The sequence below is a fragment of the Asterias amurensis genome, chromosome 15 (genome assembly GCF_032118995.1).
Source record: "Asterias amurensis chromosome 15, ASM3211899v1".
Classification (NCBI taxonomy): domain Eukaryota; kingdom Metazoa; phylum Echinodermata; class Asteroidea; order Forcipulatida; family Asteriidae; genus Asterias; species Asterias amurensis.
Genome location: NC_092662.1, coordinates 10,226,761 through 10,298,849, shown reverse-complemented (window position 1 = coordinate 10,298,849; position 72,089 = coordinate 10,226,761).

Genomic DNA, 72,089 nt, shown 5'->3' with positions numbered 1-72,089 from the left:
AAGATCATTTTTTTATTATTTTTCAGATTGAGCTGAGATTAAATCTGTACTAAGAAACATGGGTATTCTTAAGCTACTGGTTGAATCTAAGTGGAATCTGAGACGATCATTTTTTTTTATTGTTCAGATTGAGCTAAGATTTAATCTGTACTAAGAAACATGGGTGTTTTGAAGCTACTGGTTGAATCTAGTGGGATCTGATATGATCATTTTTTAAAATCTTTCAGATTGAGCTGAGATTAATTCTGTATTAAGAAACATGGGTGCTCTGAAGCCACTGGTTGAATCTAAGTGGAATTTGAGACAATTATAATTTAAAATTGTTCAGATTGAGCTGAGATTAATTCTGTACTAAGATAAATGGGTGTTGTGAAGCTGCTGGTTGAATCTAAGTTGGATCTGAGACGATCATTTTTTTTAATTGTTCAGATTGAGCTGAGATTAAATCTGTACTAAGAAACATGGGTGTTCTGAAGCCACTGGTTAAATCTAAGTGGAATTTGAGACAATTATAATTTAAAATTGTTCAGATTGAGCTGAGATTAATTCTGTACTAAGAAACATGGGTGTTGTGAAGCTACTGGTTGAATCTAAGTGGGATCTGAGACAATCATTAAAAAAAAAAATTCAGATTGAGCTGAGATTAGTTCTGTACGAAGAAACACGGGTGTTGTGAAGCTACTGGTCGAATCTAAGTCGAATCTAAGACGATTATAATTTAAAATTGTTCAGATTGAGCTGAGATTAATTCTGTACTAAAAAACATGGTTATTCTGAAGCTACTGGTTGAATCTAGGCGGACTCTGAGTTGATCATTTTTTTAATTGTTCAGATTGAGCTGAGATTAATTCTGTACTAAGAAATATGGGTGTTCTGAAACCACTGGTTGAATCTAGTGGGATACGAGCCGATTATAATTTAAAATTTTTCAGATTGAGCTGAGATTAATTCTGTACTAAGAAACATGGGTGTTGTGAAGCCACTGGTTGAATCTAAGTGGAATCTGAGATGATCATTTTTTTTTTATTGTTCAGATTGAGCTGAGATTAAATCTGTACTAAGAAACATGGGTGTTGTGAAGCTGCTGGTTGAATCTAAGTTGGATCTGAGAAGATCATTTTTTTATTATTTTTCAGATTGAGCTGAGATTAAATCTGTACTAAGAAACATGGGTATTCTTAAGCTACTGGTTGAATCTAAGTGGAATCTGAGACGATCATTTTTTTTTATTGTTCAGATTGAGCTAAGATTTAATCTGTACTAAGAAACATGGGTGTTTTGAAGCTACTGGTTGAATCTAGTGGGATCTGATATGATCATTTTTTAAAATCTTTCAGATTGAGCTGAGATTAATTCTGTATTAAGAAACATGGGTGCTCTGAAGCCACTGGTTGAATCTAAGTGGAATTTGAGACAATTATAATTTAAAATTGTTCAGATTGAGCTGAGATTAATTCTGTACTAAGATAAATGGGTGTTGTGAAGCTGCTGGTTGAATCTAAGTTGGATCTGAGACGATCATTTTTTTTAATTGTTCAGATTGAGCTGAGATTAAATCTGTACTAAGAAACATGGGTGTTCTGAAGCCACTGGTTAAATCTAAGTGGAATTTGAGACAATTATAATTTAAAATTGTTCAGATTGAGCTGAGATTAATTCTGTACTAAGAAACATGGGTGTTGTGAAGCTACTGGTTGAATCTAAGTGGGATCTGAGACAATCATTAAAAAAAAAAATTCAGATTGAGCTGAGATTAGTTCTGTACGAAGAAACACGGGTGTTGTGAAGCTACTGGTCGAATCTAAGTCGAATCTAAGACGATTATAATTTAAAATTGTTCAGATTGAGCTGAGATTAATTCTGTACTAAAAAACATGGTTATTCTGAAGCTACTGGTTGAATCTAGGCGGACTCTGAGTTGATCATTTTTTTAATTGTTCAGATTGAGCTGAGATTAATTCTGTACTAAGAAATATGGGTGTTCTGAAACCACTGGTTGAATCTAGTGGGATACGAGCCGATTATAATTTAAAATTTTTCAGATTGAGCTGAGATTAATTCTGTACTAAGAAACATGGGTGTTGTGAAGCCACTGGTTGAATCTAAGTGGAATCTGAGATGATCATTTTTTTTTTATTGTTCAGATTGAGCTGAGATTAAATCTGTACTAAGAAACATGGGTGTTGTGAAGCTGCTGGTTGAATCTAAGTTGGATCTGAGACGATTATTTTTTTATTATTTTTCAGATTGAGCCGAGATTAAATCTGTACTAAGAACAATGGGTGTTCTAAAGCTACTGGTTGAATCTAAGTGGGATCTGAGACGATCATTTTTTTAATTGTTCAGATTGAGCTGAGATTAATTCTGTACTAAGAAACATGGGTGTTCTGAAGCCACTGGTTGAATCTAAGTGGAATTTGAGACAATTATAATTTAAAATTGTTCAGATTGAGCTGAGATTAATTCTGTACTAAGAAACATGGGTGTTGTGAAGCTGCTGGTTGAATCTAAGTGGGATCTGAGACGATCATTTTTTTTAATTGTTCAGATTGAGCTGAGATTAAATCTGTACTAAGAAACATGGGTGTTCTTAAGCTACTGGTTGAATCTAAGTGGGATCTGAGACGATCATTTTTTGAATTGTTCAGATTGAGCTGAGATTAAATCTGTACTAAGAAACATGGGTGTTCTGAAGCCACTGGTTGAATCTAAGTGGAATTTGAGACAATTATAATTTAAAATTGTTCAGATTGAGCTGAGATTAATTCTGTACTAAGAAACATGGGTGTTGTGAAGCTACTGGTTGAATCTAAGTGGGATCTGAGACAATCATTTAAAAAAAAATTCAGATTGAGCTGAGATTAGTTCTGTACGAAGAAACACGGGTGTTGTGAAGCTACTGGTCGAATCTAAGTCGAATCTAAGACGTTTATAATTTAAAATTGTTCAGATTGAGCTGAGATTAATTCTGTACTAAAAAACATGGTTATTCTGAAGCTACTGGTTGAATCTAGGCGGACTCTGAGTTGATCATCTTTTTAATTGTTCAGATTGAGCTGAGATTAATTCTGTACTAAGAAACATTGGTGTTCTGAAGCCACTGGTTGAATCTAAGTGGAATCTGAGACAATTATATTTTAAAATTGTTCAGATTGAGCTGAGATTAGTTCTGTACTAAGAAACATGGGTGTTCTGAAGCTAAAGGTTGAATCTAAGTGGGATCTGAGACGATAATTTTTTTTAATTGTTCAGATTGAGCTGAGATTAGTTCTGTACTAAGAAACATGGGTATTCTGAAGCTACTGGTTGAATCTAAGTGGGATCTGAGACGATTATAATTTAAAATTGGTCAGATTGAGCTGAGATTAATTCTGTACTAAGAAACATGGGTGTTGTGAAGCTGTTGGTTGAATCTAAGTTGGATCTGAGACGATCATTTTTTTTAATTGTTCAGATTGAGCTGAGATTAAATCTGTACTAAGAAACATGGGTGTTCTAAAGCTACTGGTTGAATCTAAGTGGGATCTGAGACGATCATTTTTTGAATTGTTCAGATTGAGCTGAGATTAAATCTGTACTAAGAAACATGGGTGTTCTAAAGCTACTGGTTGAATCTAAGTGGGATCTGAGACGATTATAATTTAAAATTGTTCAGATTGAGCTGAGATTAATTCTGTACTAAGAAACATGGTTATTCTGAAAGCTACTGGTTGAATCTAGGCGGACTCTGAGTTGATCTTTTTTTTAATTGTTCAGATTGAGCTGAGATTAATTCTGTACTAAGAAATATGGGTGTTCTAAAGCTACTGCTTGAATCTAGTGGGATCCGAGACGATTATAATTTAAAATTTTTCAGATTGAGCTGCGATAAATTCTGTACTAAGAAACATGGTTATTCTGAAGCTACTGGTTGAATCTAGGCGGACTCTGAGTTGATCTTTTTTTTAATTGTTCAGATTGAGCTGAGATTAATTCTGTACTAAGAAACATGGGTGTTCTGAAGCTACTGGTTGAATCTAAGTGGGATCTGAGACGATCATTTTTTTTAATTGTTCAGATTGAGCTGAGATTAGTTCTGTACTAAGAAACATTGGTGTTCTGAAGCTACTGGTTTAATCTAAGTGGGATCTGAGACGATTATAATTTAAAATTGTTCAGATTGAGCTGAGATTAATTCTGTACTAAGAAACATGGGTGTTGTGAAGCTGCTGGTTGAATCTAAGACGATAACTTTTTTTTAAAATTGTTCAGATTGAGCTGAGATTAAATCTGTACAAAGAAACATGGTTGTTCTAAAGCTACTGGTTGAATCTAAGTGGGATCTGAGACGATCATTTTTTGAATTGTTCAGATTGAGCTGAGATTAAATCTGTACTAAGAAACATGGGTGTTCTGAAGCCACTGGTTGAATCTAAGTGGAATTTGAGACAATTATAATTTAAAATTGTTCAGATTGAGCTGAGATTAATTCTGTACTAAGAAACATTGGTGTTGTGAAGCTACTGGTTGAATCTAAGTGGGATCTGAGACAATCATTTAAAAAAAAATTCAGATTGAGCTGAGATTAGTTCTGTACGAAGAAACACGGGTGTTGTGAAGCTACTGGTCGAATCTAAGTCGAATCTAAGACGATTATAATTTAAAATTGTTCAGATTGAGCTGAGATTAATTCTGTACTAAAAAACATGGTTATTCTGAAGCTACTGGTTGAATCTAGGCGGACTCTGAGTTGATCATCTTTTTAATTGTTCAGATTGAGCTGAGATTAATTCTGTACTAAGAAACATTGGTGTTCTGAAGCCACTGGTTGAATATAAGTGGAATCTGAGACAATTATATTTTAAAATTGTTCAGATTGAGCTGAGATTAGTTCTGTACTAAGAAACATGGGTGTTCTGAAGCTAAAGGTTGAATCTAAGTGGGATCTGAGACGATAATTTTTTTTAATTGTTCAGATTGAGCTGAGATTAGTTCTGTACTAAGAAACATGGGTATTCTGAAGCTACTGGTTGAATCTAAGTGGGATCTGAGACGATTATAATTTAAAATTGGTCAGATTGAGCTGAGATTAATTCTGTACTAAGAAACATGGGTGTTGTGAAGCTGTTGGTTGAATCTAAGTTGGATCTGAGACGATCATTTTTTTTAATTGTTCAGATTGAGCTGAGATTAAATCTGTACTAAGAAACATGGGTGTTCTAGAGCTACTGGTTGAATCTAAGTGGGATCTGAGACGATCATTTTTTGAATTGTTCAGATTGAGCTGAGATTAAATCTGTACTAAGAAACATGGGTGTTCTAAAGCTACTGGTTGAATCTAAGTGGGATCTGAGACGATTATAATTTAAAATTGTTCAGATTGAGCTGAGATTAATTCTGTACTAAGAAACATGGTTATTCTGAAAGCTACTGGTTGAATCTAGGCGGACTCTGAGTTGATCTTTTTTTTAATTGTTCAGATTGAGCTGAGATTAATTCTGTACTAAGAAATATGGGTGTTCTAAAGCTACTGCTTGAATCTAGTGGGATCCGAGACGATTATAATTTAAAAATTTTCAGATTGAGCTGAGATTAATTCTGTACTAAGAAACATGGTTATTCTGAAGCTACTGGTTGAATCTAGGCGGACTCTGAGTTGATCTTTTTTTTAATTGTTCAGATTGAGCTGAGATTAATTCTGTACTAAGAAACATGGGTGTTCTGAAGCTACTGGTTGAATCTAAGTTGGATCTGAGACGATTATAATTTAAAATTGTTCAGATTGAGCTGAGATTAATTCTGTACTAAGAAACATGGGTGTTGTGAAGCTGCTGGTTGAATCTAAGACGATAACTTTTTTTTAATTGTTCAGATTGAGCTGAGATTAAATCTGTACTAAGAAACATGGGTGTTCTAAAGCTACTGGTTGAATCTAAGTGGGATCTGAGACGATCATTTTTTTTAATTGTTCAGATTGAGCTGAGATTAGTTCTGTACTAAGAAACATTGGTGTTCTGAAGCTACTGGTTTAATCTAAGTGGGATCTGAGACGATTATAATTTAAAATTGTTCAGATTGAGCTGAGATTAATTCTGTACTAAGAAACATGGGTGTTGTGAAGCTGCTGGTTGAATCTAAGACGATAACTTTTTTTTAATTGTTCAGATTGAGCTGAGATTAAATCTGTACTAAGAAACATGGGTGTTCTAAAGCTACTGGTTGAATCTAAGTGGGATCTGAGACGATCATTTTTTGAATTGTTCAGATTGAGCTGAGATTAAATCTGTACTAAGAAATATGGGTGATCTGAAGCCACTGGTTGAATCTAAGTTGAATTTGAGACAATTATAATTTAAAATTGTTCAGATTGAGCTGAGATTAATTCTGTACTAAGAAACATTGGTGTTGTGAAGCTACTGGTTGAATCTAAGTGGGATCTGAGACAATCATTTAAAAAAAAATTCAGATTGAGCTGAGATTAGTTCTGTACGAAGAAACACGGGTGTTGTGAAGCTACTGGTCGAATCTAAGTCGAATCTAAGACGATTATAATTTAAAATTGTTCAGATTGAGCTGAGATTAATTCTGTACTAAAAAACATGGTTATTCTGAAGCTACTGGTTGAATCTAGGCGGACTCTGAGTTGATCATTTTTTTAATTGTTCAGATTGAGCTGAGATTAATTCTGTACTAAGAAATATGGGTGTTCTGAAACCACTGGTTGAATCTAGTGGGATACGAGCCGATTATAATTTAAAATTTTTCAGATTGAGCTGAGATTAATTCTGTACTAAGAAACATGGGTGTTGTGAAGCCACTGGTTGAATCTAAGTGGAATCTGAGATGATCATTTTTTTTTTATTGTTCAGATTGAGCTGAGATTAAATCTGTACTAAGAAACATGGGTGTTGTGAAGCTGCTGGTTGAATCTAAGTTGGATCTGAGACGATTATTTTTTTATTATTTTTCAGATTGAGCCGAGATTAAATCTGTACTAAGAACAATGGGTGTTCTAAAGCTACTGGTTGAATCTAAGTGGGATCTGAGACGATCATTTTTTTAATTGTTCAGATTGAGCTGAGATTAATTCTGTACTAAGAAACATGGGTGTTCTGAAGCCACTGGTTGAATCTAAGTGGAATTTGAGACAATTATAATTTAAAATTGTTCAGATTGAGCTGAGATTAATTCTGTACTAAGAAACATGGGTGTTGTGAAGCTGCTGGTTGAATCTAAGTGGGATCTGAGACGATCATTTTTTTTAATTGTTCAGATTGAGCTGAGATTAAATCTGTACTAAGAAACATGGGTGTTCTTAAGCTACTGGTTGAATCTAAGTGGGATCTGAGACGATCATTTTTTGAATTGTTCAGATTGAGCTGAGATTAAATCTGTACTAAGAAACATGGGTGTTCTGAAGCCACTGGTTGAATCTAAGTGGAATTTGAGACAATTATAATTTAAAATTGTTCAGATTGAGCTGAGATTAATTCTGTACTAAGAAACATGGGTGTTGTGAAGCTACTGGTTGAATCTAAGTGGGATCTGAGACAATCATTTAAAAAAAAATTCAGATTGAGCTGAGATTAGTTCTGTACGAAGAAACACGGGTGTTGTGAAGCTACTGGTCGAATCTAAGTCGAATCTAAGACGTTTATAATTTAAAATTGTTCAGATTGAGCTGAGATTAATTCTGTACTAAAAAACATGGTTATTCTGAAGCTACTGGTTGAATCTAGGCGGACTCTGAGTTGATCATCTTTTTAATTGTTCAGATTGAGCTGAGATTAATTCTGTACTAAGAAACATTGGTGTTCTGAAGCCACTGGTTGAATCTAAGTGGAATCTGAGACAATTATATTTTAAAATTGTTCAGATTGAGCTGAGATTAGTTCTGTACTAAGAAACATGGGTGTTCTGAAGCTAAAGGTTGAATCTAAGTGGGATCTGAGACGATTATAATTTAAAATTGGTCAGATTGAGCTGAGATTAATTCTGTACTAAGAAACATGGGTGTTGTGAAGCTGTTGGTTGAATCTAAGTTGGATCTGAGACGATCATTTTTTTTAATTGTTCAGATTGAGCTGAGATTAAATCTGTACTAAGAAACATGGGTGTTCTAAAGCTACTGGTTGAATCTAAGTGGGATCTGAGACGATCATTTTTTGAATTGTTCAGATTGAGCTGAGATTAAATCTGTACTAAGAAACATGGGTGTTCTAAAGCTACTGGTTGAATCTAAGTGGGATCTGAGACGATTATAATTTAAAATTGTTCAGATTGAGCTGAGATTAATTCTGTACTAAGAAACATTGTTATTCTGAAAGCTACTGGTTGAATCTAAGTTGAATTTGAGACAATTATAATTTAAAATTGTTCAGATTGAGCTGAGATTAATTCTGTACTAAGAAACATTGGTGTTGTGAAGCTACTGGTTGAATCTAAGTGGGATCTGAGACAATCATTTAAAAAAAAAATTCAGATTGAGCTGAGATTAGTTCTGTACGAAGAAACACGGGTGTTGTGAAGCTACTGGTCGAATCTAAGTCGAATCTAAGACGATTATAATTTAAAATTGTTCAGATTGAGCTGAGATTAATTCTGTACTAAAAAACATGGTTATTCTGAAGCTACTGGTTGAATCTAGGCGGACTCTGAGTTGATCATTTTTTTAATTGTTCAGATTGAGCTGAGATTAATTCTGTACTAAGAAATATGGGTGTTCTGAAACCACTGGTTGAATCTAGTGGGATACGAGCCGATTATAATTTAAAATTTTTCAGATTGAGCAGAGATTAATTCTGTACTAAGAAACATGGGTGTTGTGAAGCCACTGGTTGAATCTAAGTGGAATCTGAGATGATCATTTTTTTTTTATTGTTCAGATTGAGCTGAGATTAAATCTGTACTAAGAAACATGGGTGTTGTGAAGCTGCTGGTTGAATCTAAGTTGGATCTGAGAAGATCATTTTTTTATTATTTTTCAGATTGAGCTGAGATTAAATCTGTACTAAGAAACATGGGTATTCTTAAGCTACTGGTTGAATCTAAGTGGAATCTGAGACGATCATTTTTTTTTATTGTTCAGATTGAGCTAAGATTTAATCTGTACTAAGAAACATGGGTGTTTTGAAGCTACTGGTTGAATCTAAGTGGGATCTGATATGATCATTTTTTAAAATCTTTCAGATTGAGCTGAGATTATTTCTGTACTAAGAAACATTGGTGTTCTGAAGCCACTGGTTGAATCTAAGTGGAATCTGAGAAGATTATAATTTAAAATTGGTCAGATTGAGCTGAGATTAATTCTGTACTAAGAAACATGGGTGTTGTGAAGCCACTGGTTGAATCTAAGTGGAATCTGAGATGATCATTTTTTTTTTTATTGTTCAGATTGAGCTGAGATTAAATCTGTACTAAGAAACATGGGTGTTGTGAAGCTGCTGGTTGAATCTAAGTTGGATCTGAGAAGATCATTTTTTTATTATTTTTCAGATTGAGCTGAGATTAAATCTGTACTAAGAAACATGGGTATTCTTAAGCTACTGGTTGAATCTAAGTGGAATCTGAGACGATCATTTTTTTTTATTGTTCAGATTGAGCTAAGATTTAATCTGTACTAAGAAACATGGGTGTTTTGAAGCTACTGGTTGAATCTAAGTGGGATCTGATATGATCATTTTTTAAAATCTTTCAGATTGAGCTGAGATTATTTCTGTACTAAGAAACATTGGTGTTCTGAAGCCACTGGTTGAATCTAAGTGGAATCTGAGAAGATTATAATTTAAAATTGGTCAGATTGAGCTGAGATTAATTCTGTACTAAGAAACATTGGTGTTGTGAAGCTACTGGTTGAATCTAAGTGGGATCTGAGACAATCATTTAAAAAAAAATTCAGATTGAGCTGAGATTAGTTCTGTACGAAGAAACACGGGTGTTGTGAAGCTACTGGTCGAATCTAAGTCGAATCTAAGACGATTATAATTTAAAATTGTTCAGATTGAGCTGAGATTAATTCTGTACTAAAAAACATGGTTATTCTGAAGCTACTGGTTGAATCTAGGCGGACTCTGAGTTGATCATTTTTTTAATTGTTCAGATTGAGCTGAGATTAATTCTGTACTAAGAAATATGGGTGTTCTGAAACCACTGGTTGAATCTAGTGGGATACGAGCCGATTATAATTTAAAATTTTTCAGATTGAGCTGAGATTAATTCTGTACTAAGAAACATGGGTGTTGTGAAGCCACTGGTTGAATCTAAGTGGAATCTGAGATGATCATTTTTTTTTTATTGTTCAGATTGAGCTGAGATTAAATCTGTACTAAGAAACATGGGTGTTGTGAAGCTGCTGGTTGAATCTAAGTTGGATCTGAGACGATTATTTTTTTATTATTTTTCAGATTGAGCCGAGATTAAATCTGTACTAAGAACAATGGGTGTTCTAAAGCTACTGGTTGAATCTAAGTGGGATCTGAGACGATCATTTTTTTAATTGTTCAGATTGAGCTGAGATTAATTCTGTACTAAGAAACATGGGTGTTCTGAAGCCACTGGTTGAATCTAAGTGGAATTTGAGACAATTATAATTTAAAATTGTTCAGATTGAGCTGAGATTAATTCTGTACTAAGAAACATGGGTGTTGTGAAGCTGCTGGTTGAATCTAAGTGGGATCTGAGACGATCATTTTTTTTAATTGTTCAGATTGAGCTGAGATTAAATCTGTACTAAGAAACATGGGTGTTCTTAAGCTACTGGTTGAATCTAAGTGGGATCTGAGACGATCATTTTTTGAATTGTTCAGATTGAGCTGAGATTAAATCTGTACTAAGAAACATGGGTGTTCTGAAGCCACTGGTTGAATCTAAGTGGAATTTGAGACAATTATAATTTAAAATTGTTCAGATTGAGCTGAGATTAATTCTGTACTAAGAAACATGGGTGTTGTGAAGCTACTGGTTGAATCTAAGTGGGATCTGAGACAATCATTTAAAAAAAAATTCAGATTGAGCTGAGATTAGTTCTGTACGAAGAAACACGGGTGTTGTGAAGCTACTGGTCGAATCTAAGTCGAATCTAAGACGTTTATAATTTAAAATTGTTCAGATTGAGCTGAGATTAATTCTGTACTAAAAAACATGGTTATTCTGAAGCTACTGGTTGAATCTAGGCGGACTCTGAGTTGATCATCTTTTTAATTGTTCAGATTGAGCTGAGATTAATTCTGTACTAAGAAACATTGGTGTTCTGAAGCCACTGGTTGAATCTAAGTGGAATCTGAGACAATTATATTTTAAAATTGTTCAGATTGAGCTGAGATTAGTTCTGTACTAAGAAACATGGGTGTTCTGAAGCTAAAGGTTGAATCTAAGTGGGATCTGAGACGATTATAATTTAAAATTGGTCAGATTGAGCTGAGATTAATTCTGTACTAAGAAACATGGGTGTTGTGAAGCTGTTGGTTGAATCTAAGTTGGATCTGAGACGATCATTTTTTTTAATTGTTCAGATTGAGCTGAGATTAAATCTGTACTAAGAAACATGGGTGTTCTAAAGCTACTGGTTGAATCTAAGTGGGATCTGAGACGATCATTTTTTGAATTGTTCAGATTGAGCTGAGATTAAATCTGTACTAAGAAACATGGGTGTTCTAAAGCTACTGGTTGAATCTAAGTGGGATCTGAGACGATTATAATTTAAAATTGTTCAGATTGAGCTGAGATTAATTCTGTACTAAGAAACATTGTTATTCTGAAAGCTACTGGTTGAATCTAAGTTGAATTTGAGACAATTATAATTTAAAATTGTTCAGATTGAGCTGAGATTAATTCTGTACTAAGAAACATTGGTGTTGTGAAGCTACTGGTTGAATCTAAGTGGGATCTGAGACAATCATTTAAAAAAAAAATTCAGATTGAGCTGAGATTAGTTCTGTACGAAGAAACACGGGTGTTGTGAAGCTACTGGTCGAATCTAAGTCGAATCTAAGACGATTATAATTTAAAATTGTTCAGATTGAGCTGAGATTAATTCTGTACTAAAAAACATGGTTATTCTGAAGCTACTGGTTGAATCTAGGCGGACTCTGAGTTGATCATTTTTTTAATTGTTCAGATTGAGCTGAGATTAATTCTGTACTAAGAAATATGGGTGTTCTGAAACCACTGGTTGAATCTAGTGGGATACGAGCCGATTATAATTTAAAATTTTTCAGATTGAGCAGAGATTAATTCTGTACTAAGAAACATGGGTGTTGTGAAGCCACTGGTTGAATCTAAGTGGAATCTGAGATGATCATTTTTTTTTTATTGTTCAGATTGAGCTGAGATTAAATCTGTACTAAGAAACATGGGTGTTGTGAAGCTGCTGGTTGAATCTAAGTTGGATCTGAGAAGATCATTTTTTTATTATTTTTCAGATTGAGCTGAGATTAAATCTGTACTAAGAAACATGGGTATTCTTAAGCTACTGGTTGAATCTAAGTGGAATCTGAGACGATCATTTTTTTTTATTGTTCAGATTGAGCTAAGATTTAATCTGTACTAAGAAACATGGGTGTTTTGAAGCTACTGGTTGAATCTAAGTGGGATCTGATATGATCATTTTTTAAAATCTTTCAGATTGAGCTGAGATTATTTCTGTACTAAGAAACATTGGTGTTCTGAAGCCACTGGTTGAATCTAAGTGGAATCTGAGAAGATTATAATTTAAAATTGGTCAGATTGAGCTGAGATTAATTCTGTACTAAGAAACATGGGTGTTGTGAAGCCACTGGTTGAATCTAAGTGGAATCTGAGATGATCATTTTTTTTTTATTGTTCAGATTGAGCTGAGATTAAATCTGTACTAAGAAACATGGGTGTTGTGAAGCTGCTGGTTGAATCTAAGTTGGATCTGAGAAGATCATTTTTTTATTATTTTTCAGATTGAGCTGAGATTAAATCTGTACTAAGAAACATGGGTATTCTTAAGCTACTGGTTGAATCTAAGTGGAATCTGAGACGATCATTTTTTTTTATTGTTCAGATTGAGCTAAGATTTAATCTGTACTAAGAAACATGGGTGTTTTGAAGCTACTGGTTGAATCTAAGTGGGATCTGATATGATCATTTTTTAAAATCTTTCAGATTGAGCTGAGATTATTTCTGTACTAAGAAACATTGGTGTTCTGAAGCCACTGGTTGAATCTAAGTGGAATCTGAGAAGATTATAATTTAAAATTGGTCAGATTGAGCTGAGATTAATTCTGTACTAAGAAACATGGGTGTTGTGAAGCTGTTGGTTGAATCTAAGTTGGATCTGAGACGATCATTTTTTTTAATTGTTCAGAAAGAGCTGAGATTAAATCTGTACTAAGAAACATGGGTGTTCTAAAGCTACTGGTTGAATCTAAATGGGATCTGAGACGATCATTTTTTGAATTGTTCAGATTGAGCTGAGATTAAATCTGTACTAAGAAACATGGGTGTTCTAAAGCTACTGGTTGAATCTAAGTGGGATCTGAGACGATTATAATTTAAAATTGTTCAGATTGAGCTGAGATTAATTCTGTACTAAGAAACATGGTTATTCTGAAAGCTACTGGTTGAATCTAGGCGGACTCTGAGTTGATCTTTTTTTTAATTGTTCAGATTGAGCTGAGATTAATTCTGTACTAAGAAATATGGGTGTTCTAAAGCTACTGGTTGAATCTAGTGGGATCCGAGACGATTATAATTTAAAATTTTTCAGATTGAGCTGAGATTAATTCTGTACTAAGAAACATGGATATTCTGAAGCTACTGGTTGAATCTAGGCGGACTCTGAGTTGATCTTTTTTTTAATTGTTCAGATTGAGCTGAGATTAATTCTGTACTAAGAAACATGGGTGTTCTAAAGCTACTGGTTGAATCTAAGTGGGATCTGAGACGATTATAATTTAAAATTGTTCAGATTGAGCTGAGATTAATTCTGTACTAAGAAACATGGGTGTTCTGAAGCTACTGGTTGAATCTAAGTGGGATCTGAGACGATCATTTTTTTTAATTGTTCAGATTGAGCTGAGATTAGTTCTGTACTAAGAAACATTGGTTTTCTGAAGCTACTGGTTTAATCTAAGTGGGATCTGAGACGATCATTTATTTTAATTGTTCAGATTGAGCTGAGATTAAATCTGTACTAAGAAACATGGGTGTTCTAAAGCTACTGCTTGAATCTAGTGGGATCCGAGACGATTATAATTTAAAATTTTTCAGATTGAGCTGAGATTAATTCTGTACTAAGAAACATGGTTATTCTGAAGCTACTGGTTGAATCTAGGCGGACTCTGAGTTGATCTTTTTTTTAATTGTTCAGATCGAGCTGAGATTAATTCTGTACTAAGAAACATGGGTGTTCTGAAGCTACTGGTTGAATCTAAGTGGGATCTGAGACGATCATTTTTTTTAATTGTTCAGATTGAGCTGAGATTAAATCTGTACTAAGAAACATGGGTGTTGTGAAGCTGCTGGTTGAATCTAAGTTGGAACTGAGACGACCATTTTTTTATTATTTTTCAGATTGAGCTGAGATTAAATCTGTACTAAGAAACATGGATATTCTAAAGCTCCTGTTGAATCTAAGTGGGATCTGAGACGATTATAATTTAAAATTGTTCAGATTGAGCTGAGATTAATTCTGTACTAAGAAACATGGGTGTTGTGAAGCTGCTGGTTGAATCAAAGTTGGATCTGAGACGTTTATTTTTTTATTATTTTTCAGATTGACCTGAGATTAAATCTGTACTAAGAACAATGGGTGTTCTAAAGCTACTGGTTGAATCTAAGTGGGATCTGAGACGATCATTTTTTTAATTGTTCAGATTGAGCTGAGATTAATTCTGTACTTAAGAAACATGGTTATTCTGAAGCCACTGGTTGAATCTAAGTGGAATTTGAGACAATTGTAATTTAAAATTGTTCAGATTGAGCTGAGATTAATTCTGTACTAAGAAACATGGGTGTTGTGAAGCTACTGGTTGAATCTAAGTGGGATCTGAGAAAATTATTTTAAAACAAAATTCAGATTGAGCTGAGATTAGTTCTGTACTAAGAAACACGGGTGTTGTGAAGCTACTGGTCGAATCTAAGTCGAATCTAAGACGATTATAATTTAAAATTGTTCTGATTGAGCTGAGATTAATTCTGTACTAAAAAACATGGTTATTCTGAAGCTACTGGTTGAATCTAGGCGGACTCTGAGTTGATCATTTTTTAATTGTTCAGATTGAGCTGAGATTAATTCTGTACTAAGAAATATGGGTGTTCTGAAACCACTGGTTGAATCTAGTGGGATACGAGACGATTATAATTTAAAATTTTCAGATTGAGCTGAGATTATTTCTGTACTAAGAAACATGGGTGTTCTAAAGCCACTGGTTGAATCTAAGTGGAATCTGAGATGATCATTTTATTTTTATTGTTCAGATTGAGCTGAGATTAATTCTGTACTTAGAAACATGGGTGTTGTGAAGCTACTGGTTGAATCTAAGTGGGATCTGAGAAAATTATTTTTAAAAAAAATTCAGATTGAGCTGAGATTAGTTCTGTTCTAAGAAACATGGTTATTCTGAAAGCTACTGGTTGAATCTAGGCGGACTCTGAGTTGATCTTTTTTTTAATTTTTCAGATTGAGCTGAGATTAATTCTGTACTAAGAAATATGGGTGTTCTAAAGCTACTGGTTGAATCTAGTGGGATCCGAGACGATTATAATTTAAAATTTTTCAGATTGAGCTGAGATTAATTCTGTACTAAGAAACATGGTTATTCTGAAGCTACTGGTTGAATCTAGGCGGACTCTGAGTTGATCTTTTTTTTAATTGTTCAGATTGAGCTGAGATTAATTCTGTACTAAGAAATATGGGTGTTCTAAAGCTACTGGTTGAATCTAAGTGGGATCCGAGACGATTATAATTTAAAATTTTTCAGATTGAGCTGAGATTAATTCTGTACTAAGAAACATGGTTGTCTGAAGCTACTGGTTGAATCTAGGCGGACTCTGAGTTGATCTTTTTTTTAATTGTTCAGATTGAGCTGGGATTAATTCTGTACTAAGAAACATGGGTGTTCTGAAGCTACTGGTTGAATCTAAGTGGGATCTGAGACGATCATTTATTTTAATTGTTCAGATTGAGCTGAGATTAAATCTGTACTAAGAAACATTGGTGTTCTAAAGCTACTGGTTGAATCTAAGTTGGATCTGAGACGATCATTTTTTTTAATTGTTCAGATTGAGCTGAGATTTATTGTGTACTAAGAAACATGGGTGTTGTGAAGCTACTGGTTGAATCTAAGTGGGATCTGAGACAATTATTTTAAAAAAAAATTCAGATTGAGCTGAGATTAGTTCTGTACTAAGAAACATGGTTATTCTGAAGCTACTGGTTGAATCTAGGCGGACTCTGAGTTGATCTTTTTTTTAATTGTTCAGATTGAGCTGAGATTAAATCTGTACTAAGAAACATGGGTGTTCTAAAGCTACTGCTTGAATCTAGTGGGATCCGAGACGATTATAATTTAAAATTTTTCAGATTGAGCTGAGATTAATTCTGTACTAAGAAACATGGTTATTCTGAAGCTACTGGTTGAATCTAGGCGGACTCTGAGTTGATCTTTTTTTTAATTGTTCAGATTGAGCTGAGATTAATTCTGTACTAAGAAACATGGGTGTTCTGAAGCTACTGGTTGAATCTAAGTGGGATCTGAGACGATCATTTTTTTTAATTGTTCAGATTGAGCTGAGATTAAATCTGTACTAAGAAACATGGGTGTTGTGAAGCTGCTGGTTGAATCTAAGTTGGAACTGAGACGACCATTTTTTTATTATTTTTCAGATTGAGCTGAGATTAAATCTGTACTAAGAAACATGGATATTCTAAAGCTCCTGTTGAATCTGAGTGGGATCTGAGACGATTATAATTTAAAATTGTTCAGATTGAGCTGAGATTAATTCTGTACTAAGAAACATGGGTGTTGTGAAGCTGCTGGTTGAATCAAAGTTGGATCTGAGACGATTATTTTTTTATTATTTTTCAGATTGAGCTGAGATTAAATCTGTACTAAGAACAATGGGTGTTCTAAAGCTACTGGTTGAATCTAAGTGGAATTTGAGACAATTGTAATTTAAAATTGTTCAGACTGAGCTGAGATTAATTCTGTACTAAGAAACATGGGTGTTGTGAAGCTACTGGTTGAATCTAAGTGGGATCTGAGACAATTATTTTAAAACAAAATTCAGATTGAGCTGAGATTAGTTCTGTACTAAGAAACACGGGTGTTGTGAAGCTACTGGTCGAATCTAAGTCGAATCTAAGACGATTATAATTTAAAATTGTTCTGATTGAGCTGAGATTAATTCTGTACTAAGAAATATGGGTGTTCTGAAACCACTGGTTGAATCTAGTGGGATACGAGCCGATTATAATTTAAAATTTTTCAGATTGAGCTGAGATTAATTCTGTACTAAGAAACATGGGTGTTGTGAAGCCACTGGTTGAATCTAAGTGGAATCTGAGATGATCATTTTTTTTTTATTGTTCAGATTGAGCTGAGATTAAATCTGTACTAAGAAACATGGGTGTTGTGAAGCTGCTGGTTGAATCTAAGTTGGATCTGAGAAGATCATTTTTTTATTATTGTTCAGATTGAGCTGAGATTAAATCTGTACTAAGAAACATGGGTATTCTTAAGCTACTGGTTGAATCTAAGTGGAATCTGAGACGATCATTTTTTTTTATTGTTCAGATTGAGCTAAGATTTAATCTGTACTAAGAAACATGGGTGTTTTGAAGCTACTGGTTGAATCTAGTGGGATCTGATATGATCATTTTTTAAAATCTTTCAGATTGAGCTGAGATTAATTCTGTACTAAGAAACATGGGTGCTCTGAAGCCACTGGTTGAATCTAAGTGGAATTTGAGACAATTATAATTTAAAATTGTTCAGATTGAGCTGAGGTTAATTCTGTACTAAGATAAATGGGTGTTGTGAAGCTGCTGGTTGAATCTAAGTTGGATCTGAGACGATCATTTTTTTTAATTGTTCAGATTGAGCTGAGATTAAATCTGTACTAAGAAACATGGGTGTTCTGAAGCCACTGGTTAAATCTAAGTGGAATTTGAGACAATTATAATTTAAAATTGTTCAGATTGAGCTGAGATTAATTCTGTACTAAGAAACATGGGTGTTGTGAAGCTACTGGTTGAATCTAAGTGGGATCTGAGACAATCATTAAAAAAAAAAATTCAGATTGAGCTGAGATTAGTTCTGTACGAAGAAACACGGGTGTTGTGAAGCTACTGGTCGAATCTAAGTCGAATCTAAGACGATTATAATTTAAAATTGTTCAGATTGAGCTGAGATTAATTCTGTACTAAAAAACATGGTTATTCTGAAGCTACTGGTTGAATCTAGGCGGACTCTGAGTTGATCATTTTTTTAATTGTTCAGATTGAGCTGAGATTAATTCTGTACTAAGAAATATGGGTGTTCTGAAACCACTGGTTGAATCTAGTGGGATACGAGCCGATTATAATTTAAAATTGTTCAGATTGAGCTGAGATTAAATCTGTACTAAGAAACATGGGTGTTCTTAAGCTACTGGTTGAATCTAAGTGGGATCTGAGACGATCATTTTTTGAATTGTTCAGATTGAGCTGAGATTAAATCTGTACTAAGAAACATGGGTGTTCTGAAGCCACTGGTTGAATCTAAGTGGAATTTGAGACAATTATAATTTAAAATTGTTCAGATTGAGCTGAGATTAATTCTGTACTAAGAAACATGGGTGTTGTGAAGCTACTGGTTGAATCTAAGTGGGATCTGAGACAATCATTTAAAAAAAAATTCAGATTGAGCTGAGATTAGTTCTGTACGAAGAAACACGGGTGTTGTGAAGCTACTGGTCGAATCTAAGTAGAATCTAAGACGTTTATAATTTAAAATTGTTCAGATTGAGCTGAGATTAATTCTGTACTAAAAAACATGGTTATTCTGAAGCTACTGGTTGAATCTAGGCGGACTCTGAGTTGATCATCTTTTTAATTGTTCAGATTGAGCTGAGATTAATTCTGTACTAAGAAACATTGGTGTTCTGAAGCCACTGGTTGAATCTAAGTGGAATCTGAGACAATTATATTTTAAAATTGTTCAGATTGAGCTGAGATTAGTTCTGTACTAAGAAACATGGGTGTTCTGAAGCTAAAGGTTGAATCTAAGTGGGATCTGAGACGATAATTTTTTTTAATTGTTCAGATTGAGCTGAGATTAGTTCTGTACTAAGAAACATGGGTATTCTGAAGCTACTGGTTGAATCTAAGTGGGATCTGAGACGATTATAATTTAAAATTGGTCAGATTGAGCTGAGATTAATTCTGTACTAAGAAACATGGGTGTTGTGAAGCTGTTGGTTGAATCTAAGTTGGATCTGAGACGATCATTTTTTTTAATTGTTCAGATTGAGCTGAGATTAAATCTGTACTAAGAAACATGGGTGTTGTGAAGCTGTTGGTTGAATCTAAGTTGGATCTGAGACGATCATTTTTTGAATTGTTCAGATTGAGCTGAGATTAAATCTGTACTAAGAAACATGGGTGTTCTAAAGCTACTGGTTGAATCTAAGTGGGATCTGAGACGATTATAATTTAAAATTGTTCAGATTGAGCTGAGATTAATTCTGTACTAAGAAACATGGTTATTCTGAAAGCTACTGGTTGAATCTAGGCGGACTCTGAGTTGATCTTTTTTTTAATTGTTCAGATTGAGCTGAGATTAATTCTGTACTAAGAAATATGGGTGTTCTAAAGCTACTGCTTGAATCTAGTGGGATCCGAGACGATTATAATTTAAAATTTTTCAGATTGAGCTGCGATAAATTCTGTACTAAGAAACATGGTTATTCTGAAGCTACTGGTTGAATCTAGGCGGACTCTGAGTTGATCTTTTTTTTAATTGTTCAGATTGAGCTGAGATTAATTCTGTACTAAGAAACATGGGTGTTCTGAAGCTACTGGTTGAATCTAAGTGGGATCTGAGACGATCATTTTTTTTAATTGTTCAGATTGAGCTGAGATTAGTTCTGTACTAAGAAACATTGGTGTTCTGAAGCTACTGGTTTAATCTAAGTGGGATCTGAGACGATTATAATTTAAAATTGTTCAGATTGAGCTGAGATTAATTCTGTACTAAGAAACATGGGTGTTGTGAAGCTGCTGGTTGAATCTAAGACGATAACTTTTTTTTAAAATTGTTCAGATTGAGCTGAGATTAAATCTGTACTAAGAAACATGGTTGTTCTAAAGCTACTGGTTGAATCTAAGTGGGATCTGAGACGATCATTTATTGAATTGTTCAGATTGAGCTGAGATTAAATCTGTACTAAGAAACATGGGTGTTCTGAAGCCACTGGTTGAATCTAAGTGGAATTTGAGACAATTATAATTTAAAATTGTTCAGATTGAGCTGAGATTAATTCTGTACTAAGAAACATGGGTGTTGTGAAGCTACTGGTTGAATCTAAGTGGGATCTGAGACAATCATTTAAAAAAAAATTCAGATTGAGCTGAGATTAGTTCTGTACGAAGAAACACGGGTGTTGTGAAGCTACTGGTCGAATCTAAGTCGAATCTAAGACGATTATAATTTAAAATTGTTCAGATTGAGCTGAGATTAATTCTGTACTAAAAAACATGGTTATTCTGAAGCTACTGGTTGAATCTAGGCGGACTCTGAGTTGATCATCTTTTTAATTGTTCAGATTGAGCTGAGATTAATTCTGTACTAAGAAACATTGGTGTTCTGAAGCCACTGGTTGAATATAAGTGGAATCTGAGACAATTATATTTTAAAATTGTTCAGATTGAGCTGAGATTAGTTCTGTACTAAGAAACATGGGTGTTCTGAAGCTAAAGGTTGAATCTAAGTGGGATCTGAGACATTAATTTTTTTTAATTGTTCAGATTGAGCTGAGATTAGTTCTGTACTAAGAAACATGGGTATTCTGAAGCTACTGGTTGAATCTAAGTGGGATCTGAGACGATTATAATTTAAAATTGGTCAGATTGAGCTGAGATTAATTCTGTACTAAGAAACATGGGTGTTGTGAAGCTGTTGGTTGAATCTAAGTTGGATCTGAGACGATCATTTTTTTTAATTGTTCAGATTGAGCTGAGATTAAATCTGTACTAAGAAACATGGGTGTTCTAGAGCTACTGGTTGAATCTAAGTGGGATCTGAGACGATCATTTTTTGAATTGTTCAGATTGAGCTGAGATTAAATCTGTACTAAGAAACATGGGTGTTCTAAAGCTACTGGTTGAATCTAAGTGGGATCTGAGACGATTATAATTTAAAATTGTTCAGATTGAGCTGAGATTAATTCTGTACTAAGAAACATGGTTATTCTGAAAGCTACTGGTTGAATCTAGGCGGACTCTGAGTTGATCTTTTTTTTAATTGTTCAGATTGAGCTGAGATTAATTCTGTACTAAGAAATATGGGTGTTCTAAAGCTACTGCTTGAATCTAGTGGGATCCGAGACGATTATAATTTAAAATTTTTCAGATTGAGCTGAGATTAATTCTGTACTAAGAAACATGGTTATTCTGAAGCTACTGGTTGAATCTAAGTGGGATCTGAGACGATCATTTTTTTTAATTGTTCAGATTGAGCTGAGATTAGTTCTGTACTAAGAAACATTGGTGTTCTGAAGCTACTGGTTTAATCTAGGCGGACTCTGAGTTGATCTTTTTTTTAATTGTTCAGATTGAGCTGAGATTAATTCTGTACTAAGAAACATGGGTGTTCTGAAGCTACTGGTTGAATCTAAGTGGGATCTGAGACGATCATTTTTTTTAATTGTTCAGATTGAGCTGAGATTAGTTCTGTACTAAGAAACATTGGTGTTCTGAAGCTACTGGTTTAATCTAAGTGGGATCTGAGACGATTATAATTTAAAATTGTTCAGATTGAGCTGAGATTAATTCTGTACTAAGAAACATGGGTGTTGTGAAGCTGCTGGTTGAATCTAAGACGATAACTTTTTTTTAATTGTTCAGATTGAGCTGAGATTAAATCTGTACTAAGAAACATGGGTGTTCTAAAGCTACTGGTTGAATCTAAGTGGGATCTGAGACGATCATTTTTTGAATTGTTCAGATTGAGCTGAGATTAAATCTGTACTAAGAAATATGGGTGTTCTGAAGCCACTGGTTGAATCTAAGTTGAATTTGAGACAATTATAATTTAAAATTGTTCAGATTGAGCTGAGATTAATTCTGTACTAAGAAACATTGGTGTTGTGAAGCTACTGGTTGAATCTAAGTGGGATCTGAGACAATCATTTAAAAAAAAAATTCAGATTGAGCTGAGATTAGTTCTGTACGAAGAAACACGGGTGTTGTGAAGCTACTGGTCGAATCTAAGTCGAATCTAAGACGATTATAATTTAAAATTGTTCAGATTGAGCTGAGATTAATTCTGTACTAAAAAACATGGTTATTCTGAAGCTACTGGTTGAATCTAGGCGGACTCTGAGTTGATCATTTTTTTAATTGTTCAGATTGAGCTGAGATTAATTCTGTACTAAGAAATATGGGTGTTCTGAAACCACTGGTTGAATCTAGTGGGATACGAGCCGATTATAATTTAAAATTTTTCAGATTGAGCTGAGATTAATTCTGTACTAAGAAACATGGGTGTTGTGAAGCCACTGGTTGAATCTAAGTGGAATCTGAGATGATCATTTTTTTTTTATTGTTCAGATTGAGCTGAGATTAAATCTGTACTAAGAAACATGGGTGTTGTGAAGCTGCTGGTTGAATCTAAGTTGGATCTGAGAAGATCATTTTTTTATTATTTTTCAGATTGAGCTGAGATTAAATCTGTACTAAGAAACATGGGTATTCTTAAGCTACTGGTTGAATCTAAGTGGAATCTGAGACGATCATTTTTTTTTATTGTTCAGATTGAGCTAAGATTTAATCTGTACTAAGAAACATGGGTGTTTTGAAGCTACTGGTTGAATCTAGTGGGATCTGATATGATCATTTTTTAAAATCTTTCTGATTGAGCTGAGATTAATTCTGTACTAAGAAACATGGGTGCTCTGAAGCCACTGGTTGAATCTAAGTGGAATTTGAGACAATTATAATTTAAAATTGTTCAGATTGAGCTGAGATTAATTCTGTACTAAAAAACATGGTTATTCTGAAGCTACTGGTTGAATCTAGGCGGACTCTGAGTTGATCATCTTTTTAATTGTTCAGATTGAGCTGAGATTAATTCTGTACTAAGAAACATTGGTGTTCTGAAGCCACTGGTTGAATATAAGTGGAATCTGAGACAATTATATTTTAAAATTGTTCAGATTGAGCTGAGATTAGTTCTGTACTAAGAAACATGGGTGTTCTGAAGCTAAAGGTTGAATCTAAGTGGGATCTGAGACGATAATTTTTTTTAATTGTTCAGATTGAGCTGAGATTAGTTCTGTACTAAGAAACATGGGTATTCTGAAGCTACTGGTTGAATCTAAGTGGGATCTGAGACGATTATAATTTAAAATTGGTCAGATTGAGCTGAGATTAATTCTGTACTAAGAAACATGGGTGTTGTGAAGCTGTTGGTTGAATCTAAGTTGGATCTGAGACGATCATTTTTTTTAATTGTTCAGATTGAGCTGAGATTAAATCTGTACTAAGAAACATGGGTGTTCTAGAGCTACTGGTTGAATCTAAGTGGGATCTGAGACGATCATTTTTTGAATTGTTCAGATTGAGCTGAGATTAAATCTGTACTAAGAAACATGGGTGTTCTAAAGCTACTGGTTGAATCTAAGTGGGATCTGAGACGATTATAATTTAAAATTGTTCAGATTGAGCTGAGATTAATTCTGTACTAAGAAACATGGTTATTCTGAAAGCTACTGGTTGAATCTAGGCGGACTCTGAGTTGATCTTTTTTTTAATTGTTCAGATTGAGCTGAGATTAATTCTGTACTAAGAAATATGGGTGTTCTAAAGCTACTGCTTGAATCTAGTGGGATCCGAGACGATTATAATTTAAAATTTTTCAGATTGAGCTGAGATTAATTCTGTACTAAGAAACATGGTTATTCTGAAGCTACTGGTTGAATCTAAGTGGGATCTGAGACGATCATTTTTTTTAATTGTTCAGATTGAGCTGAGATTAGTTCTGTACTAAGAAACATTGGTGTTCTGAAGCTACTGGTTTAATCTAGGCGGACTCTGAGTTGATCTTTTTTTTAATTGTTCAGATTGAGCTGAGATTAATTCTGTACTAAGAAACATGGGTGTTCTGAAGCTACTGGTTGAATCTAAGTGGGATCTGAGACGATCATTTTTTTTAATTGTTCAGATTGAGCTGAGATTAGTTCTGTACTAAGAAACATTGGTGTTCTGAAGCTACTGGTTTAATCTAAGTGGGATCTGAGACGATTATAATTTAAAATTGTTCAGATTGAGCTGAGATTAATTCTGTACTAAGAAACATGGGTGTTGTGAAGCTGCTGGTTGAATCTAAGACGATAACTTTTTTTTAATTGTTCAGATTGAGCTGAGATTAAATCTGTACTAAGAAACATGGGTGTTCTAAAGCTACTGGTTGAATCTAAGTGGGATCTGAGACGATCATTTTTTGAATTGTTCAGATTGAGCTGAGATTAAATCTGTACTAAGAAATATGGGTGTTCTGAAGCCACTGGTTGAATCTAAGTTGAATTTGAGACAATTATAATTTAAAATTGTTCAGATTGAGCTGAGATTAATTCTGTACTAAGAAACATTGGTGTTGTGAAGCTACTGGTTGAATCTAAGTGGGATCTGAGACAATTATTTAAAAAAAAAATTCAGATTGAGCTGAGATTAGTTCTGTACGAAGAAACACGGGTGTTGTGAAGCTACTGGTCGAATCTAAGTCGAATCTAAGACGATTATAATTTAAAATTGTTCAGATTGAGCTGAGATTAATTCTGTACTAAAAAACATGGTTATTCTGAAGCTACTGGTTGAATCTAGGCGGACTCTGAGTTGATCATTTTTTTAATTGTTCAGATTGAGCTGAGATTAATTCTGTACTAAGAAATATGGGTGTTCTGAAACCACTGGTTGAATCTAGTGGGATACGAGCCGATTATAATTTAAAATTTTTCAGATTGAGCTGAGATTAATTCTGTACTAAGAAACATGGGTGTTGTGAAGCCACTGGTTGAATCTAAGTGGAATCTGAGATGATCATTTTTTTTTTATTGTTCAGATTGAGCTGAGATTAAATCTGTACTAAGAAACATGGGTGTTGTGAAGCTGCTGGTTGAATCTAAGTTGGATCTGAGAAGATCATTTTTTTATTATTTTTCAGATTGAGCTGAGATTAAATCTGTACTAAGAAACATGGGTATTCTTAAGCTACTGGTTGAATCTAAGTGGAATCTGAGACGATCATTTTTTTTTATTGTTCAGATTGAGCTAAGATTTAATCTGTACTAAGAAACATGGGTGTTTTGAAGCTACTGGTTGAATCTAGTGGGATCTGATATGATCATTTTTTAAAATCTTTCAGATTGAGCTGAGATTAATTCTGTACTAAGAAACATGGGTGCTCTGAAGCCACTGGTTGAATCTAAGTGGAATTTGAGACAATTATAATTTAAAATTGTTCAGATTGAGCTGAGATTAATTCTGTACTAAGATAAATGGGTGTTGTGAAGCTGCTGGTTGAATCTAAGTTGGATCTGAGACGATCATTTTTTTTAATTGTTCAGATTGAGCTGAGATTAAATCTGTACTAAGAAACATGGGTGTTCTGAAGCCACTGGTTAAATCTAAGTGGAATTTGAGACAATTATAATTTAAAATTGTTCAGATTGAGCTGAGATTAATTCTGTACTAAGAAACATGGGTGTTGTGAAGCTACTGGTTGAATCTAAGTGGGATCTGAGACAATCATTAAAAAAAAAAATTCAGATTGAGCTGAGATTAGTTCTGTACGAAGAAACACGGGTGTTGTGAAGCTACTGGTCGAATCTAAGTCGAATCTAAGACGATTATAATTTAAAATTGTTCAGATTGAGCTGAGATTAATTCTGTACTAAAAAACATGGTTATTCTGAAGCTACTGGTTGAATCTAGGCGGACTCTGAGTTGATCATTTTTTTAATTGTTCAGATTGAGCTGAGATTAATTCTGTACTAAGAAATATGGGTGTTCTGAAACCACTGGTTGAATCTAGTGGGATACGAGCCGATTATAATTTAAAATTTTTCAGATTGAGCTGAGATTAATTCTGTACTAAGAAACATGGGTGTTGTGAAGCCACTGGTTAAATCTAAGTGGAATCTGAGATGATCATTTTTTTTTTATTGTTCAGATTGAGCTGAGATTAAATCTGTACTAAGAAACATGGGTGTTGTGAAGCTGCTGGTTGAATCTAAGTTGGATCTGAGACGATTATTTTTTTATTATTTTTCAGATTGAGCCGAGATTAAATCTGTACTAAGAACAATGGGTGTTCTAAAGCTACTGGTTGAATCTAAGTGGGATCTGAGACGATCATTTTTTTAATTGTTCAGATTGAGCTGAGATTAATTCTGTACTAAGAAACATGGGTGTTCTGAAGCCACTGGTTGAATCTAAGTGGAATTTGAGACAATTATAATTTAAAATTGTTCAGATTGAGCTGAGATTAATTCTGTACTAAGAAACATGGGTGTTGTGAAGCTGCTGGTTGAATCTAAGTGGGATCTGAGACGATCATTTTTTTTAATTGTTCAGATTGAGCTGAGATTAAATCTGTACTAAGAAACATGGGTGTTCTTAAGCTACTGGTTGAATCTAAGTGGGATCTGAGACGATCATTTTTTGAATTGTTCAGATTGAGCTGAGATTAAATCTGTACTAAGAAACATGGGTGTTGTGAAGCTACTGGTTGAATCTAAGTGGGATCTGAGACAATCATTTAAAAAAAAATTCAGATTGAGCTGAGATTAGTTCTGTACGAAGAAACACGGGTGTTGTGAAGCTACTGGTCGAATCTAAGTCGAATCTAAGACGTTTATAATTTAAAATTGTTCAGATTGAGCTGAGATTAATTCTGTACTAAAAAACATGGTTATTCTGAAGCTACTGGTTGAATCTAGGCGGACTCTGAGTTGATCATCTTTTTAATTGTTCAGATTGAGCTGAGATTAATTCTGTACTAAGAAACATTGGTGTTCTGAAGCCACTGGTTGAATCTAAGTGGAATCTGAGACAATTATATTTTAAAATTGTTCAGATTGAGCTGAGATTAGTTCTGTACTAAGAAACATGGGTGTTCTGAAGCTAAAGGTTGAATCTAAGTGGGATCTGAGACGATTATAATTTAAAATTGGTCAGATTGAGCTGAGATTAATTCTGTACTAAGAAACATGGGTGTTGTGAAGCTGTTGGTTGAATCTAAGTTGGATCTGAGACGATCATTTTTTTTAATTGTTCAGATTGAGCTGAGATTAAATCTGTACTAAGAAACATGGGTGTTCTAAAGCTACTGGTTGAATCTAAGTGGGATCTGAGACGATCATTTTTTGAATTGTTCAGATTGAGCTGAGATTAAATCTGTACTAAGAAACATGGGTGTTCTAAAGCTACTGGTTGAATCTAAGTGGGATCTGAGACGATTATAATTTAAAATTGTTCAGATTGAGCTGAGATTAATTCTGTACTAAGAAACATTGGTGTTGTGAAGCTACTGGTTGAATCTAAGTGGGATCTGAGACAATCATTTAAAAAAAAAATTCAGATTGAGCTGAGATTAGTTCTGTACGAAGAAACACGGGTGTTGTGAAGCTACTGGTCGAATCTAAGTCGAATCTAAGACGATTATAATTTAAAATTGTTCAGATTGAGCTGAGATTAATTCTGTACTAAAAAACATGGTTATTCTGAAGCTACTGGTTGAATCTAGGCGGACTCTGAGTTGATCATTTTTTTAATTGTTCAGATTGAGCTGAGATTAATTCTGTACTAAGAAATATGGGTGTTCTGAAACCACTGGTTGAATCTAGTGGGATACGAGCCGATTATAATTTAAAATTTTTCAGATTGAGCAGAGATTAATTCTGTACTAAGAAACATGGGTGTTGTGAAGCCACTGGTTGAATCTAAGTGGAATCTGAGATGATCATTTTTTTTTTATTGTTCAGATTGAGCTGAGATTAAATCTGTACTAAGAAACATGGGTGTTGTGAAGCTGCTGGTTGAATCTAAGTTGGATCTGAGAAGATCATTTTTTTATTATTTTTCAGATTGAGCTGAGATTAAATCTGTACTAAGAAACATGGGTATTCTTAAGCTACTGGTTGAATCTAAGTGGAATCTGAGACGATCATTTTTTTTTATTGTTCAGATTGAGCTAAGATTTAATCTGTACTAAGAAACATGGGTGTTTTGAAGCTACTGGTTGAATCTAAGTGGGATCTGATATGATCATTTTTTAAAATCTTTCAGATTGAGCTGAGATTATTTCTGTACTAAGAAACATTGGTGTTCTGAAGCCACTGGTTGAATCTAAGTGGAATCTGAGAAGATTATAATTTAAAATTGGTCAGATTGAGCTGAGATTAATTCTGTACTAAGAAACATGGGTGTTGTGAAGCCACTGGTTGAATCTAAGTGGAATCTGAGATGATCATTTTTTTTTTATTGTTCAGATTGAGCTGAGATTAAATCTGTACTAAGAAACATGGGTGTTGTGAAGCTGCTGGTTGAATCTAAGTTGGATCTGAGAAGATCATTTTTTTATTATTTTTCAGATTGAGCTGAGATTAAATCTGTACTAAGAAACATGGGTATTCTTAAGCTACTGGTTGAATCTAAGTGGAATCTGAGACGATCATTTTTTTTTATTGTTCAGATTGAGCTAAGATTTAATCTGTACTAAGAAACATGGGTGTTTTGAAGCTACTGGTTGAATCTAAGTGGGATCTGATATGATCATTTTTTAAAATCTTTCAGATTGAGCTGAGATTATTTCTGTACTAAGAAACATTGGTGTTCTGAAGCCATTGGTTGAAATTAAGTGGAATCTGAGAAGATTATAATTTAAAATTGGTCAGATTGAGCTGAGATTAATTCTGTACTAAGAAACATGGGTGTTGTGAAGCTGTTGGTTGAATCTAAGTTGGATCTGAGACGATCATTTTTTTTAATTGTTCAGAAAGAGCTGAGATTAAATCTGTACTAAGAAACATGGGTGTTCTAAAGCTACTGGTTGAATCTAAATGGGATCTGAGACGATCATTTTTTGAATTGTTCAGATTGAGCTGAGATTAAATCTGTACTAAGAAACATGGGTGTTCTAAAGCTACTGGTTGAATCTAAGTGGGATCTGAGACGATTATAATTTAAAATTGTTCAGATTGAGCTGAGATTAATTCTGTACTAAGAAACATGGTTATTCTGAAAGCTACTGGTTGAATCTAGGCGGACTCTGAGTTGATCTTTTTTTTAATTGTTCAGATTGAGCTGAGATTAATTCTGTACTAAGAAATATGGGTGTTCTAAAGCTACTGGTTGAATCTAGTGGGATCCGAGACGATTATAATTTAAAATTTTTCAGATTGAGCTGAGATTAATTCTGTACTAAGAAACATGGATATTCTGAAGCTACTGGTTGAATCTAGGCGGACTCTGAGTTGATCTTTTTTTTAATTGTTCAGATTGAGCTGAGATTAATTCTGTACTAAGAAACATGGGTGTTCTAAAGCTACTGGTTGAATCTAAGTGGGATCTGAGACGATTATAATTTAAAATTGTTCAGATTGAGCTGAGATTAATTCTGTACTAAGAAACATGGGTGTTCTGAAGCTACTGGTTGAATCTAAGTGGGATCTGAGACGATCATTTTTTTTAATTGTTCAGATTGAGCTGAGATTAGTTCTGTACTAAGAAACATTGGTTTTCTGAAGCTACTGGTTTAATCTAAGTGGGATCTGAGACGATCATTTATTTTAATTGTTCAGATTGAGCTGAGATTAAATCTGTACTAAGAAACATGGGTGTTCTAAAGCTACTGCTTGAATCTAGTGGGATCCGAGACGATTATAATTTAAAATTTTTCAGATTGAGCTGAGATTAATTCTGTACTAAGAAACATGGTTATTCTGAAGCTACTGGTTGAATCTAGGCGGACTCTGAGTTGATCTTTTTTTTAATTGTTCAGATTGAGCTGAGATTAATTCTGTACTAAGAAACATGGGTGTTCTGAAGCTACTGGTTGAATCTAAGTGGGATCTGAGACGATCATTTTTTTTAATTGTTCAGATTGAGCTGAGATTAAATCTGTACTAAGAAACATGGGTGTTGTGAAGCTGCTGGTTGAATCTAAGTTGGAACTGAGACGACCATTTTTTTTATTATTTTTCAGATTGAGCTGAGATTAAATCTGTACTAAGAAACATGGATATTCTAAAGCTCCTGTTGAATCTAAGTGGGATCTGAGACGATTATAATTTAAAATTGTTCAGATTGAGCTGAGATTAATTCTGTACTAAGAAACATGGGTGTTGTGAAGCTGCTGGTTGAATCAAAGTTGGATCTGAGACGTTTATTTTTTTATTATTTTTCAGATTGACCTGAGATTAAATCTGTACTAAGAACAATGGGTGTTCTAAAGCTACTGGTTGAATCTAAGTGGGATCTGAGACGATCATTTTTTTAATTGTTCAGATTGAGCTGAGATTAATTCTGTACTTAAGAAACATGGTTATTCTGAAGCCACTGGTTGAATCTAAGTGGAATTTGAGACAATTGTAATTTAAAATTGTTCAGATTGAGCTGAGATTAATTCTGTACTAAGAAACATGGGTGTTGTGAAGCTACTGGTTGAATCTAAGTGGGATCTGAGAAAATTATTTTAAAACAAAATTCAGATTGAGCTGAGATTAGTTCTGTACTAAGAAACACGGGTGTTGTGAAGCTACTGGTCGAATCTAAGTCGAATCTAAGACGATTATAATTTAAAATTGTTCTGATTGAGCTGAGATTAATTCTGTACTAAAAAACATGGTTATTCTGAAGCTACTGGTTGAATCTAGGCGGACTCTGAGTTGATCATTTTTTAATTGTTCAGATTGAGCTGAGATTAATTCTGTACTAAGAAATATGGGTGTTCTGAAACCACTGGTTGAATCTAGTGGGATACGAGACGATTATAATTTAAAATTTTTCAGATTGAGCTGAGATTATTTCTGTACTAAGAAACATGGGTGTTCTGAAGCCACTGGTTGAATCTAAGTGGAATCTGAGATGATCATTTTATTTTTATTGTTCAGATTGAGCTGAGATTAATTCTGTACTTAGAAACATGGGTGTTGTGAAGCTACTGGTTGAATCTAAGTGGGATCTGAGAAAATTATTTTTAAAAAAAATTCAGATTGAGCTGAGATTAGTTCTGTTCTAAGAAACATGGTTATTCTGAAAGCTACTGGTTGAATCTAGGCGGACTCTGAGTTGATCTTTTTTTTAATTTTTCAGATTGAGCTGAGATTAATTCTGTACTAAGAAATATGGGTGTTCTAAAGCTACTGGTTGAATCTAGTGGGATCCGAGACGATTATAATTTAAAATTTTTCAGATTGAGCTGAGATTAATTCTGTACTAAGAAACATGGTTATTCTGAAGCTACTGGTTGAATCTAGGCGGACTCTGAGTTGATCTTTTTTTTAATTGTTCAGATTGAGCTGAGATTAATTCTGTACTAAGAAATATGGGTGTTCTAAAGCTACTGGTTGAATCTAGTGGGATCCGAGACGATTATAATTTAAAATTTTTCAGATTGAGCTGAGATTAATTCTGTACTAAGAAACATGGTTGTCTGAAGCTACTGGTTGAATCTAGGCGGACTCTGAGTTGATCTTTTTTTTAATTGTTCAGATTGAGCTGGGATTAATTCTGTACTAAGAAACATGGGTGTTCTGAAGCTACTGGTTGAATCTAAGTGGGATCTGAGACGATCATTTATTTTAATTGTTCAGATTGAGCTGAGATTAAATCTGTACTAAGAAACATTGGTGTTCTAAAGCTACTGGTTGAATCTAAGTTGGATCTGAGACGATCATTTTTTTTAATTGTTCAGATTGAGCTAAGATTTAATCTGTACTAAGAAACATGGGTGTTTTGAAGCTACTGGTTGAATCTAGTGGGATCTGATATGATCATTTTTTAAAATCTTTCAGATTGAGCTGAGATTAATTCTGTACTAAGAAACATGGGTGCTCTGAAGCCACTGGTTGAATCTAAGTGGAATTTGAGACAATTATAATTTAAAATTGTTCAGATTGAGCTGAGATTAATTCTGTACTAAGATAAATGGGTGTTGTGAAGCTGCTGGTTGAATCTAAGTTGGATCTGAGACGATCATTTTTTTTAATTGTTCAGATTGAGCTGAGATTAAATCTGTACTAAGAAACATGGGTGTTCTGAAGCCACTGGTTAAATCTAAGTGGAATTTGAGACAATTATAATTTAAAATTGTTCAGATTGAGCTGAGATTAATTCTGTACTAAGAAACATGGGTGTTGTGAAGCTACTGGTTGAATCTAAGTGGGATCTGAGACAATCATTAAAAAAAAAAATTCAGATTGAGCTGAGATTAGTTCTGTACGAAGAAACACGGGTGTTGTGAAGCTACTGGTCGAATCTAAGTCGAATCTAAGACGATTATAATTTAAAATTGTTCAGATTGAGCTGAGATTAATTCTGTACTAAAAAACATGGTTATTCTGAAGCTACTGGTTGAATCTAGGCGGACTCTGAGTTGATCATTTTTTTAATTGTTCAGATTGAGCTGAGATTAATTCTGTACTAAGAAATATGGGTGTTCTGAAACCACTGGTTGAATCTAGTGGGATACGAGCCGATTATAATTTAAAATTTTTCAGATTGAGCTGAGATTAATTCTGTACTAAGAAACATGGGTGTTGTGAAGCCACTGGTTAAATCTAAGTGGAATCTGAGATGATCATTTTTTTTTTATTGTTCAGATTGAGCTGAGATTAAATCTGTACTAAGAAACATGGGTGTTGTGAAGCTGCTGGTTGAATCTAAGTTGGATCTGAGACGATTATTTTTTTATTATTTTTCAGATTGAGCCGAGATTAAATCTGTACTAAGAACAATGGGTGTTCTAAAGCTACTGGTTGAATCTAAGTGGGATCTGAGACGATCATTTTTTTAATTGTTCAGATTGAGCTGAGATTAATTCTGTACTAAGAAACATGGGTGTTCTGAAGCCACTGGTTGAATCTAAGTGGAATTTGAGACAATTATAATTTAAAATTGTTCAGATTGAGCTGAGATTAATTCTGTACTAAGAAACATGGGTGTTGTGAAGCTGCTGGTTGAATCTAAGTGGGATCTGAGACGATCATTTTTTTTAATTGTTCAGATTGAGCTGAGATTAAATCTGTACTAAGAAACATGGGTGTTCTTAAGCTACTGGTTGAATCTAAGTGGGATCTGAGACGATCATTTTTTGAATTGTTCAGATTGAGCTGAGATTAAATCTGTACTAAGAAACATGGGTGTTCTGAAGCCACTGGTTGAATCTAAGTGGAATTTGAGACAATTATAATTTAAAATTGTTCAGATTGAGCTGAGATTAATTCTGTACTAAGAAACATGGGTGTTGTGAAGCTACTGGTTGAATCTAAGTGGGATCTGAGACAATCATTTAAAAAAAAATTCAGATTGAGCTGAGATTAGTTCTGTACGAAGAAACACGGGTGTTGTGAAGCTACTGGTCGAATCTAAGTCGAATCTAAGACGTTTATAATTTAAAATTGTTCAGATTGAGCTGAGATTAATTCTGTACTAAAAAACATGGTTATTCTGAAGCTACTGGTTGAATCTAGGCGGACTCTGAGTTGATCATCTTTTTAATTGTTCAGATTGAGCTGAGATTAATTCTGTACTAAGAAACATTGGTGTTCTGAAGCCACTGGTTGAATCTAAGTGGAATCTGAGACAATTATATTTTAAAATTGTTCAGATTGAGCTGAGATTAGTTCTGTACTAAGAAACATGGGTGTTCTGAAGCTAAAGGTTGAATCTAAGTGGGATCTGAGACGATTATAATTTAAAATTGGTCAGATTGAGCTGAGATTAATTCTGTACTAAGAAACATGGGTGTTGTGAAGCTGTTGGTTGAATCTAAGTTGGATCTGAGACGATCATTTTTTTTAATTGTTCAGATTGAGCTGAGATTAAATCTGTACTAAGAAACATGGGTGTTCTAAAGCTACTGGTTGAATCTAAGTGGGATCTGAGACGATCATTTTTTGAATTGTTCAGATTGAGCTGAGATTAAATCTGTACTAAGAAACATGGGTGTTCTAAAGCTACTGGTTGAATCTAAGTGGGATCTGAGACGATTATAATTTAAAATTGTTCAGATTGAGCTGAGATTAATTCTGTACTAAGAAACATTGGTGTTGTGAAGCTACTGGTTGAATCTAAGTGGGATCTGAGACAATCATTTAAAAAAAAAATTCAGATTGAGCTGAGATTAGTTCTGTACGAAGAAACACGGGTGTTGTGAAGCTACTGGTCGAATCTAAGTCGAATCTAAGACGATTATAATTTAAAATTGTTCAGATTGAGCTGAGATTAATTCTGTACTAAAAAACATGGTTATTCTGAAGCTACTGGTTGAATCTAGGCGGACTCTGAGTTGATCATTTTTTTAATTGTTCAGATTGAGCTGAGATTAATTCTGTACTAAGAAATATGGGTGTTCTGAAACCACTGGTTGAATCTAGTGGGATACGAGCCGATTATAATTTAAAATTTTTCAGATTGAGCAGAGATTAATTCTGTACTAAGAAACATGGGTGTTGTGAAGCCACTGGTTGAATCTAAGTGGAATCTGAGATGATCATTTTTTTTTTATTGTTCAGATTGAGCTGAGATTAAATCTGTACTAAGAAACATGGGTGTTGTGAAGCTGCTGGTTGAATCTAAGTTGGATCTGAGAAGATCATTTTTTTATTATTTTTCAGATTGAGCTGAGATTAAATCTGTACTAAGAAACATGGGTATTCTTAAGCTACTGGTTGAATCTAAGTGGAATCTGAGACGATCATTTTTTTTTATTGTTCAGATTGAGCTAAGATTTAATCTGTACTAAGAAACATGGGTGTTTTGAAGCTACTGGTTGAATCTAAGTGGGATCTGATATGATCATTTTTTAAAATCTTTCAGATTGAGCTGAGATTATTTCTGTACTAAGAAACATTGGTGTTCTGAAGCCACTGGTTGAATCTAAGTGGAATCTGAGAAGATTATAATTTAAAATTGGTCAGATTGAGCTGAGATTAATTCTGTACTAAGAAACATGGGTGTTGTGAAGCCACTGGTTGAATCTAAGTGGAATCTGAGATGATCATTTTTTTTTATTGTTCAGATTGAGCTGAGATTAAATCTGTACTAAGAAACATGGGTGTTGTGAAGCTGCTGGTTGAATCTAAGTTGGATCTGAGAAGATCATTTTTTTATTATTTTTCAGATTGAGCTGAGATTAAATCTGTACTAAGAAACATGGGTATTCTTAAGCTACTGGTTGAATCTAAGTGGAATCTGAGACGATCATTTTTTTTTATTGTTCAGATTGAGCTAAGATTTAATCTGTACTAAGAAACATGGGTGTTTTGAAGCTACTGGTTGAATCTAAGTGGGATCTGATATGATCATTTTTTAAAATCTTTCAGATTGAGCTGAGATTATTTCTGTACTAAGAAACATTGGTGTTCTGAAGCCATTGGTTGAAATTAAGTGGAATCTGAGAAGATTATAATTTAAAATTGGTCAGATTGAGCTGAGATTAATTCTGTACTAAGAAACATGGGTGTTGTGAAGCTGTTGGTTGAATCTAAGTTGGATCTGAGACGATCATTTTTTTTAATTGTTCAGAAAGAGCTGAGATTAAATCTGTACTAAGAAACATGGGTGTTCTAAAGCTACTGGTTGAATCTAAATGGGATCTGAGACGATCATTTTTTGAATTGTTCAGATTGAGCTGAGATTAAATCTGTACTAAGAAACATGGGTGTTCTAAAGCTACTGGTTGAATCTAAGTGGGATCTGAGACGATTATAATTTAAAATTGTTCAGATTGAGCTGAGATTAATTCTGTACTAAGAAACATGGTTATTCTGAAAGCTACTGGTTGAATCTAGGCGGACTCTGAGTTGATCTTTTTTTTAATTGTTCAGATTGAGCTGAGATTAATTCTGTACTAAGAAATATGGGTGTTCTAAAGCTACTGGTTGAATCTAGTGGGATCCGAGACGATTATAATTTAAAATTTTTCAGATTGAGCTGAGATTAATTCTGTACTAAGAAACATGGATATTCTGAAGCTACTGGTTGAATCTAGGCGGACTCTGAGTTGATCTTTTTTTTAATTGTTCAGATTGAGCTGAGATTAATTCTGTACTAAGAAACATGGGTGTTCTAAAGCTACTGGTTGAATCTAAGTGGGATCTGAGACGATTATAATTTAAAATTGTTCAGATTGAGCTGAGATTAATTCTGTACTAAGAAACATGGGTGTTCTGAAGCTACTGGTTGAATCTAAGTGGGATCTGAGACGATCATTTTTTTTAATTGTTCAGATTGAGCTGAGATTAGTTCTGTACTAAGAAACATTGGTTTTCTGAAGCTACTGGTTTAATCTAAGTGGGATCTGAGACGATCATTTATTTTAATTGTTCAGATTGAGCTGAGATTAAATCTGTACTAAGAAACATGGGTGTTCTAAAGCTACTGCTTGAATCTAGTGGGATCCGAGACGATTATAATTTAAAATTTTTCAGATTGAGCTGAGATTAATTCTGTACTAAGAAACATGGTTATTCTGAAGCTACTGGTTGAATCTAGGCGGACTCTGAGTTGATCTTTTTTTTAATTGTTCAGATTGAGCTGAGATTAATTCTGTACTAAGAAACATGGGTGTTCTGAAGCTACTGGTTGAATCTAAGTGGGATCTGAGACGATCATTTTTTTTAATTGTTCAGATTGAGCTGAGATTAAATCTGTACTAAGAAACATGGGTGTTGTGAAGCTGCTGGTTGAATCTAAGTTGGAACTGAGACGACCATTTTTTTATTATTTTTCAGATTGAGCTGAGATTAAATCTGTACTAAGAAACATGGATATTCTAAAGCTCCTGTTGAATCTAAGTGGGATCTGAGACGATTATAATTTAAAATTGTTCAGATTGAGCTGAGATTAATTCTGTACTAAGAAACATGGGTGTTGTGAAGCTGCTGGTTGAATCAAAGTTGGATCTGAGACGTTTATTTTTTTATTATTTTTCAGATTGACCTGAGATTAAATCTGTACTAAGAACAATGGGTGTTCTAAAGCTACTGGTTGAATCTAAGTGGGATCTGAGACGATCATTTTTTTAATTGTTCAGATTGAGCTGAGATTAATTCTGTACTTAAGAAACATGGTTATTCTGAAGCCACTGGTTGAATCTAAGTGGAATTTGAGACAATTGTAATTTAAAATTGTTCAGATTGAGCTGAGATTAATTCTGTACTAAGAAACATGGGTGTTGTGAAGCTACTGGTTGAATCTAAGTGGGATCTGAGAAAATTATTTTAAAACAAAATTCAGATTGAGCTGAGATTAGTTCTGTACTAAGAAACACGGGTGTTGTGAAGCTACTGGTCGAATCTAAGTCGAATCTAAGACGATTATAATTTAAAATTGTTCTGATTGAGCTGAGATTAATTCTGTACTAAAAAACATGGTTATTCTGAAGCTACTGGTTGAATCTAGGCGGACTCTGAGTTGATCATTTTTTAATTGTTCAGATTGAGCTGAGATTAATTCTGTACTAAGAAATATGGGTGTTCTGAAACCACTGGTTGAATCTAGTGGGATACGAGACGATTATAATTTAAAATTTTTCAGATTGAGCTGAGATTATTTCTGTACTAAGAAACATGGGTGTTCTGAAGCCACTGGTTGAATCTAAGTGGAATCTGAGATGATCATTTTATTTTTATTGTTCAGATTGAGCTGAGATTAATTCTGTACTTAGAAACATGGGTGTTGTGAAGCTACTGGTTGAATCTAAGTGGGATCTGAGAAAATTATTTTTAAAAAAAATTCAGATTGAGCTGAGATTAGTTCTGTTCTAAGAAACATGGTTATTCTGAAAGCTACTGGTTGAATCTAGGCGGACTCTGAGTTGATCTTTTTTTAATTTTTCAGATTGAGCTGAGATTAATTCTGTACTAAGAAATATGGGTGTTCTAAAGCTACTGGTTGAATCTAGTGGGATCCGAGACGATTATAATTTAAAATTTTTCAGATTGAGCTGAGATTAATTCTGTACTAAGAAACATGGTTATTCTGAAGCTACTGGTTGAATCTAGGCGGACTCTGAGTTGATCTTTTTTTTAATTGTTCAGATTGAGCTGAGATTAATTCTGTACTAAGAAATATGGGTGTTCTAAAGCTACTGGTTGAATCTAGTGGGATCCGAGACGATTATAATTTAAAATTTTTCAGATTGAGCTGAGATTAATTCTGTACTAAGAAACATGGTTGTCTGAAGCTACTGGTTGAATCTAGGCGGACTCTGAGTTGATCTTTTTTTTAATTGTTCAGATTGAGCTGGGATTAATTCTGTACTAAGAAACATGGGTGTTCTGAAGCTACTGGTTGAATCTAAGTGGGATCTGAGACGATCATTTATTTTAATTGTTCAGATTGAGCTGAGATTAAATCTGTACTAAGAAACATTGGTGTTCTAAAGCTACTGGTTGAATCTAAGTTGGATCTGAGACGATCATTTTTTTTAATTGTTCAGATTGAGCTGAGATTTATTGTGTACTAAGAAACATGGGTGTTGTGAAGCTACTGGTTGAATCTAAGTGGGATCTGAGACAATTATTTTAAAAAAAAATTCAGATTGAGCTGAGATTAGTTCTGTACTAAGAAACATGGTTATTCTGAAGCTACTGGTTGAATCTAGGCGGACTCTGAGTTGATCTTTTTTTTAATTGTTCAGATTGAGCTGAGATTAAATCTGTACTAAGAAACATGGGTGTTGTGAAGCTGCTGGTTGAATCTAAGTTGGAACTGAGACGACCATTTTTTTATTATTTTTCAGATTGAGCTGAGATTAAATCTGTACTAAGAAACATGGATATTCTAAAGCTCCTGTTGAATCTAAGTGGGATCTGAGACGATTATAATTTAAAATTGTTCAGATTGAGCTGAGATTAATTCTGTACTAAGAAACATGGGTGTTGTGAAGCTGCTGGTTGAATCAAAGTTGGATCTGAGACGTTTATTTTTTTATTATTTTTCAGATTGACCTGAGATTAAATCTGTACTAAGAACAATGGGTGTTCTAAAGCTACTGGTTGAATCTAAGTGGGATCTGAGACGATCATTTTTTTAATTGTTCAGATTGAGCTGAGATTAATTCTGTACTTAAGAAACATGGTTATTCTGAAGCCACTGGTTGAATCTAAGTGGAATTTGAGACAATTGTAATTTAAAATTGTTCAGATTGAGCTGAGATTAATTCTGTACTAAGAAACATGGGTGTTGTGAAGCTACTGGTTGAATCTAAGTGGGATCTGAGAAAATTATTTTAAAACAAAATTCAGATTGAGCTGAGATTAGTTCTGTACTAAGAAACACGGGTGTTGTGAAGCTACTGGTCGAATCTAAGTCGAATCTAAGACGATTATAATTTAAAATTGTTCTGATTGAGCTGAGATTAATTCTGTACTAAAAAACATGGTTATTCTGAAGCTACTGGTTGAATCTAGGCGGACTCTGAGTTGATCATTTTTTAATTGTTCAGATTGAGCTGAGATTAATTCTGTACTAAGAAATATGGGTGTTCTGAAACCACTGGTTGAATCTAGTGGGATACGAGACGATTATAATTTAAAATTTTTCAGATTGAGCTGAGATTATTTCTGTACTAAGAAACATGGGTGTTCTGAAGCCACTGGTTGAATCTAAGTGGAATCTGAGATGATCATTTTATTTTTATTGTTCAGATTGAGCTGAGATTAATTCTGTACTTAGAAACATGGGTGTTGTGAAGCTACTGGTTGAATCTAAGTGGGATCTGAGAAAATTATTTTTAAAAAAAATTCAGATTGAGCTGAGATTAGTTCTGTTCTAAGAAACATGGTTATTCTGAAAGCTACTGGTTGAATCTAGGCGGACTCTGAGTTGATCTTTTTTTTAATTTTTCAGATTGAGCTGAGATTAATTCTGTACTAAGAAATATGGGTGTTCTAAAGCTACTGGTTGAATCTAGTGGGATCCGAGACGATTATAATTTAAAATTTTTCAGATTGAGCTGAGATTAATTCTGTACTAAGAAACATGGTTATTCTGAAGCTACTGGTTGAATCTAGGCGGACTCTGAGTTGATCTTTTTTTTAATTGTTCAGATTGAGCTGAGATTAATTCTGTACTAAGAAATATGGGTGTTCTAAAGCTACTGGTTGAATCTAGTGGGATCCGAGACGATTATAATTTAAAATTTTTCAGATTGAGCTGAGATTAATTCTGTACTAAGAAACATGGTTGTCTGAAGCTACTGGTTGAATCTAGGCGGACTCTGAGTTGATCTTTTTTTTAATTGTTCAGATTGAGCTGGGATTAATTCTGTACTAAGAAACATGGGTGTTCTGAAGCTACTGGTTGAATCTAAGTGGGATCTGAGACGATCATTTATTTTAATTGTTCAGATTGAGCTGAGATTAAATCTGTACTAAGAAACATTGGTGTTCTAAAGCTACTGGTTGAATCTAAGTTGGATCTGAGACGATCATTTTTTTTAATTGTTCAGATTGAGCTGAGATTTATTGTGTACTAAGAAACATGGGTGTTGTGAAGCTACTGGTTGAATCTAAGTGGGATCTGAGACAATTATTTTAAAAAAAAATTCAGATTGAGCTGAGATTAGTTCTGTACTAAGAAACATGGTTATTCTGAAGCTACTGGTTGAATCTAGGCGGACTCTGAGTTGATCTTTTTTTTAATTGTTCAGATTGAGCTGAGATTAAATCTGTACTAAGAAACATGGGTGTTCTAAAGCTACTGCTTGAATCTAGTGGGATCCGAGACGATTATAATTTAAAATTTTTCAGATTGAGCTGAGATTAATTCTGTACTAAGAAACATGGTTATTCTGAAGCTACTGGTTGAATCTAGGCGGACTCTGAGTTGATCTTTTTTTTAATTGTTCAGATTGAGCTGAGATTAATTCTGTACTAAGAAACATGGGTGTTCTGAAGCTACTGGTTGAATCTAAGTGGGATCTGAGACGATCATTTTTTTTAATTGTTCAGATTGAGCTGAGATTAAATCTGTACTAAGAAACATGGGTGTTGTGAAGCTGCTGGTTGAATCTAAGTTGGAACTGAGACGACCATTTTTTTATTATTTTTCAGATTGAGCTGAGATTAAATCTGTACTAAGAAACATGGATATTCTAAAGCTCCTGTTGAATCTAAGTGGGATCTGAGACGATTATAATTTAAAATTGTTCAGATTGAGCTGAGATTAATTCTGTACTAAGAAACATGGGTGTTGTGAAGCTGCTGGTTGAATCAAAGTTGGATCTGAGACGTTTATTTTTTTATTATTTTTCAGATTGACCTGAGATTAAATCTGTACTAAGAACAATGGGTGTTCTAAAGCTACTGGTTGAATCTAAGTGGGATCTGAGACGATCATTTTTTTAATTGTTCAGATTGAGCTGAGATTAATTCTGTACTTAAGAAACATGGTTATTCTGAAGCCACTGGTTGAATCTAAGTGGAATTTGAGACAATTGTAATTTAAAATTGTTCAGATTGAGCTGAGATTAATTCTGTACTAAGAAACATGGGTGTTGTGAAGCTACTGGTTGAATCTAAGTGGGATCTGAGAAAATTATTTTAAAACAAAATTCAGATTGAGCTGAGATTAGTTCTGTACTAAGAAACACGGGTGTTGTGAAGCTACTGGTCGAATCTAAGTCGAATCTAAGACGATTATAATTTAAAATTGTTCTGATTGAGCTGAGATTAATTCTGTACTAAAAAACATGGTTATTCTGAAGCTACTGGTTGAATCTAGGCGGACTCTGAGTTGATCATTTTTTAATTGTTCAGATTGAGCTGAGATTAATTCTGTACTAAGAAATATGGGTGTTCTGAAACCACTGGTTGAATCTAGTGGGATACGAGACGATTATAATTTAAAATTTTTCAGATTGACCTGAGATTATTTCTGTACTAGGAAACATGGGTGTTCTGAAGCCACTGGTTGAATCTAAGTGGAATCTGAGATGATCATTTTATTTTTATTGTTCAGATTGAGCTGAGATTAATTCTGTACTTAGAAACATGGGTGTTGTGAAGCTACTGGTTGAATCTAAGTGGGATCTGAGAAAATTATTTTTAAAAAAAATTCAGATTGAGCTGAGATTAGTTCTGTTCTAAGAAACATGGTTATTCTGAAAGCTACTGGTTGAATCTAGGCGGACTCTGAGTTGATCTTTTTTTTAATTTTTCAGATTGAGCTGAGATTAATTCTGTACTAAGAAATATGGGTGTTCTAAAGCTACTGGTTGAATCTAGTGGGATCCGAGACGATTATAATTTAAAATTTTTCAGATTGAGCTGAGATTAATTCTGTACTAAGAAACATGGTTATTCTGAAGCTACTGGTTGAATCTAGGCGGACTCTGAGTTGATCTTTTTTTTAATTGTTCAGATTGAGCTGAGATTAATTCTGTACTAAGAAATATGGGTGTTCTAAAGCTACTGGTTGAATCTAGTGGGATCCGAGACGATTATAATTTAAAATTGTTCAGATTGAGCTGAGATTAATTCTGTACTAAGAAACATGGTTGTCTGAAGCTACTGGTTGAATCTAGGCGGACTCTGAGTTGATCTTTTTTTTAATTGTTCAGATTGAGCTGGGATTAATTCTGTACTAAGAAACATGGGTGTTCTGAAGCTACTGGTTGAATCTAAGTGGGATCTGAGACGATCATTTATTTTAATTGTTCAGATTGAGCTGAGATTAAATCTGTACTAAGAAACATTGGTGTTCTAAAGCTACTGGTTGAATCTAAGTTGGATCTGAGACGATCATTTTTTTTAATTGTTCAGATTGAGCTGAGATTTATTGTGTACTAAGAAACATGGGTGTTGTGAAGCTACTGGTTGAATCTAAGTGGGATCTGAGACAATTATTTTAAAAAAAAATTCAGATTGAGCTGAGATTAGTTCTGTACTAAGAAACATGGTTATTCTGAAGCTACTGGTTGAATCTAGGCGGACTCTGAGTTGATCTTTTTTTTAATTGTTCAGATTGAGCTGAGATTAAATCTGTACTAAGAAACATGGGTGTTCTAAAGCTACTGCTTGAATCTAGTGGGATCCGAGACGATTATAATTTAAAATTTTTCAGATTGAGCTGAGATTAATTCTGTACTAAGAAACATGGTTATTCTGAAGCTACTGGTTGAATCTAGGCGGACTCTGAGTTGATCTTTTTTTTAATTGTTCAGATTGAGCTGAGATTAATTCTGTACTAAGAAACATGGGTGTTCTGAAGCTACTGGTTGAATCTAAGTGGGATCTGAGACGATCATTTTTTTTAATTGTTCAGATTGAGCTGAGATTAAATCTGTACTAAGAAACATGGGTGTTGTGAAGCTGCTGGTTGAATCTAAGTTGGAACTGAGACGACCATTTTTTTATTATTTTTCAGATTGAGCTGAGATTAAATCTGTACTAAGAAACATGGATATTCTAAAGCTCCTGTTGAATCTGAGTGGGATCTGAGACGATTATAATTTAAAATTGTTCAGATTGAGCTGAGATTAATTCTGTACTAAGAAACATGGGTGTTGTGAAGCTGCTGGTTGAATCAAAGTTGGATCTGAGACGATTATTTTTTTATTATTTTTCAGATTGAGCTGAGATTAAATCTGTACTAAGAACAATGGGTGTTCTAAAGCTACTGGTTGAATCTAAGTGGGATCTGAGACGATCATTTTTTTAATTGTTCAGATTGAGCTGAGATTAATTCTGTACTAAGAAACATGGGTGTTCTGAAGCCACTGGTTGAATCTAAGTGGAATTTGAGACAATTATAATTTAAAATTTTTCAGATTGAGCTGAGATTAATTCTGTACTAAGAAACATGGTTATTCTGAAGCCACTGGTTGAATCTAAGTGGAATTTGAGACAATTGTAATTTAAAATTGTTCAGACTGAGCTGAGATTAATTCTGTACTAAGAAACATGGGTGTTGTGAAGCTACTGGTTGAATCTAAGTGGGATCTGAGACAATTATTTTAAAACAAAATTCAGATTGAGCTGAGATTAGTTCTGTACTAAGAAACACGGGTGTTGTGAAGCTACTGGTCGAATCTAAGTCGAATCTAAGACGATTATAATTTAAAATTGTTCTGATTGAGCTGAGATTAATTCTGTACTAAAAAACATGGTTATTCTGAAGCTACTGGTTGAATCTAGGCGGACTCTGAGTTGATCTTTTTTTTAATTGTTCAGATTGAGCTGGGATTAATTCTGTACTAAGAAACATGGGTGTTCTGAAGCTACTGGTTGAATCTAAGTGGGATCTGAGACGATCATTTATTTTAATTGTTCAGATTGAGCTGAGATTAAATCTGTACTAAGAAACATTGGTGTTCTAAAGCTACTGGTTGAATCTAAGTTGGATCTGAGACGATCATTTTTTTTAATTGTTCAGATTGAGCTGAGATTTATTTTGTACTAAGAAACATGGGTGTTGTGAAGCTACTGGTTGAATCTAAGTGGGATCTGAGACAATTATTTTAAAAAAAAATTCAGATTGAGCTGAGATTAGTTCTGTACTAAGAAACATGGTTATTCTGAAGCTACTGGTTGAATCTAGGCGGACTCTGAGTTGATCTTTTTTTTAATTGTTCAGATTGAGCTGAGATTAAATCTGTACTAAGAAACATGGGTGTTCTAAAGCTACTGCTTGAATCTAGTGGGATCCGAGACGATTATAATTTAAAATTTTTCAGATTGAGCTGAGATTAATTCTGTACTAAGAAACATGGTTATTCTGAAGCTACTGGTTGAATCTAGGCGGACTCTGAGTTGATCTTTTTTTTAATTGTTCAGATTGAGCTGAGATTAATTCTGTACTAAGAAACATGGGTGTTCTGAAGCTACTGGTTGAATCTAAGTGGGATCTGAGACGATCATTTTTTTTAATTGTTCAGATTGAGCTGAGATTAAATCTGTACTAAGAAACATGGGTGTTGTGAAGCTGCTGGTTGAATCTAAGTTGGAACTGAGACGACCATTTTTTTATTATTTTTCAGATTGAGCTGAGATTAAATCTGTACTAAGAAACATGGATATTCTAAAGCTCCTGTTGAATCTGAGTGGGATCTGAGACGATTATAATTTAAAATTGTTCAGATTGAGCTGAGATTAATTCTGTACTAAGAAACATGGGTGTTGTGAAGCTGCTGGTTGAATCAAAGTTGGATCTGAGACGATTATTTTTTTATTATTTTTCAGATTGAGCTGAGATTAAATCTGTACTAAGAACAATGGGTGTTCTAAAGCTACTGGTTGAATCTAAGTGGGATCTGAGACGATCATTTTTTTAATTGTTCAGATTGAGCTGAGATTAATTCTGTACTAAGAAACATGGGTGTTCTGAAGCCACTGGTTGAATCTAAGTGGAATTTGAGACAATTATAATTTAAAATTTTTCAGATTGAGCTGAGATTAATTCTGTACTAAGAAACATGGTTATTCTGAAGCCACTGGTTGAATCTAAGTGGAATTTGAGACAATTGTAATTTAAAATTGTTCAGACTGAGCTGAGATTAATTCTGTACTAAGAAACATGGGTGTTGTGAAGCTACTGGTTGAATCTAAGTGGGATCTGAGACAATTATTTTAAAACAAAATTCAGATTGAGCTGAGATTAGTTCTGTACTAAGAAACACGGGTGTTGTGAAGCTACTGGTCGAATCTAAGTCGAATCTAAGACGATTATAATTTAAAATTGTTCTGATTGAGCTGAGATTAATTCTGTACTAAAAAACATGGTTATTCTGAAGCTACTGGTTGAATCTAGGCGGACTCTGAGTTGATCATTTTTTTAATTGTTCAGATTGAGCTGAGATTAATTCTGTACTAAGAAATATGGGTGTTCTAAAGCTACTGGTTGAATCTAGTGGGATCCGAGACGATTATAATTTAAAATTTGTCAGATTGAGCTGAGATTAATTCTGTACTAAGAAACATGGTTATTCTGAAGCTACTGGTTGAATCTAGGCGGACTCTGAGTTGATCTTTTTTTTAATTGTTCAGATTGAGCTGAGATTAATTCTGTACTAAGAAACATGGGTGTTCTGAAGCTACTGGTTGAATCTAAGTGGGATCTGAGACGATCATTTATTTTAATTGTTCAGATTGAGCTGAGATTAAATCTGTACTAAGAAACATTGGTGTTCTAAAGCTACTGGTTGAATCTAAGTGGGATCTGAGACGATCATTTTTTTAAATTGTTCAGATTGAGCTGAGATTTATTCTGTACTAAGAAACATGGGTGTTGTGAAGCTACTGGTTGAATCTAAGTGGGATCTGAGACAATTATTTTAAAAAAAAATTCAGATTGAGCTGAGATTAGTTCTGTACTAAGAAACATGGTTATTCTGAAGCTACTGGTTGAATCTAGGCGGACTCTGAGTTGATCTTTTTTTTAATTGTTCAGATTGAGCTGAGATTAATTCTGTACTAAGAAATATGGGTGTTCTAAAGCTACTGCTTGAATCTAGTGGGATCCGAGACGATTATAATTTAAAATTTTTCAGATTGAGCTGAGATTAATTCTGTACTAAGAAACATGGTTATTCTGAAGCTACTGGTTGAATCTAGGCGGACTCTGAGTTGATCTTTTTTTAATGGTTCAGATTGAGCTGAGATTAATTCTGTACTAAGAAACATGGGTGCTCTGAAGCCACTGGTTGAATCTAAGTGGAATTTGAGACAATTATAATTTAAAATTGTTCAGATTGAGCTGAGATTAATTCTGTACTAAGAAACATGGGTGTTGTGAAGCTGCTGGTTGAATCTAAGTTGGATCTGAGACGATCATTTTTTTATTATTTTTCAGATTGAGCTGAGATTAAATCTGTACTAAGAAACTTGGGTATTCTTAAGCTACTGGTTGAATCTAAGTGGAATCTGAGACGATAATTTTTTTTTATTGTTCAGATTGAGCTAAGATTTAATCTGTACTAAGAAACATGGGTGTTTTGAAGCTACTGGTTGAATCTAAGTGGGATCTGATATGATCATTTTTTAAAATCTTTCAGATTGAGCTGAGATTATTTCTGTACTAAGAAACATTGGTGTTCTGAAGCCACTGGTTGAATCTAAGTGGAATCTGAGACAATTATATTTTAAAATTGTTCAGATTGAGCTGAGATTAGTTCTGTACTAAGAAACATGGGTGTTCTGAAGCTAAAGGTTGAATCTAAGTGGGATCTGAGACGATAATTTTTTTTAATTGTTCAGATTGAGCTGAGATTAATTCTGTACTAAGAAACATGGGTATTCTGAAGCTACTGGTTGAATCTAAGTGGGATCTGAGACGATTATAATTTAAAATTGGTCAGATTGAGCTGAGATTAAATCTGTACTAAGAAACATGGGTGTTCTGAAGCTACTGGTTGAATCTAAGTGGGATCTGAGACGATCATTTATTTTAATTGTTCAGATTGAGCTGAGATTAAATCTGTACTAAGAAACATTGGTGTTCTAAAGCTACTGGTTGAATCTAAGTTGGATCTGAGACGATCATTTTTTTTAATTGTTCAGATTGAGCTGAGATTTATTGTGTACTAAGAAACATGGGTGTTGTGAAGCTACTGGTTGAATCTAAGTGGGATCTGAGACAATTATTTAAAAAAAAAATTCAGATTGAGCTGAGATTAGTTCTGTACTAAGAAACATGGTTATTCTGAAGCTACTGGTTGAATCTAGGCGGACTCTGAGTTGATCTTTTTTTTAATTGTTCAGATTGAGCTGAGATTAAATCTGTACTAAGAAACATGGGTGTTCTAAAGCTACTGCTTGAATCTAGTGGGATCCGAGACGATTATAATTTAAAATTTTTCAGATTGAGCTGAGATTAATTCTGTACTAAGAAACATGGTTATTCTGAAGCTACTGGTTGAATCTAGGCGGACTCTGAGTTGATCTTTTTTTTAATTGTTCAGATTGAGCTGAGATTAATTCTGTACTAAGAAACATGAGTGTTCTGAAGCTACTGGTTGAATCTAAGTGGGATCTGAGACGATCATTTTTTTTAATTGTTCAGATTGAGCTGAGATTAAATCTGTACTAAGAAACATGGGTGTTGTGAAGCTGCTGGTTGAATCTAAGTTGGAACTGAGACGACCATTTTTTTATTATTTTTCAGATTGAGCTGAGATTAAATCTGTACTAAGAAACATGGATATTCTAAAGCTCCTGTTGAATCTGAGTGGGATCTGAGACGATTATAATTTAAAATTGTTCAGATTGAGCTGAGATTAATTCTGTACTAAGAAACATGGGTGTTGTGAAGCTGCTGGTTGAATCAAAGTTGGATCTGAGACGATTATTTTTTTATTATTTTTCAGATTGAGCTGAGATTAAATCTGTACTAAGAACAATGGGTGTTCTAAAGCTACTGGTTGAATCTAAGTGGGATCTGAGACGATCATTTTTTTAATTGTTCAGATTGAGCTGAGATTAATTCTGTACTAAGAAACATGGGTGTTCTGAAGCCACTGGTTGAATCTAAGTGGAATTTGAGACAATTATAATTTAAAATTTTTCAGATTGAGCTGAGATTAATTCTGTACTAAGAAACATGGTTATTCTGAAGCCACTGGTTGAATCTAAGTGGAATTTGAGACAATTGTAATTTAAAATTGTTCAGACTGAGCTGAGATTAATTCTGTACTAAGAAACATGGGTGTTGTGAAGCTACTGGTTGAATCTAAGTGGGATCTGAGACAATTATTTTAAAACAAAATTCAGATTGAGCTGAGATTAGTTCTGTACTAAGAAACACGGGTGTTGTGAAGCTACTGGTCGAATCTAAGTCGAATCTAAGACGATTATAATTTAAAATTGTTCTGATTGAGCTGAGATTAATTCTGTACTAAAAAACATGGTTATTCTGAAGCTACTGGTTGAATCTAGGCGGACTCTGAGTTGATCTTTTTTTTAATTGTTCAGATTGAGCTGGGATTAATTCTGTACTAAGAAACATGGGTGTTCTGAAGCTACTGGTTGAATCTAAGTGGGATCTGAGACGATCATTTATTTTAATTGTTCAGATTGAGCTGAGATTAAATCTGTACTAAGAAACATTGGTGTTCTAAAGCTACTGGTTGAATCTAAGTTGGATCTGAGACGATCATTTTTTTTAATTGTTCAGATTGAGCTGAGATTTATTTTGTACTAAGAAACATGGGTGTTGTGAAGCTACTGGTTGAATCTAAGTGGGATCTGAGACAATTATTTTAAAAAAAAATTCAGATTGAGCTGAGATTAGTTCTGTACTAAGAAACATGGTTATTCTGAAGCTACTGGTTGAATCTAGGCGGACTCTGAGTTGATCTTTTTTTTAATTGTTCAGATTGAGCTGAGATTAAATCTGTACTAAGAAACATGGGTGTTCTAAAGCTACTGCTTGAATCTAGTGGGATCCGAGACGATTATAATTTAAAATTTTTCAGATTGAGCTGAGATTAATTCTGTACTAAGAAACATGGTTATTCTGAAGCTACTGGTTGAATCTAGGCGGACTCTGAGTTGATCTTTTTTTTAATTGTTCAGATTGAGCTGAGATTAATTCTGTACTAAGAAACATGGGTGTTCTGAAGCTACTGGTTGAATCTAAGTGGGATCTGAGACGATCATTTTTTTTAATTGTTCAGATTGAGCTGAGATTAAATCTGTACTAAGAAACATGGGTGTTGTGAAGCTGCTGGTTGAATCTAAGTTGGAACTGAGACGACCATTTTTTTTTTATTTTTCAGATTGAGCTGAGATTAAATCTGTACTAAGAAACATGGATATTCTAAAGCTCCTGTTGAATCTAAGTGGGATCTGGGACGATTATAATTTAAAATTGTTCAGATTGAGCTGAGATTAATTCTGTACTAAGAAACATGGGTGTTGTGAAGCTGCTGGTTGAATCAAAGTTGGATCTGAGACGATTATTTTTTTATTATTTTTCAGATTGAGCTGAGATTAAATCTGTACTAAGAACAATGGGTGTTCTAAAGCTACTGGTTGAATCTAAGTGGGATCTGAGACGATCATTTTTTTAATTGTTCAGATTGAGCTGAGATTAATTCTGTACTAAGAAACATGGGTGTTCTGAAGCCACTGGTTGAATCTAAGTGGAATTTGAGACAATTATAATTTAAAATTTTTCAGATTGAGCTGAGATTAATTCTGTACTAAGAAACATGGTTATTCTGAAGCCACTGGTTGAATCTAAGTGGAATTTGAGACAATTGTAATTTAAAATTGTTCAGACTGAGCTGAGATTAATTCTGTACTAAGAAACATGGGTGTTGTGAAGCTACTGGTTGAATCTAAGTGGGATCTGAGACAATTATTTTAAAACAAAATTCAGATTGAGCTGAGATTAGTTCTGTACTAAGAAACACGGGTGTTGTGAAGCTACTGGTCGAATCTAAGTCGAATCTAAGACGATTATAATTTAAAATTGTTCTGATTGAGCTGAGATTAATTCTGTACTAAGAAACATGGTTATTCTGAAGCTACTGGTTGAATCTAGGCGGACTCTGAGTTGATCATTTTTTTAATTGTTCAGATTGAGCTGAGATTAATTCTGTACTAAGAAATATGGGTGTTCTAAAGCTACTGGTTGAATCTAGTGGGATCCGAGACGATTATAATTTAAAATTTGTCAGATTGAGCTGAGATTAATTCTGTACTAAGAAACATGGTTATTCTGAAGCTACTGGTTGAATCTAGGCGGACTCTGAGTTGATCTTTTTTTTAATTGTTCAGATTGAGCTGAGATTAATTCTGTACTAAGAAACATGGGTGTTCTGAAGCTACTGGTTGAATCTAAGTGGGATCTGAGACGATCATTTTTTAAAATTGTTCAGATTGAGCTGAGATTTATTCTGTACTAAGAAACATGGGTGTTGTGAAGCTACTGGTTGAATCTAAGTGGGATCTGAGACAATTATTTTAAAAAAAAATTCAGATTGAGCTGAGATTAGTTCTGTACTAAGAAACATGGTTATTCTGAAGCTACTGGTTGAATCTAGGCGGACTCTGAGTTGATCTTTTTTTTAATTGTTCAGATTGAGCTGAGATTAATTCTGTACTAAGAAATATGGGTGTTCTAAAGCTACTGCTTGAATCTAGTGGGATCCGAGACGATTATAATTTAAAATTTTTCAGATTGAGCTGAGATTAATTCTGTACTAAGAAACATGGTTATTCTGAAGCTACTGGTTGAATCTAGGCGGACTCTGAGTTGATCTTTTTTTAATGGTTCAGATTGAGCTGAGATTAATTCTGTACTAAGAAACATGGTTATTCTGAAGCCACTGGTTGAATCTAAGTGGAATTTGAGACAATTGTAATTTAAAATTGTTCAGACTGAGCTGAGATTAATTCTGTACTAAGAAACATGGGTGTTGTGAAGCTACTGGTTGAATCTAAGTGGGATCTGAGACAATTATTTTAAAACAAAATTCAGATTGAGCTGAGATTAGTTCTGTACTAAGAAACACGGGTGTTGTGAAGCTACTGGTCGAATCTAAGTCGAATCTAAGACGATTATAATTTAAAATTGTTCTGATTGAGCTGAGATTAATTCTGTACTAAAAAACATGGTTATTCTGAAGCTACTGGTTGAATCTAGGCGGACTCTGAGTTGATCTTTTTTTTAATTGTTCAGATTGAGCTGGGATTAATTCTGTACTAAGAAACATGGGTGTTCTGAAGCTACTGGTTGAATCTAAGTGGGATCTGAGACGATCATTTATTTTAATTGTTCAGATTGAGCTGAGATTAAATCTGTACTAAGAAACATTGGTGTTCTAAAGCTACTGGTTGAATCTAAGTTGGATCTGAGACGATCATTTTTTTTAATTGTTCAGATTGAGCTGAGATTTATTTTGTACTAAGAAACATGGGTGTTGTGAAGCTACTGGTTGAATCTAAGTGGGATCTGAGACAATTATTTTAAAAAAAAATTCAGATTGAGCTGAGATTAGTTCTGTACTAAGAAACATGGTTATTCTGAAGCTACTGGTTGAATCTAGGCGGACTCTGAGTTGATCTTTTTTTTAATTGTTCAGATTGAGCTGAGATTAAATCTGTACTAAGAAACATGGGTGTTCTAAAGCTACTGCTTGAATCTAGTGGGATCCGAGACGATTATAATTTAAAATTTTTCAGATTGAGCTGAGATTAATTCTGTACTAAGAAACATGGTTATTCTGAAGCTACTGGTTGAATCTAGGCGGACTCTGAGTTGATCTTTTTTTTAATTGTTCAGATTGAGCTGAGATTAATTCTGTACTAAGAAACATGGGTGTTCTGAAGCTACTGGTTGAATCTAAGTGGGATCTGAGACGATCATTTTTTTTTAATTGTTCAGATTGAGCTGAGATTAAATCTGTACTAAGAAACATGGGTGTTGTGAAGCTGCTGGTTGAATCTAAGTTGGAACTGAGACGACCATTTTTTTTTTATTTTTCAGATTGAGCTGAGATTAAATCTGTACTAAGAAACATGGATATTCTAAAGCTCCTGTTGAATCTAAGTGGGATCTGGGACGATTATAATTTAAAATTGTTCAGATTGAGCTGAGATTAATTCTGTACTAAGAAACATGGGTGTTGTGAAGCTGCTGGTTGAATCAAAGTTGGATCTGAGACGATTATTTTTTTATTATTTTTCAGATTGAGCTGAGATTAAATCTGTACTAAGAACAATGGGTGTTCTAAAGCTACTGGTTGAATCTAAGTGGGATCTGAGACGATCATTTTTTTAATTGTTCAGATTGAGCTGAGATTAATTCTGTACTAAGAAACATGGGTGTTCTGAAGCCACTGGTTGAATCTAAGTGGAATTTGAGACAATTATAATTTAAAATTTTTCAGATTGAGCTGAGATTAATTCTGTACTAAGAAACATGGTTATTCTGAAGCCACTGGTTGAATCTAAGTGGAATTTGAGACAATTGTAATTTAAAATTGTTCAGACTGAGCTGAGATTAATTCTGTACTAAGAAACATGGGTGTTGTGAAGCTACTGGTTGAATCTAAGTGGGATCTGAGACAATTATTTTAAAACAAAATTCAGATTGAGCTGAGATTAGTTCTGTACTAAGAAACACGGGTGTTGTGAAGCTACTGGTCGAATCTAAGTCGAATCTAAGACGATTATAATTTAAAATTGTTCTGATTGAGCTGAGATTAATTCTGTACTAAGAAACATGGTTATTCTGAAGCTACTGGTTGAATCTAGGCGGACTCTGAGTTGATCATTTTTTTAATTGTTCAGATTGAGCTGAGATTAATTCTGTACTAAGAAATATGGGTGTTCTAAAGCTACTGGTTGAATCTAGTGGGATCCGAGACGATTATAATTTAAAATTTGTCAGATTGAGCTGAGATTAATTCTGTACTAAGAAACATGGTTATTCTGAAGCTACTGGTTGAATCTAGGCGGACTCTGAGTTGATCTTTTTTTTAATTGTTCAGATTGAGCTGAGATTAATTCTGTACTAAGAAACATGGGTGTTCTGAAGCTACTGGTTGAATCTAAGTGGGATCTGAGACGATCATTTATTTTAATTGTTCAGATTGAGCTGAGATTAAATCTGTACTAAGAAACATTGGTGTTCTAAAGCTACTGGTTGAATCTAAGTGGGATCTGAGACGATCATTTTTTAAAATTGTTCAGATTGAGCTGAGATTTATTCTGTACTAAGAAACATGGGTGTTGTGAAGCTACTGGTTGAATCTAAGTGGGATCTGAGACAATTATTTTAAAAAAAAATTCAGATTGAGCTGAGATTAGTTCTGTACTAAGAAACATGGTTATTCTGAAGCTACTGGTTGAATCTAGGCGGACTCTGAGTTGATCTTTTTTTTAATTGTTCAGATTGAGCTGAGATTAATTCTGTACTAAGAAATATGGGTGTTCTAAAGCTACTGCTTGAATCTAGTGGGATCCGAGACGATTATAATTTAAAATTTTTCAGATTGAGCTGAGATTAATTCTGTACTAAGAAACATGGTTATTCTGAAGCTACTGGTTGAATCTAGGCGGACTCTGAGTTGATCTTTTTTTAATGGTTCAGATTGAGCTGAGATTAATTCTGTACTAAGAAACATGGGTGCTCTGAAGCCACTGGTTGAATCTAAGTGGAATTTGAGACAATTATAATTTAAAATTGTTCAGATTGAGCTGAGATTAATTCTGTACTAAGAAACATGGGTGTTGTGAAGCTGCTGGTTGAATCTAAGTTGGATCTGAGACGATCATTTTTTTATTATTTTTCAGATTGAGCTGAGATTAAATCTGTACTAAGAAACTTGGGTATTCTTAAGCTACTGGTTGAATCTAAGTGGAATCTGAGACGATAATTTTTTTTTATTGTTCAGATTGAGCTAAGATTTAATCTGTACTAAGAAACATGGGTGTTTTGAAGCTACTGGTTGAATCTAAGTGGGATCTGATATGATCATTTTTTAAAATCTTTCAGATTGAGCTGAGATTATTTCTGTACTAAGAAACATTGGTGTTCTGAAGCCACTGGTTGAATCTAAGTGGAATCTGAGACAATTATATTTTAAAATTGTTCAGATTGAGCTGAGATTAGTTCTGTACTAAGAAACATGGGTGTTCTGAAGCTAAAGGTTGAATCTAAGTGGGATCTGAGACGATAATTTTTTTTAATTGTTCAGATTGAGCTGAGATTAATTCTGTACTAAGAAACATGGGTATTCTGAAGCTACTGGTTGAATCTAAGTGGGATCTGAGACGATTATAATTTAAAATTGGTCAGATTGAGCTGAGATTAAATCTGTACTAAGAAACATGGGTGTTCTGAAGCTACTGGTTGAATCTAAGTGGGATCTGAGACGATCATTTATTTTAATTGTTCAGATTGAGCTGAGATTAAATCTGTACTAAGAAACATTGGTGTTCTAAAGCTACTGGTTGAATCTAAGTTGGATCTGAGACGATCATTTTTTTTAATTGTTCAGATTGAGCTGAGATTTATTGTGTACTAAGAAACATGGGTGTTGTGAAGCTACTGGTTGAATCTAAGTGGGATCTGAGACAATTATTTTAAAAAAAAATTCAGATTGAGCTGAGATTAGTTCTGTACTAAGAAACATGGTTATTCTGAAGCTACTGGTTGAATCTAGGCGGACTCTGAGTTGATCTTTTTTTTAATTGTTCAGATTGAGCTGAGATTAAATCTGTACTAAGAAACATGGGTGTTCTAAAGCTACTGCTTGAATCTAGTGGGATCCGAGACGATTATAATTTAAAATTTTTCAGATTGAGCTGAGATTAATTCTGTACTAAGAAACATGGTTATTCTGAAGCTACTGGTTGAATCTAGGCGGACTCTGAGTTGATCTTTTTTTTAATTGTTCAGATTGAGCTGAGATTAATTCTGTACTAAGAAACATGGGTGTTCTGAAGCTACTGGTTGAATCTAAGTGGGATCTGAGACGATCATTTTTTTTAATTGTTCAGATTGAGCTGAGATTAAATCTGTACTAAGAAACATGGGTGTTGTGAAGCTGCTGGTTGAATCTAAGTTGGAACTGAGACGACCATTTTTTTATTATTTTTCAGATTGAGCTGAGATTAAATCTGTACTAAGAAACATGGATATTCTAAAGCTCCTGTTGAATCTGAGTGGGATCTGAGACGATTATAATTTAAAATTGTTCAGATTGAGCTGAGATTAATTCTGTACTAAGAAACATGGGTGTTGTGAAGCTGCTGGTTGAATCAAAGTTGGATCTGAGACGATTATTTTTTTATTATTTTTCAGATTGAGCTGAGATTAAATCTGTACTAAGAACAATGGGTGTTCTAAAGCTACTGGTTGAATCTAAGTGGGATCTGAGACGATCATTTTTTTAATTGTTCAGATTGAGCTGAGATTAATTCTGTACTAAGAAACATGGGTGTTCTGAAGCCACTGGTTGAATCTAAGTGGAATTTGAGACAATTATAATTTAAAATTTTTCAGATTGAGCTGAGATTAATTCTGTACTAAGAAACATGGTTATTCTGAAGCCACTGGTTGAATCTAAGTGGAATTTGAGACAATTGTAATTTAAAATTGTTCAGACTGAGCTGAGATTAATTCTGTACTAAGAAACATGGGTGTTGTGAAGCTACTGGTTGAATCTAAGTGGGATCTGAGACAATTATTTTAAAACAAAATTCAGATTGAGCTGAGATTAGTTCTGTACTAAGAAACACGGGTGTTGTGAAGCTACTGGTCGAATCTAAGTCGAATCTAAGACGATTATAATTTAAAATTGTTCTGATTGAGCTGAGATTAATTCTGTACTAAAAAACATGGTTATTCTGAAGCTACTGGTTGAATCTAGGCGGACTCTGAGTTGATCTTTTTTTTAATTGTTCAGATTGAGCTGGGATTAATTCTGTACTAAGAAACATGGGTGTTCTGAAGCTACTGGTTGAATCTAAGTGGGATCTGAGACGATCATTTATTTTAATTGTTCAGATTGAGCTGAGATTAAATCTGTACTAAGAAACATTGGTGTTCTAAAGCTACTGGTTGAATCTAAGTTGGATCTGAGACGATCATTTTTTTTAATTGTTCAGATTGAGCTGAGATTTATTTTGTACTAAGAAACATGGGTGTTGTGAAGCTACTGGTTGAATCTAAGTGGGATCTGAGACAATTATTTTAAAAAAAAATTCAGATTGAGCTGAGATTAGTTCTGTACTAAGAAACATGGTTATTCTGAAGCTACTGGTTGAATCTAGGCGGACTCTGAGTTGATCTTTTTTTTAATTGTTCAGATTGAGCTGAGATTAAATCTGTACTAAGAAACATGGGTGTTCTAAAGCTACTGCTTGAATCTAGTGGGATCCGAGACGATTATAATTTAAAATTTTTCAGATTGAGCTGAGATTAATTCTGTACTAAGAAACATGGTTATTCTGAAGCTACTGGTTGAATCTAGGCGGACTCTGAGTTGATCTTTTTTTTAATTGTTCAGATTGAGCTGAGATTAATTCTGTACTAAGAAACATGGGTGTTCTGAAGCTACTGGTTGAATCTAAGTGGGATCTGAGACGATCATTTTTTTTAATTGTTCAGATTGAGCTGAGATTAAATCTGTACTAAGAAACATGGGTGTTGTGAAGCTGCTGGTTGAATCTAAGTTGGAACTGAGACGACCATTTTTTTATTATTTTTCAGATTGAGCTGAGATTAAATCTGTACTAAGAAACATGGATATTCTAAAGCTCCTGTTGAATCTAAGTGGGATCTGAGACGATTATAATTTAAAATTGTTCAGATTGAGCTGAGATTAATTCTGTACTAAGAAACATGGGTGTTGTGAAGCTGCTGGTTGAATCAAAGTTGGATCTGAGACGATTATTTTTTTATTATTTTTCAGATTGAGCTGAGATTAAATCTGTACTAAGAACAATGGGTGTTCTAAAGCTACTGGTTGAATCTAAGTGGGATCTGAGACGATCATTTTTTTAATTGTTCAGATTGAGCTGAGATTAATTCTGTACTAAGAAACATGGGTGTTCTGAAGCCACTGGTTGAATCTAAGTGGAATTTGAGACAATTATAATTTAAAATTTTTCAGATTGAGCTGAGATTAATTCTGTACTAAGAAACATGGTTATTCTGAAGCCACTGGTTGAATCTAAGTGGAATTTGAGACAATTGTAATTTAAAATTGTTCAGACTGAGCTGAGATTAATTCTGTACTAAGAAACATGGGTGTTGTGAAGCTACTGGTTGAATCTAAGTGGGATCTGAGACAATTATTTTAAAACAAAATTCAGATTGAGCTGAGATTAGTTCTGTACTAAGAAACACGGGTGTTGTGAAGCTACTGGTCGAATCTAAGTCGAATCTAAGACGATTATAATTTAAAATTGTTCTGATTGAGCTGAGATTAATTCTGTACTAAAAAACATGGTTATTCTGAAGCTACTGGTTGAATCTAGGCGGACTCTGAGTTGATCATTTTTTTAATTGTTCAGATTGAGCTGAGATTAATTCTGTACTAAGAAATATGGGTGTTCTAAAGCTACTGGTTGAATCTAGTGGGATCCGAGACGATTATAATTTAAAATTTGTCAGATTGAGCTGAGATTAATTCTGTACTAAGAAACATGGTTATTCTGAAGCTACTGGTTGAATCTAGGCGGACTCTGAGTTGATCTTTTTTTTAATTGTTCAGATTGAGCTGAGATTAATTCTGTACTAAGAAACATGGGTGTTCTGAAGCTACTGGTTGAATCTAAGTGGGATCTGAGACGATCATTTATTTTAATTGTTCAGATTGAGCTGAGATTAAATCTGTACTAAGAAACATTGGTGTTCTAAAGCTACTGGTTGAATCTAAGTGGGATCTGAGACGATCATTTTTTAAAATTGTTCAGATTGAGCTGAGATTTATTCTGTACTAAGAAACATGGGTGTTGTGAAGCTACTGGTTGAATCTAAGTGGGATCTGAGACAATTATTTTAAAAAAAAATTCAGATTGAGCTGAGATTAGTTCTGTACTAAGAAACATGGTTATTCTGAAGCTACTGGTTGAATCTAGGCGGACTCTGAGTTGATCTTTTTTTTAATTGTTCAGATTGAGCTGAGATTAATTCTGTACTAAGAAATATGGGTGTTCTAAAGCTACTGCTTGAATCTAGTGGGATCCGAGACGATTATAATTTAAAATTTTTCAGATTGAGCTGAGATTAATTCTGTACTAAGAAACATGGTTATTCTGAAGCTACTGGTTGAATCTAGGCGGACTCTGAGTTGATCTTTTTTTAATGGTTCAGATTGAGCTGAGATTAATTCTGTACTAAGAAACATGGGTGCTCTGAAGCCACTGGTTGAATCTAAGTGGAATTTGAGACAATTATAATTTAAAATTGTTCAGATTGAGCTGAGATTAATTCTGTACTAAGAAACATGGGTGTTGTGAAGCTGCTGGTTGAATCTAAGTTGGATCTGAGACGATCATTTTTTTATTATTTTTCAGATTGAGCTGAGATTAAATCTGTACTAAGAAACTTGGGTATTCTTAAGCTACTGGTTGAATCTAAGTGGAATCTGAGACGATAATTTTTTTTTATTGTTCAGATTGAGCTAAGATTTAATCTGTACTAAGAAACATGGGTGTTTTGAAGCTACTGGTTGAATCTAAGTGGGTTCTGATATGATCATTTTTTAAAATCTTTCAGATTGAGCTGAGATTATTTCTGTACTAAGAAACATTGGTGTTCTGAAGCCACTGGTTGAATCTAAGTGGAATCTGAGACAATTATATTTTAAAATTGTTCAGATTGAGCTGAGATTAGTTCTGTACTAAGAAACATGGGTGTTCTGAAGCTAAAGGTTGAATCTAAGTGGGATCTGAGACGATAATTTTTTTTAATTGTTCAGATTGAGCTGAGATTAATTCTGTACTAAGAAACATGGGTATTCTGAAGCTACTGGTTGAATCTAAGTGGGATCTGAGACGATTATAATTTAAAATTGGTCAGATTGAGCTGAGATTAAATCTGTACTAAGAAACATGGGTGTTCTGAACCTAAAGGTTGAATCTAAGTGGGATCTGAGACGATAATTTTTTTTAATTGTTCAGATTGAGCTGAGATTAGTTCTCTACTAAGAAACATGGGCATTCTGAAGCTACTGGTTGAATCTAAGTGGGATCTGAGACGATCATTTTTTGAATTGTTCAGATTGAGCTGAGATTAAATCTGTACTAAGAAACATGGGTGTTCTAAAGCTACTGGTTGAATCTAAGTGGGATCTGAGACGATTATAATTTAAAATTGTTCAGATTGAGCTGAGATTAATTCTGTACTAAGAAACATGGTTATTCTGAAAGCTACTGGTTGAATCTAGGCGGACTTTGAGTTGATCTTTTTTTTAATTGTTCAGATTGAGCTGAGATTAATTCTGTACTAAGAAATATGGGTGTTCTAAAGCTACTGGTTGAATCTAGTGGGATCCGAGACGATTATAATTTAAAATTTTTCAGATTGAGCTGAGATTAATTCTGTACTAAGAAACATGGTTATTCTGAAGCTACTGGTTGAATCTAGGCGGACTCTGAGTTGATCTTTTTTTTTAATTGTTCAGATTGAGCTGAGATTTATTTTGTACTAAGAAACATGGGTGTTGTGAAGCTACTGGTTGAATCTAAGTGGGATCTGAGACAATTATTTTAAAAAAAAATTCAGATTGAGCTGAGATTAGTTCTGTACTAAGAAACATGGTTATTCTGAAGCTACTGGTTGAATCTAGGCGGACTCTGAGTTGATCTTTTTTTTAATTGTTCAGATTGAGCTGAGATTAAATCTGTACTAAGAAACATGGGTGTTCTAAAGCTACTGCTTGAATCTAGTGGGATCCGAGACGATTATAATTTAAAATTTTTCAGATTGAGCTGAGATTAATTCTGTACTAAGAAACATGGTTATTCTGAAGCTACTGGTTGAATCTAGGCGGACTCTGAGTTGATCTTTTTTTTAATTGTTCAGATTGAGCTGAGATTAATTCTGTACTAAGAAACATGGGTGTTCTGAAGCTACTGGTTGAATCTAAGTGGGATCTGAGACGATCATTTTTTTTAATTGTTCAGATTGAGCTGAGATTAAATCTGTACTAAGAAACATGGGTGTTGTGAAGCTGCTGGTTGAATCTAAGTTGGAACTGAGACGACCATTTTTTTATTATTTTTCAGATTGAGCTGAGATTAAATCTGTACTAAGAAACATGGATATTCTAAAGCTCCTGTTGAATCTAAGTGGGATCTGAGACGATTATAATTTAAAATTGTTCAGATTGAGCTGAGATTAATTCTGTACTAAGAAACATGGGTGTTGTGAAGCTACTGGTTGAATCAAAGTTGGATCTGAGACGATTATTTTTTTATTATTTTTCAGATTGAGCTGAGATTAAATCTGTACTAAGAACAATGGGTGTTCTAAAGCTACTGGTTGAATCTAAGTGGGATCTGAGACGATCATTTTTTTAATTGTTCAGATTGAGCTGAGATTAATTCTGTACTAAGAAACATGGGTGTTCTGAAGCCACTGGTTAAATCTAAGTGGAATTTGAGACAATTATAATTTAAAATTTTTCAGATTGAGCTGAGATTAATTCTGTACTAAGAAACATGGTTATTCTGAAGCCACTGGTTGAATCTAAGTGGAATTTGAGACAATTGTAATTTAAAATTGTTCAGACTGAGCTGAGATTAATTCTGTACTAAGAAACATGGGTGTTGTGAAGCTACTGGTTGAATCTAAGTGGGATCTGAGACAATTATTTTAAAACAAAATTCAGATTGAGCTGAGATTAGTTCTGTACTAAGAAACACGGGTGTTGTGAAGCTACTGGTCGAATCTAAGTCGAATCTAAGACGATTATAATTTAAAATTGTTCTGATTGAGCTGAGATTAATTCTGTACTAAAAAACATGGTTATTCTGAAGCTACTGGTTGAATCTAGGCGGACTCTGAGTTGATCATTTTTTTAATTGTTCAGATTGAGCTGAGATTAATTCTGTACTAAGAAATATGGGTGTTCTAAAGCTACTGCTTGAATCTAGTGGGATCCGAGACGATTATAATTTAAAATTTGTCAGATTGAGCTGAGATTAATTCTGTACTAAGAAACATGGTTATTCTGAAGCTACTGGTTGAATCTAGGCGGACTCTGAGTTGATCTTTTTTTTAATTGTTCAGATTGAGCTGAGATTAATTCTGTACTAAGAAACATGGGTGTTCTGAAGCTACTGGTTGAATCTAAGTGGGATCTGAGACGATCATTTATTTTAATTGTTCAGATTGAGCTGAGATTAAATCTGTACTAAGAAACATTGGTGTTCTAAAGCTACTGGTTGAATCTAAGTGGGATCTGAGACGATCATTTTTTAAAATTGTTCAGATTGAGCTGAGATTTATTCTGTACTAAGAAACATGGGTGTTGTGAAGCTACTGGTTGAATCTAAGTGGGATCTGAGACAATTATTTTAAAAAACAATTCAGATTGAGCTGAGATTAGTTCTGTACTAAGAAACATGGTTATTCTGAAGCTACTGGTTGAATCTAGGCGGACTCTGAGTTGATCTTTTTTTTAATTGTTCAGATTGAGCTGAGATTAATTCTGTACTAAGAAATATGGGTGTTCTAAAGCTACTGCTTGAATCTAGTGGGATCCGAGACGATTATAATTTAAAATTTTTCAGATTGAGCTGAGATTAATTCTGTACTAAGAAACATGGGTGTTGTGAAGCTACTGGTTGAATCTAGGCGGACTCTGAGTTGATCTTTTTTTAATGGTTCAGATTGAGCTGAGATTAATTCTGTACTAAGAAACATGGGTGCTCTGAAGCCACTGGTTGAATCTAAGTGGAATTTGAGACAATTATAATTTAAAATTGTTCAGATTGAGCTGAGATTAATTCTGTACTAAGAAACATGGGTGTTGTGAAGCTGCTGGTTGAATCTAAGTTGGATCTGAGACGATCATTTTTTTATTATTTTTCAGATTGAGCTGAGATTAAATCTGTACTAAGAAACTTGGGTATTCTTAAGCTACTGGTTGAATCTAAGTGGAATCTGAGACGATAATTTTTTTTTATTGTTCAGATTGAGCTAAGATTTAATCTGTACTAAGAAACATGGGTGTTTTGAAGCTACTGGTTGAATCTAAGTGGGTTCTGATATGATCATTTTTTAAAATCTTTCAGATTGAGCTGAGATTATTTCTGTACTAAGAAACATTGGTGTTCTGAAGCCACTGGTTGAATCTAAGTGGAATCTGAGACAATTATATTTTAAAATTGTTCAGATTGAGCTGAGATTAGTTCTGTACTAAGAAACATGGGTGTTCTGAAGCTAAAGGTTGAATCTAAGTGGGATCTGAGACGATAATTTTTTTTAATTGTTCAGATTGAGCTGAGATTAATTCTGTACTAAGAAACATGGGTATTCTGAAGCTACTGGTTGAATCTAAGTGGGATCTGAGACGATTATAATTTAAAATTGGTCAGATTGAGCTGAGATTAAATCTGTACTAAGAAACATGGGTGTTCTGAACCTAAAGGTTGAATCTAAGTGGGATCTGAGACGATAATTTTTTTTAATTGTTCAGATTGAGCTGAGATTAGTTCTCTACTAAGAAACATGGGCATTCTGAAGCTACTGGTTGAATCTAAGTGGGATCTGAGACGATCATTTTTTGAATTGTTCAGATTGAGCTGAGATTAAATCTGTACTAAGAAACATGGGTGTTCTAAAGCTACTGGTTGAATCTAAGTGGGATCTGAGACGATTATAATTTAAAATTGTTCAGATTGAGCTGAGATTAATTCTGTACTAAGAAACATGGTTATTCTGAAAGCTACTGGTTGAATCTAGGCGGACTTTGAGTTGATCTTTTTTTTAATTGTTCAGATTGAGCTGAGATTAATTCTGTACTAAGAAATATGGGTGTTCTAAAGCTACTGGTTGAATCTAGTGGGATCCGAGACGATTATAATTTAAAATTTTTCAGATTGAGCTGAGATTAATTCTGTACTAAGAAACATGGTTATTCTGAAGCTACTGGTTGAATCTAGGCGGACTCTGAGTTGATCTTTTTTTTTAATTGTTCAGATTGAGCTGAGATTTATTTTGTACTAAGAAACATGGGTGTTGTGAAGCTACTGGTTGAATCTAAGTGGGATCTGAGACAATTATTTTAAAAAAAAATTCAGATTGAGCTGAGATTAGTTCTGTACTAAGAAACATGGTTATTCTGAAGCCACTGGTTGAATCTAAGTGGAATTTGAGACAATTGTAATTTAAAATTGTTCAGACTGAGCTGAGATTAATTCTGTACTAAGAAACATGGGTGTTGTGAAGCTACTGGTTGAATCTAAGTGGGATCTGAGACAATTATTTTAAAACAAAATTCAGATTGAGCTGAGATTAGTTCTGTACTAAGAAACACGGGTGTTGTGAAGCTACTGGTCGAATCTAAGTCGAATCTAAGACGATTATAATTTAAAATTGTTCTGATTGAGCTGAGATTAATTCTGTACTAAAAAACATGGTTATTCTGAAGCTACTGGTTGAATCTAGGCGGACTCTGAGTTGATCATTTTTTTAATTGTTCAGATTGAGCTGAGATTAATTCTGTACTAAGAAATATGGGTGTTCTAAAGCTACTGGTTGAATCTAGTGGGATCCGAGACGATTATAATTTAAAATTTGTCAGATTGAGCTGAGATTAATTCTGTACTAAGAAACATGGTTATTCTGAAGCTACTGGTTGAATCTAGGCGGACTCTGAGTTGATCTTTTTTTTAATTGTTCAGATTGAGCTGAGATTAATTCTGTACTAAGAAACATGGGTGTTCTGAAGCTACTGGTTGAATCTAAGTGGGATCTGAGACGATCATTTATTTTAATTGTTCAGATTGAGCTGAGATTAAATCTGTACTAAGAAACATTGGTGTTCTAAAGCTACTGGTTGAATCTAAGTGGGATCTGAGACGATCATTTTTTAAAATTGTTCAGATTGAGCTGAGATTTATTCTGTACTAAGAAACATGGGTGTTGTGAAGCTACTGGTTGAATCTAAGTGGGATCTGAGACAATTATTTTAAAAAAAAATTCAGATTGAGCTGAGATTAGTTCTGTACTAAGAAACATGGTTATTCTGAAGCTACTGGTTGAATCTAGGCGGACTCTGAGTTGATCTTTTTTTTAATTGTTCAGATTGAGCTGAGATTAATTCTGTACTAAGAAATATGGGTGTTCTAAAGCTACTGCTTGAATCTAGTGGGATCCGAGACGATTATAATTTAAAATTTTTCAGATTGAGCTGAGATTAATTCTGTACTAAGAAACATGGTTATTCTGAAGCTACTGGTTGAATCTAGGCGGACTCTGAGTTGATCTTTTTTTAATGGTTCAGATTGAGCTGAGATTAATTCTGTACTAAGAAACATGGGTGCTCTGAAGCCACTGGTTGAATCTAAGTGGAATTTGAGACAATTATAATTTAAAATTGTTCAGATTGAGCTGAGATTAATTCTGTACTAAGAAACATGGGTGTTGTGAAGCTGCTGGTTGAATCTAAGTTGGATCTGAGACGATCATTTTTTTATTATTTTTCAGATTGAGCTGAGATTAAATCTGTACTAAGAAACTTGGGTATTCTTAAGCTACTGGTTGAATCTAAGTGGAATCTGAGACGATAATTTTTTTTTATTGTTCAGATTGAGCTAAGATTTAATCTGTACTAAGAAACATGGGTGTTTTGAAGCTACTGGTTGAATCTAAGTGGGTTCTGATATGATCATTTTTTAAAATCTTTCAGATTGAGCTGAGATTATTTCTGTACTAAGAAACATTGGTGTTCTGAAGCCACTGGTTGAATCTAAGTGGAATCTGAGACAATTATATTTTAAAATTGTTCAGATTGAGCTGAGATTAGTTCTGTACTAAGAAACATGGGTGTTCTGAAGCTAAAGGTTGAATCTAAGTGGGATCTGAGACGATAATTTTTTTTAATTGTTCAGATTGAGCTGAGATTAATTCTGTACTAAGAAACATGGGTATTCTGAAGCTACTGGTTGAATCTAAGTGGGATCTGAGACGATTATAATTTAAAATTGGTCAGATTGAGCTGAGATTAAATCTGTACTAAGAAACATGGGTGTTCTGAACCTAAAGGTTGAATCTAAGTGGGATCTGAGACGATAATTTTTTTTAATTGTTCAGATTGAGCTGAGATTAGTTCTCTACTAAGAAACATGGGCATTCTGAAGCTACTGGTTGAATCTAAGTGGGATCTGAGACGATCATTTTTTGAATTGTTCAGATTGAGCTGAGATTAAATCTGTACTAAGAAACATGGGTGTTCTAAAGCTACTGGTTGAATCTAAGTGGGATCTGAGACGATTATAATTTAAAATTGTTCAGATTGAGCTGAGATTAATTCTGTACTAAGAAACATGGTTATTCTGAAAGCTACTGGTTGAATCTAGGCGGACTTTGAGTTGATCTTTTTTTTAATTGTTCAGATTGAGCTGAGATTAATTCTGTACTAAGAAATATGGGTGTTCTAAAGCTACTGGTTGAATCTAGTGGGATCCGAGACGATTATAATTTAAAATTTTTCAGATTGAGCTGAGATTAATTCTGTACTAAGAAACATGGTTATTCTGAAGCTACTGGTTGAATCTAGGCGGACTCTGAGTTGATCTTTTTTTTTAATTGTTCAGATTGAGCTGAGATTTATTTTGTACTAAGAAACATGGGTGTTGTGAAGCTGCTGGTTGAATCTAAGTGGGATCTGAGACAATTATTTTAAAAAAAAATTCAGATTGAGCTGAGATTAGTTCTGTACTAAGAAACATGGTTATTCTGAAGCTACTGGTTGAATCTAGGCGGACTCTGAGTTGATCTTTTTTTTAATTGTTCAGATTGAGCTGAGATTAAATCTGTACTAAGAAACATGGGTGTTCTAAAGCTACTGCTTGAATCTAGTGGGATCCGAGACGATTATAATTTAAAATTTTTCAGATTGAGCTGAGATTAATTCTGTACTAAGAAACATGGTTATTCTGAAGCTACTGGTTGAATCTAGGCGGACTCTGAGTTGATCTTTTTTTTAATTGTTCAGATTGAGCTGAGATTAATTCTGTACTAAGAAACATGGGTGTTCTGAAGCTACTGGTTGAATCTAAGTGGGATCTGAGACGATCATTTTTTTTAATTGTTCAGATTGAGCTGAGATTAAATCTGTACTAAGAAACATGGGTGTTGTGAAGCTGCTGGTTGAATCTAAGTTGGAACTGAGACGACCATTTTTTTATTATTTTTCAGATTGAGCTGAGATTAAATCTGTACTAAGAAACATGGATATTCTAAAGCTCCTGTTGAATCTAAGTGGGATCTGAGACGATTATAATTTAAAATTGTTCAGATTGAGCTGAGATTAATTCTGTACTAAGAAACATGGGTGTTGTGAAGCTACTGGTTGAATCAAAGTTGGATCTGAGACGATTATTTTTTTATTATTTTTCAGATTGAGCTGAGATTAAATCTGTACTAAGAACAATGGGTGTTCTAAAGCTACTGGTTGAATCTAAGTGGGATCTGAGACGATCATTTTTTTAATTGTTCAGATTGAGCTGAGATTAATTCTGTACTAAGAAACATGGGTGTTCTGAAGCCACTGGTTGAATCTAAGTGGAATTTGAGACAATTATAATTTAAAATTTTTCAGATTGAGCTGAGATTAATTCTGTACTAAGAAACATGGTTATTCTGAAGCCACTGGTTGAATCTAAGTGGAATTTGAGACAATTGTAATTTAAAATTGTTCAGACTGAGCTGAGATTAATTCTGTACTAAGAAACATGGGTGTTGTGAAGCTACTGGTTGAATCTAAGTGGGATCTGAGACAATTATTTTAAAACAAAATTCAGATTGAGCTGAGATTAGTTCTGTACTAAGAAACACGGGTGTTGTGAAGCTACTGGTCGAATCTAAGTCGAATCTAAGACGATTATAATTTAAAATTGTTCTGATTGAGCTGAGATTAATTCTGTACTAAAAAACATGGTTATTCTGAAGCTACTGGTTGAATCTAGGCGGACTCTGAGTTGATCATTTTTTTAATTGTTCAGATTGAGCTGAGATTAATTCTGTACTAAGAAATATGGGTGTTCTAAAGCTACTGCTTGAATCTAGTGGGATCCGAGACGATTATAATTTAAAATTTGTCAGATTGAGCTGAGATTAATTCTGTACTAAGAAACATGGTTATTCTGAAGCTACTGGTTGAATCTAGGCGGACTCTGAGTTGATCTTTTTTTTAATTGTTCAGATTGAGCTGAGATTAATTCTGTACTAAGAAACATGGGTGTTCTGAAGCTACTGGTTGAATCTAAGTGGGATCTGAGACGATCATTTATTTTAATTGTTCAGATTGAGCTGAGATTAAATCTGTACTAAGAAACATTGGTGTTCTAAAGCTACTGGTTGAATCTAAGTGGGATCTGAGACGATCATTTTTTAAAATTGTTCAGATTGAGCTGAGATTTATTCTGTACTAAGAAACATGGGTGTTGTGAAGCTACTGGTTGAATCTAAGTGGGATCTGAGACAATTATTTTAAAAAACAATTCAGATTGAGCTGAGATTAGTTCTGTACTAAGAAACATGGTTATTCTGAAGCTACTGGTTGAATCTAGGCGGACTCTGAGTTGATCTTTTTTTTAATTGTTCAGATTGAGCTGAGATTAATTCTGTACTAAGAAATATGGGTGTTCTAAAGCTACTGCTTGAATCTAGTGGGATCCGAGACGATTATAATTTAAAATTTTTCAGATTGAGCTGAGATTAATTCTGTACTAAGAAACATGGTTATTCTGAAGCTACTGGTTGAATCTAGGCGGACTCTGAGTTGATCTTTTTTTAATGGTTCAGATTGAGCTGAGATTAATTCTGTACTAAGAAACATGGGTGCTCTGAAGCCACTGTTTGAATCTAAGTGGAATTTGAGACAATTATAATTTAAAATTGTTCAGATTGAGCTGAGATTAATTCTGTACTAAGAAACATGGGTGTTGTGAAGCTGCTGGTTGAATCTAAGTTGGATCTGAGACGATCATTTTTTTATTATTTTTCAGATTGAGCTGAGATTAAATCTGTACTAAGAAACTTGGGTATTCTTAAGCTACTGGTTGAATCTAAGTGGAATCTGAGACGATAATTTTTTTTTATTGTTCAGATTGAGCTAAGATTTAATCTGTACTAAGAAACATGGGTGTTTTGAAGCTACTGGTTGAATCTAAGTGGGTTCTGATATGATCATTTTTTAAAATCTTTCAGATTGAGCTGAGATTATTTCTGTACTAAGAAACATTGGTGTTCTGAAGCCACTGGTTGAATCTAAGTGGAATCTGAGACAATTATATTTTAAAATTGTTCAGATTGAGCTGAGATTAGTTCTGTACTAAGAAACATGGGTGTTCTGAAGCTAAAGGTTGAATCTAAGTGGGATCTGAGACGATAATTTTTTTTAATTGTTCAGATTGAGCTGAGATTAATTCTGTACTAAGAAACATGGGTATTCTGAAGCTACTGGTTGAATCTAAGTGGGATCTGAGACGATTATAATTTAAAATTGGTCAGATTGAGCTGAGATTAAATCTGTACTAAGAAACATGGGTGTTCTGAACCTAAAGGTTGAATCTAAGTGGGATCTGAGACGATAATTTTTTTTAATTGTTCAGATTGAGCTGAGATTAGTTCTCTACTAAGAAACATGGGCATTCTGAAGCTACTGGTTGAATCTAAGTGGGATCTGAGACGATCATTTTTTGAATTGTTCAGATTGAGCTGAGATTAAATCTGTACTAAGAAACATGGGTGTTCTAAAGCTACTGGTTGAATCTAAGTGGGATCTGAGACGATTATAATTTAAAATTGTTCAGATTGAGCTGAGATTAATTCTGTACTAAGAAACATGGTTATTCTGAAAGCTACTGGTTGAATCTAGGCGGACTTTGAGTTGATCTTTTTTTTAATTGTTCAGATTGAGCTGAGATTAATTCTGTACTAAGAAATATGGGTGTTCTAAAGCTACTGGTTGAATCTAGTGGGATCCGAGACGATTATAATTTAAAATTTTTCAGATTGAGCTGAGATTAATTCTGTACTAAGAAACATGGTTATTCTGAAGCTACTGGTTGAATCTAGGCGGACTCTGAGTTGATCTTTTTTTTTAATTGTTCAGATTGAGCTGAGATTTATTTTGTACTAAGAAACATGGGTGTTGTGAAGCTACTGGTTGAATCTAAGTGGGATCTGAGACAATTATTTTAAAAAAAAATTCAGATTGAGCTGAGATTAGTTCTGTACTAAGAAACATGGTTATTCTGAAGCTACTGGTTGAATCTAGGCGGACTCTGAGTTGATCTTTTTTTTAATTGTTCAGATTGAGCTGAGATTAAATCTGTACTAAGAAACATGGGTGTTCTAAAGCTACTGCTTGAATCTAGTGGGATCCGAGACGATTATAATTTAAAATTTTTCAGATTGAGCTGAGATTAATTCTGTACTAAGAAACATGGTTATTCTGAAGCTACTGGTTGAATCTAGGCGGACTCTGAGTTGATCTTTTTTTTAATTGTTCAGATTGAGCTGAGATTAATTCTGTACTAAGAAACATGGGTGTTCTGAAGCTACTGGTTGAATCTAAGTGGGATCTGAGACGATCATTTTTTTTAATTGTTCAGATTGAGCTGAGATTAAATCTGTACTAAGAAACATGGGTGTTGTGAAGCTGCTGGTTGAATCTAAGTTGGAACTGAGACGACCATTTTTTTATTATTTTTCAGATTGAGCTGAGATTAAATCTGTACTAAGAAACATGGATATTCTAAAGCTCCTGTTGAATCTAAGTGGGATCTGAGACGATTATAATTTAAAATTGTTCAGATTGAGCTGAGATTAATTCTGTACTAAGAAACATGGGTGTTGTGAAGCTACTGGTTGAATCAAAGTTGGATCTGAGACGATTATTTTTTTATTATTTTTCAGATTGAGCTGAGATTAAATCTGTACTAAGAACAATGGGTGTTCTAAAGCTACTGGTTGAATCTAAGTGGGATCTGAGACGATCATTTTTTTAATTGTTCAGATTGAGCTGAGATTAATTCTGTACTAAGAAACATGGGTGTTCTGAAGCCACTGGTTGAATCTAAGTGGAATTTGAGACAATTATAATTTAAAATTTTTCAGATTGAGCTGAGATTAATTCTGTACTAAGAAACATGGTTATTCTGAAGCCACTGGTTGAATCTAAGTGGAATTTGAGACAATTGTAATTTAAAATTGTTCAGACTGAGCTGAGATTAATTCTGTACTAAGAAACATGGGTGTTGTGAAGCTACTGGTTGAATCTAAGTGGGATCTGAGACAATTATTTTAAAACAAAATTCAGATTGAGCTGAGATTAGTTCTGTACTAAGAAACACGGGTGTTGTGAAGCTACTGGTCGAATCTAAGTCGAATCTAAGACGATTATAATTTAAAATTGTTCTGATTGAGCTGAGATTAATTCTGTACTAAAAAACATGGTTATTCTGAAGCTACTGGTTGAATCTAGGCGGACTCTGAGTTGATCATTTTTTTAATTGTTCAGATTGAGCTGAGATTAATTCTGTACTAAGAAATATGGGTGTTCTAAAGCTACTGCTTGAATCTAGTGGGATCCGAGACGATTATAATTTAAAATTTGTCAGATTGAGCTGAGATTAATTCTGTACTAAGAAACATGGTTATTCTGAAGCTACTGGTTGAATCTAGGCGGACTCTGAGTTGATCTTTTTTTTAATTGTTCAGATTGAGCTGAGATTAATTCTGTACTAAGAAACATGGGTGTTCTGAAGCTACTGGTTGAATCTAAGTGGGATCTGAGACGATCATTTATTTTAATTGTTCAGATTGAGCTGAGATTAAATCTGTACTAAGAAACATTGGTGTTCTAAAGCTACTGGTTGAATCTAAGTGGGATCTGAGACGATCATTTTTTAAAATTGTTCAGATTGAGCTGAGATTTATTCTGTACTAAGAAACATGGGTGTTGTGAAGCTACTGGTTGAATCTAAGTGGGATCTGAGACAATTATTTTAAAAAA